The following is a 72,089-nucleotide window of genomic DNA, read 5'->3' as shown; positions in this document are numbered from 1 at the left end:
ACATAAGAACAGAAGAACAAAATAATTCAAATTGGACAACATCAAACTTTCATCCCATAACAATGAAAAGCAAATATATAACAATTCTTCTCTTCTAGGGGAAGATCCAGATGATGTCTGAGAACATTTCCAAGTTAATGAAAAAAGCCACTAAACGTGTCCTTCATGCTAGGTAGCAAACTACACACATGCATATTTGGGTCTGCAGATAAAAAAAGTTCAATCAGCCAGGATATGAAAGTCTTTTTAACCATTCCAGGTTTCTTATTCCCAAAATGAAGATAGTGAGATCCCAGCGGCATACCAGTCACATTAAAAAAGAAAAAGAAAAGGGGGGGGGGGGGTTGCAGCACATCCACATATATGGAAAAATGGCAAACGCACTCCCAAGAATAGTCACTGGCTGAAGACCATGAGTCTGTATTTTCCATGTTTACTTGTACCCACAGTTAGGAAAAAGAGCATTGAAGGAAAGCAAAGCATCATGCTGGGAGAAAGAATGTAGCCTTTATTAATAGTAACCCCAGCAAGCCTGGTCAAAGTACCAGCAAAACTGTGCTGCACTTATGAAGAAGATGCCCAACACAGACCAGACATGTTCTTCTGACAGGGCACTGAATACCGAGCAGTTCTGCTCCAAAGAGCCTCCTGTATCTCCTGCCAAAAACGGGATGAATGCATAAGCCATTACCAGAAGCAAATGGATCAGTTTTCCTCTTCCTCTCATCCCATTCACTTGCAGCTTCAGAAAGGGCCTGTCATCCTGTGTTTGACAGGAAATACGTAGTCTTCCTTCCAATATTTCTGAAAACAGTTGACACAATGTGGTGACACAGGGCTCATTGTTTTCCCACATCATGTGAAATCACAGAAAATTTTGAACAGTAACTACATTTGGAAGAACTGCATGGGTTAAGAGAATCAGGAATGTTCAAGCATGTTGAAGTTCTCTGAAATTTACTTCAAAGCTTGGTTTGGCACACTGGAATGGAGACATTGTGCATTTTTCAGAAGTATGCAAGTTTTCCCATTGAGTAAAGTATAAAGATGCAAATAAAATATATAATTTTAAGTACACACTTTTAAAATACACAACAGCTTTGCATTTTTTAAGTGGAGCATTTCTCCATTTAACCATGAGCATGGCAATCATTTAAAGTATGCATTTTTAAAGGGCACATTTTGAGACTCCAGCTTATGTCTGTGTTTGTGTTTGGGATTGCTAAAGGGCATTTTCAATTTCATGTGACATTAATTCATTATTTCACATTCCTATGTAAAACACTCTCCTCTCCTCTCCTCTCCTCTCCTCTCCTCTCTCCTCTCCTCTCCTCTCTCCTCTCCTCTCCTCTCTCCTCAACAGAAGGTCATCATATCCCTAGAACTTCACTAGAAGCTATGTTGGAAATGTGTCCTTGAATAAAAAGCATACTGAACCATTGACATTTTCATTGTAGTGGAAATGACATGGCATTACTCAATTTACTTCTGATCTGGCTCTTTGTCTTGACACACTATATTTGTGAAGACACACACACACATTTCATACTTAATATCTGTAATGATTACATTTTTGGAAGACAGGATTATTTTTCCAGTCATTGCCTCCTGCTTATCTAAACAAAATGTTCAGAAATCCACAGCATGTCCTGCATTTTAAAAACCATTAGTTATCAAAAGTGTACTAGAACCTGTAGGCTAAGAATAGATGGGGTTTTTTTTAGCAAGTTCTTATTAAAAGTCGTACAGCTTACTATGTGACAGCTAAAGAATAAGGAATAACAAATATTGAAGTCCCAGACTGAAATGTTAAGTGCTAAGTTAAGAGAAACTTTTAGGGTTTAGTAGTATTTACAGAAACTCTAATGATGACTGGCATCCTTCCATTTAATGAATAGTTTGAACAACTGAGTAATATGAGATTATGAAAATATTGAAAGAAAGAAAAATCACCCTATATAAGTTAATGCCTACAAACCTATTAACACATTCGCCATTCTTAATTTAAATACGTTGTATCCAGTCTTAGTTCTATACAGAGTCTACCAAATGAGAGGAATACACTGTAATTTAGACCAACATTGAATAGAAACCACTGTAATTGATATTTTGTATATTTGTATTATAGTTACTTCTATAAGGAGTCCACCAGATATCCAGTGGAGACTCTGGTCTGAGTCTCTTCTGAACAGCTAAAAGGGAAGTGTGAGCCACTTTGACAGCTGGGAATGCTAGTTGGGGAAAAGCAGCTGTGCAAGGATGCGTAGGGGAAACACCAATCCAGAGGGAAGGATTAGGTACCCTTCCCTTGCCTCCAACCTGTCTCCCAAATTGAGATTCCCCTTGGTATTTAGATGTTCATTAGAGGCCTAAGAGTGAATGGCCCCAGAAAGAAAAACACATTTCCACTTCTGTAGCAGTATAAACCTTTCATTCTGTGGTTATCTCAGTTTGGATTATGCTAGCCCTTTCTGAACCTTTGTTGATAATTCATGGGGAAAGTTTGGGAAATACCCAGTCCAGAGAAATGCCTTCAGAGCTGCCAAAACTTTTGCCTCCTCCACCCCCTTTCTCATTCTTCCCCATATGTACATGACTCACTGGGGAATTTCCACCAATAGGATTTTCTAAAACTGACAACTAAGCCCTTCCAGATTAAAGAAAACCATCATCGTTAGCATTAATCCTGTTCTGCAATTTGATACATAATGGTTGGTTTGTGCAGCTCAACATTGCATCGTGGTTTATTTTAGTTCAGGGGCTATCGGATCATATAAGCTGCCCATGAGTGACATTTTTGCTTGCCACCAAGAGACGTTTGCTGTATTTGTAGCTAGTCAGGTCATGCAAACCTGGATGACAAGGGCTGCTGGGGAAACGGCAAAACCCCAACATCCATAGGTTATGAAGATCCTTGCCCGCTTCAACAAGCCACTCTTCCCAGGTTTGCAGGACACAGCAGCCCACACCAGCAGGAGCAATTGTGCAAATTCCATCATCATCCACAATAGGGGGAATAAGCCACATGGACATGTTGCGATTTGCCCCTGCTGCGTTTCTGTGACCTGGTCAGTGGATGGAGAAGAAAAGAAAATTGCAAAGAGAGGGCTAGCACTGGGCCATTCCAAAATCCTCTCCATGCTTGCTTCCAGTACCAGAAGGTTGCGGCTGGGAACACCATATCCTTTATTTAAGCAATCCTGTTGCTATCCCTTCTGTTCTCCAAATGATATAAATGCTCAGAGGGAATGTCCAATTATCATAATCATCTCTATCCCATTGCAGATGCTTAATTCGCTAATTGAAATAAAAATTTCTAAAAGATTCACATTGGCTAGATCATACTACAATGCATTGTATTTGGAAAATTGCTTGAAAATGTGTATATACTAGGCAACAGTGCACACAAAATTCATGCATTATAGTCAATGTGCACAAATATGTTATGAAAATGCATGTAAACTAAAAGAAAAAGAAAAGGATCTTTAAGTTTAGAGCAAGCCAAACTTAACTGTTACTCACCGATTCATCCATGTCTAATTTGATTCAGTAGACCAATTCAGCTATTACACCCAGTGCTAAGAATGTACCCCGCCTGCCCAACACACTCTGGGTAGTTCTGTCAGGAAACACTACCTTTCTTGTTTTCCAGAGAGTGCTTCCATATTAAGTCATCTAACTGCAGAGTAAATCATCTTGTTCTTCAGTTCTGGAGCTAAAGCTGCAGAGCCCTGGTATTTTGACAGAAAATCAGTTTTAACAGTATCCTTTCACAGGTTTCTGAATACCATCATCTACATTTAGTTTTTGATGGAAATAATTGCTTGTTATTTAACAGTCCTTTGAGCTCAGAAATGGAAATATTGGCTTACCGTTGCAGCTGTTGACTTCTCAAATCTTTTGAAGAGATGCACACTTTTCAGACCTATTTTAAAATAAATAGATAAGGCAGGCAAGCCAGGTCCAGTATTTTGTGCAATCCATTTTTTCTGCTGCAGTGCCTATATACAAACTTTTCAACGCACCCTATAAGGTTTGGATACAAGATGAGGCAAGGACAGATCCTTATTTCTGCTCCAATAAGAGGAACGGTCTCACATCTTGAGCAGAGATTGCTAAATGCTCATTAGTCCAATTAGCTCATTAGGGAGCATACAGCATCATTGCAGCTTTGTTATGCTTATCCTTAGTTGGATGAAGAACCTCATATGCAAATGTGTTCATTGTATTTATCTAAACTAGTTTTCATCTTTCAAAATATTGGCTCTGCAAAGGCATCATCCAAATGAGTGCAACGTGTCTGCAGTTGCTCCTTGGGAATGGACACACCTGTCCTAATGAGGTCCTTGCTTTGCCCAGGGCCAGCCCTACCATGAGGTGGAAGGAGGCAGCAGGCATAGAAAGGTGCTGGATACATAGAGCCAGAAGTGATGCATGACCTGCCCTTTTCCTCTTTAGCAGACCCAGTAGAGGATACTGCACTGTCACCATCTTGGAAATGAAATTCAGGTGCCTCTCTGGTAGGCATTTATACTTGGACTTGGGAAGGGAGCAAGTCTGATCTTTTTCCCTAGAAGCCAAGTACTTTGGTAAGCCAGATAATTAAAGGCTTTGGATAACGATCGAGGTGATGGGAAGCCAAAGTGTTGAAACTCAAGTTTTTGAATTTTGCATTCTGAATTTTGCTCAATTTGGGATTTGGCTGAAAGTTCACTGCATCTCTTAGAGATAAGCATAAAAATGAAATAAATGCCAGGTCTCATTTGTTAGGATTCCTGTTCCAAAATGTCTGGTTATGAAACATGAATGCAAATCTATTTATACCAGCTTATCCTCTATTGTGGGTATTTTTCCCTGCTGTTATGGATCTACCTGGTATATTCAGGAGTCCAAGAACCTCATTAATATGAGTTTAATTAAAATGATTAGCCCATGCTTTTAGGCAAACCACTTTTCTGACAGAAAGAAAATCCACAATTTATAAATGGAAGCCCTCAGCTCATGTAACAAACATTAGCAAGTGCACTTTGAGCAGTTACGAGGAGAAGATCAAAGACAGCTTATACTGAGTCATTCCAGACTTTTATGTTTGTTATGCTTTTAATTTTAACTACTTATTTCAGTATGAATAATTATGTTTGCTATTTATACAAAATATCCAGTGGATTTCTCTAGAATGACAAGCACCTGGGCTATTTCATGGAAATAATGGGAATAAAGGAGCACTGATCCCCAACTTGATGTAGAGTGGACTACTGCTATGGAAAGATGAAGAGTGAAGTCTTTGGACACACTTAGAAACATTTTTTATTTATTCTTATCATTATATCACATTTCTTGTAGGCCTTGTCTTTTTTCGTTAATTGCCTGATGGCGATCCTCACTGCTTGTGCTGGCTAAGGGCACTGCGGATTTTAGTGGAGGGGTTCTGTTTGAAGATGCATAGGATTGCACCCCAGACAATTGAAATAAAATGAGCCATAGGATTTAAAATAAGGCTAGGTGTTTCTCAGTCTCAGCCAAAATTTAATCATCTTCCTTACCTATCAAGCATCCAGAATTGTGGAGGAACTCTCTGGCTATACACTAAAGCTGTTGTCAGACCTAAGTATTTTGCATTTATGGCTGGTACTACTTTTCTAGAAACTCAACTGGTATCAAGTTTCGTGCTATGCCAGCATTTCTCCCAAAATTTAAACCACTGTAACCTGATTTGGTAGGAAACAAAATGGTGCTCAAAGGAAACTCAAGGGAAAAGAAAATTCCAGATAATTTCATGGGTTGGAATTAATGTTTTAATTTTTTCCTTGCTTTACTTGTGAGGTTATCAGGATTGTGTGTGATTATCATGTCTTCAATCATCTCTTTCTTTGAACAATTATCTTTCTGGGAATCTGTAGCTTCCTTGGGTTCCTACATTGCAATTAAAGCCAAGGGGAAGACACTGTGAAGCAACTTTTCCCAAAGGGCAGGCAGCACAGACAGAAGGGAAGGCTGCAGTGCAAATACATGTATAAATGTAAGAACCTGAAAAAAGGAAATTCAGGCCAGTCCATCACTATGTATGGAATACAGAAACACTGTAGAATCCACCGGGCTGAAATGAAATGAAATGAAATGAAATGAAATGAAATGAAATGAAATGAAATGATATTCCTAGTTTCAGACATCTTCCCTGCTGCAGACAGAGTGTTCGTATTCCCAGCCTCTGTAACTCTAGCTCAACACAGACTCTCTTCAATCTGTGTCTAGTAGTGACTATGCCCTTATCCTTTTTACAATGGGCACTGGAGCACCAATCTAGATCTTAATTCTGCCACCACTTTCCATGCCAGAGTCCTGACCCAGCCTGAGTGCCCTGGAGTAACAGTGGGGAAGGGGAGGCATAACAGATCAACACAGATTGAAAGTAATGTCCGTCGTAGCCGGGTAAAGAGACAGACCTTGCGGGGAAAAGGCAGCACATAAATGACTTAAATACACGGATAAAGAATTTGTTTTTCTCTGACTTAAGGTGACTCTATGAATGAGTGTCTCCATGCCCCGTCTGTGGCAGCCCTGCTCAGCTCTTCTAAGTCCAAGGCTGTGGGTTGCTCTATGAAGTCAATCTATCTCATATTTGGTCATTCTTTTCTTCTCCTGCCTTCAGCATTTCCTAGCATGATTGTCTTCACCAGTAAGTCTTGCCTTTTCATATTATGATAAAGACAAAACAATTCTACAATGACAGAAATGACACTCTTTGAGAGCAGGTATCAGGCCTGATAATTTTTCACAAATCATATCCAATTTGGAAGGAGGTGTTATGTGTTGTGTTTAAAACGAACTTATCCTAGACTGCTTCCATTAAAAAAAACCCATACAGTTTGTGCAATATTTCCCCTATCTGTCCTCATAGCTGATTGCTGCTTCTCTGTGTACTGCTGCTTTTACTCAGTGGAAGTCATTCCTGTGAACTTGTGGAAAGGCAACCTGTGATAAACTGTGCATTTATCCAAATTATATTTCTTGCATCTCAATCAGGTTCCTGGGGAAAGGGCTTGATTCCAACAGAAATAATAATATAATCAACATGGTTTGTGCCACCCTCAGAGTGAAGGGAGAGACTTGCCTGAACTCATTTGTCGTCTGGAATGACTTGGAGAATGTTCACTTTGAGATGTATTTATTTTAATAATTGCACATTGTAATTGGGAGGAAGGGTACTTAATGGCTCCACTAATCTGTCTTGGTTCTATTTGTTCCCAGATACTATTGTACTGGGAAAATGGAAAATGGTTGTGAACTGGCCAAGATTAAGCACTTTTAAGCCCCCGCCCCCACTTTTTTTTTTACAATGGGAGAAGCTACGCAGGTACTTTGTAAGCCAACAGTGGGTGCCAGGAGCAGTAGAGCAGCATAGCTCCCCCTGGTGGCTCAGTAGAACAGACTGTTTGAGCCATATTACAAGTACTTGCAGGACCAGTATCGGGGCAGTGGATGCTTAGATGGATTAGAACCAATATCATCACAGAAATGAGCTGGAAGCTGCATTAAGTATTAAAAGGCTGTTCAGCCCTGCCTAGTTTTGCAACAATACCAGACACCTTTGTGATAGCCGCTTAATGGTCCTGATCTTGTCCTTGCCCCAGTGCTGTGACTGCCATCTGTGCCATTTCCTACCCATTCCCTGCTTTACCTCCACCCTGGTTCTGCCATGCCTCGACTCGCATCTGACCCTTACCTGTTCTTGACTCTGTCTTTGCCTGACCCTATTGCACCTCACGAAGACCTCCATCTGCCCTGGTTTTGCTGTTCTGGTTGTAGACACCCACTGCTTTCATCCCAGAGCTGACGGGCTGCTGTGATCAGCACTAAACCTAACCCTGTCCAGGGAAGATAATGAATGGCATTGTCAAATGTTCTGTGAATGGGTCTCGGTGCCATTCCTTCAGACTGAGGTGCATTTTTGTGTGCTCTGTCTGCCAGTCCTGCAGCCACAGTCTCAGCAGCCCTGACTCCAGTAGCTCCTCTGCTAGAACAATTCCATGGCAAATGGAAGAACACACAAGTTTCCTTAACCAGTGCAAATGTTGTCCCAGTTGTGTCCAGAAGCTGATCCTACACTCTGTAATTGAGCATATCTGATGATGCGCCCATTTTAAGGGGTTACCCTTGTGTGGGTCTTCACATGATCGGAAGCAGAACTCAGGGTTCTCAGGTTGGGATGGGGGGCGGGCGGCAAAGGCATTGAAACCCAACAAACTCATGAAGACTGGTTATTCTTAACATTGTTTGATAGAAAAAGAGAGGGAGCAGTGAAGAATCTTGGGTCTTTGGCCAGTAGGAGAATTGCACATCTGCCCTACAAAAGCCCAGTGCCAGGGAAATGGGTCACCCCAGCAGTGTTATGGGGTACTCTAAACCCCTTCAACTGCTTTCTTGGCCCTTCTGGTGACCAACTTTCTGGGCAGATATCAGTAGATATATCCAGTCCTGCACATATCTGCTAGAGGAAGGTTCCCTGCTAGAACCCTCAGCACTTCCTGCAGCCACTGCCAAACATGCTCATCCATGTAAATTCTTCAGATGTGGATCTGATATGACTTGACAGGGCCCAAATCCATTTTAGGGCTCCATTCATGAAATGTTGCCACATCCCGGTCCCCCGCCTGTGTGTGTGTGTGTGTTGTTTTTTTAAAACATTTTTCTCCTGCCGCTCAGCCAAAGCAGCTTCCAAAGCAGCTTGCATACATACAGTCAACAAAACAAGACAATCCCTGCCTGCAAGTCTTAAGTCTAAAGTCAAGCTCAGTCATATTGTCTGTAACACTAGGCGACACAACATATGGAATCTAAAAAGATTCCTAAAGGGAATAAGAATGCGGAAGGATGAAGAAAGAAGTATGCACATTGGATTCTCCTGTAAATGCCAGTGAGAATCCAGTAGCTGCTGATGCAATCATCTCGATTTTCCTTCCTCTAAACTAGCCAGGGTCTGCATCAGGAAGTCTCGTGGTTTTTCCCAAAAACTCTTCTTCAATGTATAATATAGCTTTGCAAGCAGACTGCAAAATTCCTTTCGAGTCCTTTTCACAGACTTGAAAATAGATTGCCTAGATGGTTCATTACATTGCAATATTACAGTGCTACACATTTATCCCTATGGAAATCCTTCGAATGTGGAGTGCTTTAACCTCAAAAAGGCCCACGGCACCCTTCCGGCTTTCCCGACTACTGCAATCCACTGCAGATCTCTCATTTGCCCTTACTTAGGTTCCTATCATGTATCCTGTTGTATCATAGATTTAACAGCTCAGTCTGGCTTTGCACCAACAGAATGCCTTGAGGATGAGGTATCAACAACCATAATCCTCTAAGCAAACAGCCCCCACCCCTGCCAGTGAAAGAGGCCTTTCTTTTCTTAACCTTTCCCTTTGTGTGGTTTCACAACCTTGCCTTACTTCTATTTACATTAATGGTCCAAAAATGCACCTATGTTTTCACAGCTTACAAATCTGGCAGCTTTTTGCAATCATTATCCTATTTATAATTGTTGTCCAGTAAAGTAGATCTCAGACTTTTTAACTCCTTTAGCCCTATATTTGTTGACAATTAGCATAACAAGTGATAGACACTGCTAGTAAGTTCAGAAATTTCAGATGTTTAAATTATTTTAAAGAGCTCATAGATTAAAGCATTTTAAAATTAAACATTTTAATGTTTAAATTCTTTAAAAATTTCTTTAAAACTTAAAAAATTTGAAATCATGTGCACAAAAAATTTAGCTATTTTTAATAACTAAGTCTGATTTAAATGTATAAGCTGGAGGTCACGGTTGGTGGTCATTTTCCTTGTTTTTGGAACTCTGCATTATGCACGCTGCATGTCCATTCATGGACTATATAGAAAGAGACAGAAGGCAGGCCCCCAGGGTGTGGGTTGCAAGGAGGCATGCTTCCTCTTGCAAAGTAGAAGCCTCAGTTAAGCGATTGGCTAAATGCATCATAAAGAGCACCCCCAAGGCAAGACGCTCCAATGGCAGGATGAGTTTCAGTTCCTTGGCTACCATACTTTCTGGTTTTCAAGTTTTTATTACTTGGCTACCATACTTTCAATGATGTTGTAACCTAGTATCCGTAGGCAGCACCAGATTAGCACTCAAGCCTAATTTGTGGGAAGGCAACAAACACAGGAAAGCCATGGCTAACTATATGGTTTAACAGTGAATGACTTTTCTGATTCCCCACCCCAAAATTAGGAGCAGGTTGCATAGGAAATGGCCTTGTAGCGAGCCAGATCATTGGTCCATCTAGCTTATTACTGTCAACACTATTTCTCAGTGGCCCCACAAGGTTGCAAGTGGGACGGTTCCCGAGTCCCTTCTGGAGATGGCAGGGCACGGACTAGCCGGAGCTCTGTCCAGAAGCCCCACTCCCCCTTCATTTCCAAGCACAAAGAATCCCCTTGCTGCCTCCCAGGGTCTCAGCACAGCTCCTGTGCCCTGTTCCAGCTGTGAGTGCCCAGGTGGGGAAAGGGCCCCAGGTATTACACTTTGCTGAGAAGTGCTGGGAGCTCATGTACAGCCTGCATGGCATTGTGCATCTGGAAAGGCCACCATGATGGATGGACACGTTAGTGCTAAACACTCGAGTCTTTGTTATATGTTTACCCAAGTGCATGAGATATTCTTGCACAGCATGTCTCTTCTTTTTTCTTTTACAAGGCATATGTTATGACGTGCCTAAGTTTATAATTTGATTTCACAGTAATGTGCCCTTTGGGAAGCAAATGTTTGTTCTAACTCGACTGCCTTCCTGCATGAATCTGTGTGCTCAGACACATGTACAGTTGCCACCCTCCGATTCGAACAAAGTTGGTTCAGTGTAACGTAAAAGGTCAAACCACTGAAGCAGCGCAGGTTGACTTTACATATTACAGCCTGATTTGCCATCTAAAAGAGCTTGACAAAAGGATCAGGAGTAAAGAGTAACTGGGATTAGTCAGTCAGCACCAACAGCATAGAGAAAATTACTGTGTACTGCATTACTGTATTTTTATACCTGCAAGAGACTGTAGTTTGACTCCACAAAAATTTATTTGCAAAGATGTTCAATGACCTCTAATATTCACTTCTGTGCCACCTGGAAGTATCTAATCTCTCACAATGACTAACAGTAATAATAACAATAATAATGATATTATTAATAATTAATAAAATACGCTGAATTAAGTTGATCTTGGGCTCAACTTACTAAATAACAACGATATCTGCAACAGCTTTGTTCACTCATCTGTATTAAGGAAGCAAGGAGCAGCTAAAGTGCTGTGGTATCTGGAGAAGTGGGTGGGAAAGGCAAATGAACACCTGTAAACAAAATGACAGACTTCAAGCAAAAGACAGACTTCTGTGCATTGACCTGGTTTTCACAATCACGGCAACACACCGTGGTTTAGTTAAATAACCCTGCGCTGTTTCCAAGGCATGTTGGTTTTTGCCCATGCTTAGCAAACAGACAGATGTGTGGTTACCTGAGCAGAATGGTTTCCACACTCCCTGCTCTGTCCTTCCAGTCTTGCCATGCATACCAAGAGCCCCCATTGGTGAAATCCCAGACATTTCTCTATTCCAGCCTATGGACTGCATGAGCCGTCTGGATGATCTGCCACCCTTATCGTAGTCAATAGGTGTAAAATGTAAACTAATAATTAAAAGTAATCTACCACCTGCTCCCATAAAATGAATAAATACATTTTAAATCAAAGCAAAAACAAAAACAAAAACAAAAAAAACCTCATGTAAGCCTGGGGAAAAACCAGCAGTGGAGTGGAGGTTATCTGGTGAATTGCATATGGCTGTCTGCTGACAGGACAGAAAGAAGGAAATGGTCCCTTACAGGGGACCCATTCCTTGGAAGGTGCTCATTGATTTTTTCACTCCATGGATGTGCCTCCAGCATCTGGTAGTGGGAAATCTGATAATTAGATATAGAGAAAGCTGAGTCTGCAATGGGCATGCAGATCACAAGGTTAATTACCTACCTGGTAAAAATGTGCAGATATCAACCTTCTTCTAGATAGTCTTGTAGATCATGTCTAAGTAGACTCAGTGGTTGTGGCCCCTGTTGGGACCAATGTCAAGGGATAATGTACTTGTGACATCCTGGAAGCCAAATATAGGATGCTAGTTAGAAGGTTGAAATCCAGACCCTCCAAAGTGTCTTTCTCGGAAAAGGTACCTCAAGACAGGCACAGCTGAGGGCATTGGAACAAGCCAGGCTGAACAGGATTTACGGATTCCATTTGAACCAAAGGAGGACCAGACTGCTGGCACATAACATTTAAGCCAAGCAGCTTTTAATCTGAACCCTGGGTGAAAACTGTCTGGAGCTGGGAAGCGTCCGGTTCAGGTCAAATCATTCCTAGTAGATGAAGGGGGAGAAAGTTTCAGATTGCCCAAAAGTAGGAGGTAAGAAAATAAGCTACAAGCTTATGGTGAGACATGATAATCATGATAAGGAGAGGCCTCAGAGCCAAAACATAAGTCTGGAGAAGGATGTGCGTCAGGTGTCTCTATGAAAATGCCAGAAGGCTCAGAGCAAAACTAGGAGGACTGGAGTCCCTGGTTTTAAAATCAGTGGTTTTACTGATTGTTCCACTCTGTGTGCCTGAGGAATTTCCCAGCTGTTCCAGCCCCCACAGAGAAAATGAACAGGTTTCCTCCAATCCCCCACTGTTCCCTTCATGTACTTTTGCACTCTCTTCAGAAACAGACACAAAGACAGAGACATCGTCAGCTAATGGAAATAAAGTGAGCAGAGATACATCTGTTCCTAGGATGCTGAGGACTTCGGAGATCAAAGGCTAGAAGTGGCCACTTGTAAAGCTGCTCTTGCCAGGCAACTCGGTGTATGGTGATTCTGTATCAGCAATGAGAAAATAGCAATCCCAGGTCTGGTTGACCTGGCAAAGCCATGGGAGCCTTTAGCACAGACAATTGATTCATTCCATCGTTTCAGAACATGAGTCCTGGAACACAGGAACTGGGTCTGTGTAACACAGCAAACTCACAATAGTAAGATTTCACCATGGCTTCTTGCGCCATGTGAACCTGCCCAGTACATGTGGGCATCAAGTTCAAGCGCTTGTTCAAATCCTGGTTGTGGCTGTTGTGTCATCTGAACTTGAAGATGAATCCCCAAGCAGCCCCTGCCACCCAGACAATAAACCATGGAAACCCCCAGTAGGGCTTGCATGCTCAGAATGGCCATCTGCCTGTACACTCCATGTAAAACATGATGGGATGTCTTGGTTATGCAAACTGACTCCTTGTGATGATTAAACAACACCACACCCAAATCCAGCCCTGGGTTTTGCAATGGATTCCTAATCAATTCATTTTGGATATGTAAAAATACCAAGATATTGGAGTAAGCCTACATTTCTGAAAGATGTTTATACTTTTCTGTGAACTCTAACATAGATCTTAAAAGGCTTAGATCATAGAAGCATTGATCTCCTATTTCTTTTCAAGTAATGGTCTCTCTCCTTTCTCCCAGTCTCCATTACTTGTTTCCCTGAAGTCCCTCTTGTCCACAGGGAAACTTGCTTTTGAAATTGCAATTCGCCTTTGGAGACAAATCCTGTATAGCACAAATGCAGGGCAAATGGTGCCAATGTATATAACAGTATTGTAAATCTGTTTCTATTTGTAGTCTGAGCACACATATTGTGTTTGCCAGTGTGGCCTGAATTGTGAAGGTTCCAAATTGGAGCATTAAGTTTCTAAAGGCTATAACGTTAAGAAATTATTCTCTGCTTTTTGTATCCTTGTGGATACTGCTGCTAGCAAGACCATGCACTTATCTTCATTGCAACTCTCTCTCACTCTCTTTCCTCTGATTGAACAGGATTGGTTAGCTCCATGCTATTGTTTGAGATGTTTTATGGTGAATAATTTAATTTCTGTAGATCTGTGGCTTGCTACGGCTGCGCCTGTACAACAGCATTGATACGGATTGTTGAGAGAGAGAGAGCCTAAAGCCAGGTGCAGTCAATTAAGAGGAGGTAGGACTGGAAAAAAGCAAAAGTAGAAACAAAAAATAATAATCCTTGGCAGTCGATGAATATTGCAACATAAATAAATTTCTGGTGACAGATTATGTCATTTAAGGGGGTGGGTGAAAGCAAATGAAAGCTGGATTTCAAAAGACCTTGTTTCGTATTGGGGTTAGGAAAATTGTTGGGATTTTAGAATTATTTTAGTTGCTGAGAATCATTCTGCGAGCTTGCTAAAGGGAATGGAATTCATCCGAGCCCCAAACAGCTTTGGGTTTGTTTTTTTGTTTCATTCCCACCCCCAAGCTATGTCTTACCTTCAAGTCAGCTTCAGAGAACCAGTCTGGGGGAGTGTTTACATTGCTGGGCTGGTAATCAAGAGAGGAGGTTCAGCCCCCACTCAGCCATGAAGCTTGCTGGGTGACTTTGGGCCAGTAAGTCAAACCTCCTTCACCGGATTATCATGAAGAGGACTTTGTAGCTACCTTTTGTTCCTTGCAAGAGGAAAGAAGGTGGGATATGAATGCTAGAAATATATCTGGAACTCGCTGGAGCCTAAAATATATGGAAATTTGGTTCTGAAAAGCCATACTTTGAAGTTCTAACATTTTCTCCTACAAGTAGAGAGTACTGACATACAGCACTTTTTGACTATCAATGGAAGATGGCCTACAGTGTTTTGTCGCACAGATAGCCACATTGGGATAAACAAATTCATCACCACTGCTTGCTTCTGTATTTGATTTAAACACACACACACACACACACACACACACACACACTTGTCAAGTTCTTTCCATCCTGAATTTGAAGAAATCTGTGAATTTTGACAAATTCCTCACAAAAATGACCTAAATTGTTCACCCATCCGCACCATTTAGATCCACTACGCGGAGTATGCCCAGCATTTGGAGCGGGTTGAGGCGGACAATGCCATGCATGGCTCACTGTCATGTACCTACTAAAAATAAGGAGCCTGTCCAAGAAAAAAAAAGTTCTGCCAACCCTAAATTCATGTTAACACGGTTGAATTCATTGGCACAGATTTTTAAAAGTGAGGCAGTCCAAGCGCTCCCCCTGGATGGACACGTCTGTCCGTGCTGTCCAATTTGCTGCTTTCCATTCTGCTTGTGCTTTAGATCCTGTTGATTCCAATTAACTACACAAACCGGATGATCACTTATAAATTGCCAGAAAAGATGGATCACCAAAATGGGAAGGGAACGGAAGAAAGATAAAAGAGGGCAGTGGTTTGCATAAATGTTAAATATATAGATGTCAATTTAGAAATCTTTATTGTATTTTAAATATATAAATGAATACCATAGTGTGAAAGACTGACAATGTGATGTGTGTGCTTTCCTCTTCAATCAGTTCTTACCATTTCTTATCTTTATCAATGTAAATGGATTTTCCACACTTTTTTGCCAGCAAAAAGGCTAATATTACAACAGTGGAAGAATAAACAGCCACTCAGAATAACAGAATGAGCAGACTATTTAATATAACCTTTGGTCTTTGAGTAGGTAGCCTTTAGCAATAATTGGCAAATAGATAAATATCTGGATTTTGGGGTGCCTTTTGTTGAAATATATGTATAATTATATTTTAATAATGGTAGTGGAATCTCTTATAGACTAACATACAAGATACAAAAGATAAATATAACCAGCGTTATGGATTGCTTAGTTTAAATATTGTTTCTCCCCTTTCTCTTTACTTCTTTTTAATGCTGAGTTGGTTCTTTCTGGCACCATACAAATAATAAAAATGAATTCTTGTTGTTAAATGAAAATTGGATATCAGGTGCCTTCAGAGAGAGGATGGTAGTCAGGTAGGCCTTTAAATAGAGGAGTGTCCTCTGTAAAGAAGGGGCAGCTGCATACGGCTAGCCCACTCCTGTGATGACACACTTCTTCCTCCATCTTCGTAATGTGCTGAAGGGAGTATAGTAATGTGTGGAGAGCTTTGGATCCAAAGCCTTTCCTACTATGCTGACTGAACACCTCAATTCTTCTGCTTTCTGCTGTCACTTCAGGGGCCATTTTCTTGGTGGAAAGGCAGGGTACACATCAACTCAAAGCATCAACACACACCTGAGAGGTGCCACCTGCCGCTGTTTCCACAACTTCATGGGAAAGCTTCTGCAGTCAGGGAACTTTCTCTGCACTTGGTGGGGGATATCCTAATAATCCTGAAATTCTGGAGGTAGACACCCAGGAAGTCCAGAAAGAAAACTTGGAAAATAAAACAATGGACTCCCATGAGTGAGGTTTCTTTCACTGGTTCTCTAGTGCTGCTGATGTACCTACAAAAAATGAAGTCTTTCTGAAAATTAATCTTCAAATAAAGGTCTGTGTAACAGATTCAACTACAGGTTAACTGTTTTGAAATCACCTATAATACAAGTGAATGACCAGTGTCAATAAGCAACAGTTTAGAAGCCATTTGTTTCAGAGATAGAAAGCTTTATGTTCCCTTTGGGGCACCATTTGTATTTAGCAAAGCATTAGCTGAGCTCGCTGTTTGGTTTGACAGCTCCTGGATCTAAGAGAGGAAAGAGAAAGCAGGAGTAATGGATGTGCAGGAACTTAGGAGTTAGTGAATGTATCAATCACCCCAGGAACCTGCACTTCAGGAGCAAATGGTGGTGCTTTACAAATAGGGAACAAGCCCATTGATATTGTTCAAGAAATTAAGAATTATTACCACTGTTCCTTTGCTGTTCTCATCATGATTCTATCAGGACTTTTCTCCAGACCCTCAGCCTGCAATTCTGGAATCATTTATCTGGGAGTAAATGCCATTGAATTCAATGGAGCTTACATACATAGGGTTGCATAGTTAATTGCTAAAGATGTTTCCTTCAGGGTTGCTGTGGATGAGAAGATGCTTGCTTAAATCAGTACTAGTGGTGCTTGATGGATTGTGGCTATTAGCAATGGAAACACATCACACCTTAGGGCTGATTGGCTGAAAGAGAAGCAGACTCAATTTTGCCCATAATGCTTCCTTCTCTGGCAACCAGTGAAAATATATAATTGCATTTCAGTATGTGCCCCAAGTATAAATACCTATACTGATGACGTCTGCCAATTCTTTGTAATACGATGGAGTGTGAGTTTACAGTTTTACCTTTCCTGCTGATTGTTTCCTAGAGAGAAGGAAGGGAAAAATTATCAAGTGAGTATCTCCTTATCCCTGTCATTAGAGAAAGCTATTCTTTGTCATAAGGAACAGTAGGAAACCTTGGGGAGTGCATCAAATGGCAAGGATAAGCAAAATACTAGATGTAACCAATAGTTAGAGTGCCAGTATCAATTTTGTGGCGTATGCTACTGTAACCAGAAGGATACTAATGTATATTATTCATAAATAGACCTCTGTTTTCACTCTTCCTCTCCATACATTCCATTTTTACCAGCAGCATTGCAAACTAAAGTCCCGTTGACTGTAAGAAGCTTCATCGGTGTTCTTACGGCGGTCCATGTTGGCTATTCAGAGGACCATGTGTGCAGGTTTCAACCCTCTGGGTATCCCTGGTTGCTGAGCAACAGTAACCAAGCACAACGAAACAGAAGGAACAGGAGCCAGGGCAGAGGCTCATTAAACTACCTCAAGGACTCTGAGGGAGGAGGAGGAGATGGGGCAGAAGCTGGGCATAAACACAGAGATTGGGTTGGAGCAAAGTTTTGGGAGGTGTATTTGGAAAGAGCCATTGGGAAGGAGCAAAGAACATAAAAGGGTAGCAGGAAGGGAAGACTGACATCTAGTTCCTTAGAAGGTTGAACAGCTGAAGCAGAGAAGTGACTGCTTGGAAAGATGGCAGAGATTTAACAGTGAAGTTAATAACAGCCAGGAACATGCAAAAAAGCAAGTGGACAAGCTAACTCTTTCTCCTTTCCACCAAGCTGGGTAGCAGATCATCCTGCCTCAACAGCTTTTTACCCATTTTAGACTGGGATCTTTCATGGCCCTTCTTGGAGATGCCATGGACAAGACCCGAGACCCTCCATGTGCAATGCATGTGCTTTGCCACTGGGCCAAAGGTCAATTCAATGCATCATTCTCTTTCCTCTCCTGCCTCTGGATTTGGAGATTGCTTAGCCTACTTGATGAAACAATAGCCTATGAATTGTTTGTAACACCTATTTTTTTTAAAAAAAGTTATTAAGGTTAATGGGCACAGCTACATCTACATATGAAAAATGAGGCAAACTGATTGTGCTGCATATTTCCACACAAATTGGAGCTTACTGTTCTGTTAGAACATTTGGAATGCTTCTGGTAAACTCAAGGTTGTGAAGAGTGATGTTTCAGGGTTTTCCTGCACACCCTGCAGGTTACCACTGAATACAATATGAATGACAATTCTGTGTGAATTTAGAAGGTTCTGCCTGAGCTGACAACTTAAGAAAACATTCTTTTTGTGGGAAGTCAAAAGTGATTCATGGATAATTGAGGTCACAAATCTATTGCTGTGACCATAAATATTAAGGTACAAGCATGTGCAGTACATCCAAACTATAAATACCAAGTAGGTAAAACAGTTGCAATTCCAACAGACCTGAAATAAAAACAATAACAGCTCCACCAAATCTCTAACTGGGTTAGACATGTCAAATTTCTTTCTAATTTTAAAAGATAACACGGCAAAAATGACCCCTTGATAACTAACATGGGAGTGATGCGTCCACCAGCAGAAAACTAGTACATGCCACCTCTGATCCCAGGAAGTTATCAATAATCCTGCTGAACATCCTGTCCTTGATGGTATCATACACAGGGTAGTGCAAGGCATAATGTTTTTGGTCTTCCAGCTGTCACTGGCTGCAAGGAGAGAGGCACCGTTCCTGTTCTAGTAGACAGGAACACTAGAAAATCTCCCATCAAGGTAAGTGGAAGGCAAGGTTTGAAGGCTAGAGCTGCTAAATCCCTTCCTCATTAGTACATCCCTTCCCTTCTAAATAACAGGAAATGCATTTATTTTTCTTTATGAAAGGGTATCACATAAATTCCCATTTCTTTGCTGAACTGAAGTAACACCCCACACAAAAATAGCCCAAGTCTTAACAGCATTTATTGAAGGGTGGGGGGAACACACTTGTAAACAACAGGGCAAGATGTGTTTCAGTGTGCCTAATGAAATTTCTCGGAGAAGGTTGAGGTGGGTTACGTATTCTTGGTTGCATGTGCTTCACCTAAGAGTATTGTCCAAAATAACATCAATGGTTGAGCTGGATGGATGACTGCCATCTTCTCTGATTATTATTTTTTCCATCCCAGAAGACCAGATACAAAAGAAAGAGAACTGGGTATAAGTATGTGATATTATACAGACAACTAAATCCTAGTTATTTCCAGTGACCTATAATTTTGTGACAAAGGCAATATAGTATCCTGTTCCATGACAGATGAATCAATGGTGTAGCTGTCAGCATGGCCTATGGGAAGCATCCACTGGCCGTCCCACCAGCCTTGGGGTGCTTCTGGCAGTGGCTCCTGGCAGTGAGCAGCTCTTCCATTTTTTCTTTGTTAATGGATTTCTGGTATGAAAAAAAGATGGTAAGAGCAAAGAAAAGTACAGAAGGAGTACCAGTTGCTTTAGATTACCGCTTCTGGACCTGCCATCACACTGTGCGAGCAAGGCAGTGTAATTGCTCAAAAAAGCCTTATCTTGAAAGTTTCTTAGAATTAAGTGGGGGTTTCAGTGGTAATATGAAATTAAATTCTTTCTTCTGTTATTTCTCTGCAGCCCTTCAAAAAAACTTTTCTCTTTTAATAAAATATGGTTCCAGGGCAATAAAATGCATGCTATTGCTATATAAACTATTGCTATATAGTCTATGGGATGCGCTCCCAAGAGAGGTTCACCTGGCACCGACTTTATATTATTTTCAGCACCAGGTGAAAACCTTTCTATTTGCCCACCATTTTAAACGTTAGGAATTTTAATCTGGGTTTAACTATAAACAGTCGCATTTTTATCTTGTTTTTGCTCCTCTTTTTGATTTTGATTCTGTTTATTTTGTTTTCATTTTTGAAACGTTATTGTTGGTTTTATGCACGTTTTAATTATTGTTAATTGTTGGATTGTTTGTTTTGATTTTTGTAAGCTGCCCTGAGATGCTTTTGCATATAGGGCAGGGTATAAATATTTTAGATAAAGAAATAAACAAACAAACACACAACCTTTCTCACTTAATAAGGGTACTATTTCAAGCACCGGAGGACTACTGTGTGATCCTATACACCTACTCAGAAGCAAGCCAATTTAATGTAATAGGATTTACTCCATGGAAAGTTTGTATATTTGTTGCTGTATTTCAACATGGTAAAATGTCCCTACTTTGTCATATAAACTGTTTGATAAGCAGCAGGATTTGCTGTTGTTGCTGTCAGCAGGCCTCTTCCCAGAAAGTGAGAGCAGATATTTAAAATTAATTAATGAATTAATTAACCTGACAATTGCTATTGTGAGATTCCACTTGGTAGGTTCCCCAGGCTTGACTTGTGATCATTTGAATGTTTCCACTAATCTATATGTGTCAAAAACAAACAGCATAGCGAATATCCCTGTCTGAGATTCAGACTGAGAATAGTTTTAATGCCTTCATTCTGTTAAGAAATATGATTAAACAACTACTAAGCCAGATTAGTAATACCATATCATTGTCTATTGCTATATAAATTATACAATGCAGAAAGGATTACCAGCCCGTGAATCCCATTCTGGTTGGGACTCATACATGAAAAAATGCTTCATTTAGCTGTTTTCCACCATGGGATCTTTCCAATGCTTACCTGTGGTTGATTGGCACCATGCATGCAACTGGAAGTTTGCTCCCATGAGAAACGGGTGATAGTTTAGGGAGTATGTGCAATATGCTCACCCCTCTTTTATGTGCAAAGGTGGAAGCATCTTTGGTCCAGAATCACTGCATTTAACACTAAACTTGGCAACGTTTTTAGTGTCCACTGCTGTTTGCTGATGCGCTATAAAATCTAATCAAAGCTCAATTATGCCATTTATTCAGCTGCATGCTGATTGGGTGGTTCACCCAGATGTAAATATGGGCCAGCTTGGTGAAACATGCTTGCCTGTGAAACCAGTCACTTGGAAAGCAGCACATTTAAATTAGAATCTGCCAATTGTCATGCAATGTTAGCAAACTAGTAGAGTGTCTGCACATGTCATGGATCTTCCATGCAGGCTAATATTTGAGTTCTATAGGACTTACCTCCTGGCATTCATGTCAGGTGTACACCAAAGGCAACACATGATTGAGACTTTGCTTTGGTCCTTTCAAAAGTAGGCTAATTTGACTTGGAACACTTTGCATAAGATACTTTTTACCTCAGGTAAAGAACAGCCTTACTTCAGAAAATCTGAGACTTCAAACATTATTGCCTGAACACATGGGGAAATAAATAAATGACTGCAACTGTTGTCTTTGAAAGAATTGGCCAACATTTTCAGGCACGGTTGCCATTTCTGGAAGCAGGAAACCTGCCAGCAGATGCAATTGTGTTGCTGGGCACAGAAACACAATTTGTGTTATGTGTTTAAGGAATAACTATAACTTGTTAAAAAATGGCAGGACTGGATTATATTTGCGGGATTACATTTGCATACATCATACAGATCACCCCAGTTAAGTAATGTGTGACATTCAGCAGGGGCTAGGAGGTTGTGGTGAACATCACACAGATGCAGCAGGTAGTCTTTTACTTGCAGAAGGCAATGAACGCAACATCAGAAACCCATGGAAATAAAGTTCTCCTCGCACTCACCAATGGAGAAAGGCTGAGCAGTGCTTTTGTCAAGCCAGAAGCCTGGTCTACACCAGAGTCCTTAAGTGGCACAACCCATTCTACTACTTCCACATTCTGCCACCCCATCCTTCCACCTATGCAGAGTAAGAACATAGGAAACTCCATGCTGGATCAGGCCGAGGTCCGTCTAGTCCAACATTCTGGCCAACCAGCTGACCATAGGAAGCCTACAGGCAGGACATGATGCAGGAGCATCCTCCACCCATTTTCCCCAGCAACTGGTCCACACAGGCACGCTGCCTCTGCTACTGGAGGGAGCACATGGCCATCCTGATTACTAGCAACTGATAGCTTCCTCTTCCACGGGTTTGTCCAATCCCTTTTGAAAGCTGTTCATATTGCTAGCTGTCACCACCTCCTGCGGCAGTGAGTCCCATAATAACTACGTGCTGTGTGAAGAAGGCCTTCCTTTTATCTTGTCCTAAATTTCCCACCGTTCAGCTTTATAGGATGACCCCAGTTCCTGCGAGAAAAGGCCTGCCTTTTACACTTGGATAATACCATGGATAATATTGTACACATCTACACTGAGTAGGTATCCTAGCAGTAGAGAATGGCCAGTGTCTATGAAATCCCTGTTATGTCAGTAGGAATTAGAGGTAGCTAAATGGTTCTAGAACCTATATTTTGGAAAGGGTTTTAAAAAATAATCTTCCTAGGGTCATGCTTTCATTCTACTTTAAATACTAGGCTAATACTAGAACTAGACTAGGTATGTGTCCATTTTAGGGGGGGAATCCACTGAATTCACCGGGCTTAGCTCCTTGGACTCTGGTATGCTTTGTCACAGCCCTGACTCCATGATCCCAGCGAGGCCACCCCAAGTTCATAGGGTGCTTGCCAGGAATTGAGTCCTGTGTGCTGTGCAAGCAGGGTCACTCTTCCATGCCACATGAAGATTGCCGATTGCACAAACTTCAATCCATGAGCATCCATGGACTTCCTCTCAGCCAAGGTCATTATTCAAGACAGTGCTGAGCCTGAGAGGAATACTAGAATGATGGATTTCATTGAGTTTTATCTCAACCCTGAACTAGACAAAAGATGCTGATTCGCTGGCCAGGTTCCCACAGCTGGTGACATGGAGTAGCACCTTCAAGCAAAGGCTAGGCTAGCTGTGTCGTGCCTGATGCCCCGACAGAGGCAGCACCTCACGAGGAGGTCTTGTGCTTGAGACCCTGTACCCAAATGTCAACCCCACAACCTAACTTGGGAACGGCTGAGCAGATAGCCATACCTCATCCTGACCCTTTGCCCATTGAGCAAACACCCGAGCCCACATCAAAGCAAGAGGGCTCCGAGGGAAAAGGCACTATGAGTTCTGCTCATGGAGAGCCTGAGCAGACTCACCCACCCCCTCCTGAAGCTGAACTGCCTGAGCATGACGCAGGAGACACAGGGGGTGGGATGGATTTTTCTCTCGTGACCAATGGGCGAATTCTGGGACGATGGGAACAAAACCAGTCTTTGTCTGCCTCAGAGAGGAAAGGCGGGACCAAGATAGCTAGTCCCGCATGGAACTCAGGAAGAGACGTCACTAAAGAGTTAGCATCTGACTTGTAAAGGCCTTAACAGTAGAGCTTATCTGTAGTGTTGTAAATCTCACAGACAAGTAGCAATAAAAGACTTTGGTTTTATTGCCCGTGAGCGTGTGGGTTGTTTATATGTTGAGCCGTTCTCAACATGCTGATATATGCCTGCCCTGCCCTACCCCATGGAATCATGGGGCCCAGCACATGATTACAGCTTCCAGTGGCTACCAATTGGGTGGGTCCTACGCCCAGGACCAGCATCACAGGTAGGCATTGCTGAGCAATTTCTAAAGAACTGTTTTATCTTCAGGTTGTGTTAGCAAGAAAGATTACCTTTTTTGTCTAACTTGATTACTCAATGTTTGGGATTTCTGACCTACATCCCCAGGGCAAGCAGTATTTCTCTCCATGGGGCTAAACTGCCCCCAAAGTTATTTTGTTAAGGTTTTTAATGGAGAATTGGTTCTGAAAGGCTGGAGAAAGTATCTGCTTCTGCCGCAGCAAATTTCAAAGGGCAATGGAATTTTTGGTAAGATCACATTAAAATGTGATCCAAAAGAATATCCTTATTTATTTCCCCAGATTTGTGTACACCATTCAGTCAGCCATGCTGGTTCTCTGAATGGTTTACACACAATTTTCTTCTCACCCCTAACCCTGTGTGTACGGCACCCTTGGTTCCTCTCACCATTTGCTGCTTTCTCTTTTGGCTAAATTCTTGCTTTTGGCACCTCAGGACTGAATTGTAGGAGTTAGTCTGTACTGAGGTTGACAGGCAAGACATTAGCAAGTTGACAAAAGTAAATTAAGTACTGCTGCTTTAAATTTATTTAGCTTAAAATGCGTTGGGATGACAGTATCCAGTGCTGCCCACCAATTGCTGTCAACTGCTTAGAGAGCTTTGGCTATGGGCAGTATAAAAATGTAATAATAATATTAATTGTTGTTGTTATTGTGCTCCTGGTGGGTCCTCAACCTGGAAAAAGCATTTCTGGTTGCTTTTTGAACAGTGACTCCCCACAGCAGGAATGGTAAGTCAAGTCAGGGCACAGCAGCCGGCTTGGAAACTGCCCAAGAACATCAATATTTATTCTACTCATTAGGCATCTATTGTATGCAGTATCACAACTGATAATGAGCTAATCACTATGTGCATTTGCAAAATATAAACAATGTGCCATATACATTTTCTCTTAGACCTTGATAATGTTGGACTTCTGAAAGCAAGAGCTTATTAGGATTAGGATAGTGTGTTTTGTTTAAATAATTGTGTCTTTTTTAAGGTCTTGGCTGCTTATTCAAGTTAATATACAACATTCCTCCCCCACAGCTTATTGTGTGAAATTAAAATGCAACAGGAAGCTTTCCACCCCCACCCGCAAAACATACTTGGTAGCCTCTTTGTAAATATTGAGAGAATATAAACTGCAAAATTGTGCATCCTACAACCTACTGGCAAAACTGATTGCAAGGACACATAATGGGCACAGTAAGAGCTCCTTTGAATGCTTAGTCATAAGAGGTTTCTTCAATGTAGGGATAATAGCATCAGTTATTAAACGTGGGATTATGCTTGGCAATACTTGTAGCTCTGCTTCTGCTTTCCCAGGAAATGTATACCATGCTAGCCTCACTCGCCATAACTGGACTTGGATATGGGGATGACACAAGCCCTATGCAAGTTTCTGCTCACACTAGGACTAAATATGAGGAGTGGGTGGCTGAGTAGGGGGTGCACGCTGATGATCAGCAACACTACTCAAGTGGAGAAGTCTTTCTGGCTTGGTTTTTGGGTGCTGGAAGGGCAACATGAATAAGTTTGCATTGAAATGGGAACCGAAAAAATGCCTTCTTAACTCGAGTCACAGTTCAGTGGGGGAGAGCAAGGGATCTGGGGTAACCCACAAGGAGTAGAGATCCCAGTCCATGCTGCACCCTTCATCAAACAGGTTTGCTTCTCCGCAAGGATGGCCAATGATGACCATCACTTTGAAAACTGCCACGTTGGAGAAAACGGATTTTTTAAGTTGAACATCCTGGAAAAGTTCTCAGGATCTTTAATCTCATATGAAATTAGTTTAATACGCATTTGCCTAGTTTGCTTCTTGGCTGCTATAGTATATGTTCATATCACTCTAGACAGATGGCGTTAAGGCTTTTTGAGGGGTGTGTGTATGCATCTTTTGTGGATTGCAAACACACATTAACTTTTGCTATGTGATGTTTGGCCTTTGGGGAGATATGAAAAATAAAATAAGAAAATGCCAGCATCATAAGCATTGCAAGAAGAACCAAGGTTTAGCAGCAATTGCCTATAATCTTTTGCAATGCTCCAAATAAAGTGGTTCTCTCATTTAACTTTGGGTTATTAAAGTGAATCTTCCTTCTGGTTTACTGTCCAAACTCTCCATGTTTTCACTTTAAGATCTCGCTTCTTAAATTGCTAGTAGCAGACATCCTGTTGCCATCTCATGGGGCCATTCCCCCCAACAACATTTTCTTGATAACTAAGGATCATTTCAGGTGTTCACAAATGCATCTGTTTGGGCATCTCCAGGAGCATCAATGGACGGAAAGGGTGACCCAGGGTGTTTACAGATAAGCTGCTACTTTCTGGTATGCATGATAAGATATTTTTTCAGACATGGCTTTTCCTTTTGAAGGATTTAGGAATATCCAGTGCAGACCTTAGTATTCTTCATTCCTCCCCTCTCCTCCTTAGTGGAATCCATTAAACAGTAATTCTGGCTGTCTAGGCCAGTTACACTGCAAACATGTAGCATCCCTCAACAACCTAGTGCCAAAATTATAAGAAAACACATTGAGCTGGCTGTTGGATGTGATTATGATGGAAGAAATTCGGGAAAAGCAATAAAGGGAGATTAATGAGCAAAAAGGTCTAACTTATTAAACATTTTAGATATGGGTATACACATAAAGGTTTCTGCGTCCCCAACTGGTGATAAAAACAAATACTGTGGTCTATTTATTTATAGATGTATTTATAGGCCGCTAATAACTGCCAAGGCCTTCCTAGGTTGCTTACAATATGTTAAATATAATAAACACAATAAAACACATCAAAAACCTTTTAAAACATTAACAAATTCAAACATCAATATAATGTTTTATATTTATAATTTATATTTATAATTATAATTTTAAAAGGTCCACAGCATTCATGGGCGAAGTGTTACAGAATTTTCTAAAAAGTATGACTTCACCTGGCACCAAAAGGAAAATAAAGAAGGCACCAGGTGAATTTCCCTAGGAGGGAGTTCCAAAGATGGGGAGCAGCAGTGGAAGAGGCCCTTCATCTGGTTGCCACCCCTCTCATCTCCCTGAGCGGTGGCTCTTGCAGAAGGACCACCTGAGATGATCTGAGAGGGTGGGTAGGTCTATGGAAATCCTTGTTCCAAGTGCACTGAAGACAACCTCTCTCCCATACTGGTGGAATGGTGCAACAGTGCTGTTGCACTGGCCAATCAATGCCTTCTCTAGCCAGCAGGTGTATGAATGAATGTGCCCAGGTCTGGGTAGACCCCACAGCTGGCTGCCTCTTCCTTTGTTGTTGTTGTTCAGTCACGAAGTCGAGCGCAACTCCTGACAACCCCATGGACAACATGCCTCCAGGTTCTCCTGTCCTCCACCATCCCCCAGAGTATGCTGAACCCCACACCCATCTCTCCAGTGACCCCATCCAGCCAACTCAACCTCTGCCGTCCCCTTCTCCTTTTCCCTTCAATCATTCCCAGCATCAGAATCTTTTCCAAATGAGTTCTTCCTTCCCATTAGGTGGCCAAAGTAGTTTGAGCTTCAGCTTAAGTACCTGACCTTCTAACTCAGGGTTGAGTTCCTATAGGATTGACTGTTGGATCTCTTTGCAGTCCAAGGGACTCTCAGGAGTCTCCTCCAACACCACAATTCAAAAGCATCAATTCTTCAGTGCTCACCCTTCCTTATAGTCCAGCTCTCACAGCCATACGTTACAATTGGAAAAACCATAGCCTTGACTAAACGCACATTTGTTGGCAGGGTGATGTCTCTGCTTTTTGGTATGCTGTCTAGATTTGCCATAGCTTTCTTCCCAAGGAGCAAGCATCTTTCAATTTCTTGGCTGCAGTCACCATCTGCGGTGAACTTGGAGCCCAGGAAAATAAAATCTGTCACTACCTCCATTTCTTTCCCATCTATTTGCCAGGAAGTGAGAGGACCAGATGCCATGATCTTAGTTTTCTTAATGTTGAGTTTGAAGCCAACTTTTGTGCTTTCCTCTTTCATCCACATCAAGAGGCTCTTTAGTTCCTTTTCACTTTCTGCCATTAGAGTGGTATCATCTCCATATCTGAGGTTGTTGATATTTCTCCCAGCAATCTTAATTCCAGTTTGTGATTCATCTAGGCCCGCCTTTCTCATGATGTGCTCTGCATACAAGTTAAATAGGCAGGGCGACAGTATACAGGCTTGCCGAACTCCTTTCTCAATTTTGAACCAATCAGTGGTTCTCTGCCCAGTTCTCACTGTTGCTTCTTGACCCGCATATAGGTTTCTCAAGAGACCAATAAGATGGTCAGGTACTCCCATCTCTTTAAGAACTTGCCACAATTTGTTGTGATCCACACAAGCAAAGACTTTAGTATAGTCATTGAAGCAGAAGTAGATGTTTTTCTGGAACTCCCTAGCTTTCTCCATGATCCAGCGTACGTTGGCAATTTGATCTCTAGTTCCTCTCCCTCTTCGAAATCCTGCCTGTACTTCTGGTAGTTCTCGGTCCGCATACTGCTGGAGCCTAGCTTGTAGGATTTTGAGCATCACTTTGCTGGCATGTGAAATGAGTGCAATGGTGCGGTACTTTGAACATTCATTGGCATTGCCCTTCTTTGGGATGGGCATGTAAACTGACCTTTTCCAATCCTGCGGCCACTGCTGAGTCTTCCAATTTTGCTGGCAGCAAATTGTACCCACTTTGCATTCTTGAAAAGGGCTATAATTCCTATAAAATGAGGAGCCAAACAAGAGAGTCATGACAGGTGTGTTGGCCAATGCATTAGTGTTCTTCCCCATGTCCCTGAGTGGGAATCCTAATCTTCTCTTCACTCTGAGCAGTAATTTTGGAGATGGGAACATACATCTGTTATGCGCCAGTGAGCTTTGTTTGAACCGCCTTTCCTCCTCCTTTGCCATTGCAATTGCTGGCCTCGTGTATCGCACAGCAACATGCTCCTTTTTGGTTGCATGATGCTGAGATACTTATTTATTTATTTTCTATACCACACCCAACGGTCCGAAGGCTCTCCGGGTGGTTAACAAAACACATAAAATGATACAGAATAAGATATAGTTAAAACACATAGCAGAAAATGCACAGGGGCAGCTGTGGTACAAGCACATGTATTTTAACAATTATAAAATGCTGAACAGCAATATAAATATAAAATTAAACTATCTTAGCTATTAAAACATCCGGATAATAGCAAGGTTTTCCCCTGGTGCCTCAAAGGGAAAAGCATACCTTTCTCGGAACCTGATTCCTTATATGGGGTGCCACTGCTGAGAAGGCCCTTCTTCTGGCTGCCCCCTCCTTATTTCTCTCAGAGGGGGCTCCCTCTGAAGGCCCCCAGAAGGTGGTCTTAAGGCCAGGGTAGGTTAATGCAGGTTGAGGCATTCCTTCAGGTATCCTGGCCCCAAATGGTTGAGGGCTTTATATGTTAATGCAGGCACTTTGAATTGGTGCTGGACTTCAATTGGGAGCCAGTGCATCTGCTGGAGGACTGGCATAATATGGCCTTGTAAGCCAGTTCCCATTAAGAGCCATGCTGCCCTGTTTTGAATCAGTTGCAATTTCCAGACTGTTTTCAAAGGCAGCCCTACCTACAGACCATCACAGTAATCCAAACGAAGGGTTACCAGAGCTGGGATTACTGTGGCTAGGCTTTCCCTAGCCAGATGGGGGCATGGCGCATATCACCCTAAGCTGATAAAAGGTGCACCATGTCACTGAGACCACTTGTGACTCAGGTGACAGTTCAGGGTCTAGGAGCACCCCCAAACTACAAACCCTGTCCTTTGGGAGGGGGTGCAAATTTACCTGGGACAGGTAAATTATCTCCCGACTGGATAGATGACTCACTCACCAACAGCAACTCTGTCTTGTCTGAATTGAGCCTGAGTTTATTGGCCCTCCTCTAGCCCATTACCAGGCCCAGCACTGATTCAGAACAGTCACTGCCTCACTGGGTTCCATGAAAAAGGGGTAGAGCTGACTGTCGCCCAAGTATGGGTGGCCCCTCATTCCACACCTCCAGATCTCCTCCTCCAGCAGTTTCATATGGATGTTAAAAAACATGGGGGATAAAACAGAGCCCTGTGGTACTTCATGGATAACTGTCATGGCACAGAGCAGTAGTCCCTCATACCATCTGCTGGAAATTGTTGACTAAGTAAGAGTGGAACCACTGGAAAGCAGTACCCCCTACTCCCAATCCTACCAGCCTATCCAGAAGGATAACATGGTCAGTGGTATCTAATGCTCCTGAGAAATCCAGGAGAATCATCAGGGTCACACTCCCCCATTCTCTTTCCTTGCAAAGAGGGCAACCAAAGCAGTTTCTGTTCCAAAACGATGCCTTAAGCCCAGTTGAAATGGATCTTGATGGTCTGTCTCATCGAAGAGGGCTGGGAGCTGCCTGGCCACCACTTGCCCAAGCACCAGGAAAAGAATGTGGCAACAGTGATAAAGCAGGGATGTTACATCTGACAATGAAAGGGAAACATTATGGCACCCCATATGAATTGGATTAAATGACAGTGTAGGCCAGTGAAGTCAAGGACTGTGTGGTCAAAACCAGAGAGAAACAGTGCTCAGAAACAACAGTGGTTCGGTCAACAGAAGAATGTTGGGCAGACATGATGAGGTATCTTTTCAATAGTCTGTCTGACTGTATCATTACATTCAAATCAAATATTTAATATAGGGACTAGTCACCAGATTCCTACATTGGACCCAGCTCTCTGAAATGTATTTATCTTAATAAAGCACCAACTACATTAAATAAAGAAATGACACTTTCTCACAGTTCCTATTAATTAAAAATTTAAAAGTATCAATGGTTATTCTTCATTAAATGCAATACATAAGAGTACCAGCTACAGCTCTCAAATTATTTCAGCTTTAGTATTTTGCATGCACTAGAAATTTGTCTTCTTTTTTTTTTCTCCCTGCCACTGAGATCAATTATGACTTAAATCTCTTGAATTTCTCTTGATAAAATTGGCATCTAAAGGCTTGGTATGGTATCAGTGTGCTTTTAAAATATGTCTATAATAGAGATTAGTGCCTCTTCTGTAATATTGTATGCACTGCATTTTGTTACATTTATTATACAAATTGAAATGCATAATAATATGCAGCTTAACATCCCATGAATATATTTTAGCATTCCCCAGCAGTAGTTAATATGCTAACCAACTTTACTGAAAGGCATACAGATGTGGAAAGAGTCTATCTAGGGACTTTAATTATCACCTTGTCAAATTCAAATTATTATCTTGCGAGTTCATTTCCATAAAGTATCCCCTTTACTGTTGGATGATTTAACATGTGTCTGCTTCTTATCTTATTTGTAGGCCAGTTCTGTCAGTTTGTGATGTTTACCACAACTGATTTTGTCACAAAGATTTTTGCAGACACTCCATTTGGATAGGAGATGAGTTTGCACAAAGCAGAGAGGGGCTGGCTGGCATGCACCAGCTCTAATGTTCCATAAATCAGAGCAAAGAGTTCAACCAGTTCTAAATAGGATCAACTCGAGAGAGGGCAAATAATCAAAGAGCCCAAAAGCATGATTTACTGGACGAAAATCTGGAGTCTGTCATTTTTCAGACTGGTAAATCATTTCAGGTTGAAACTGGAATAGCTCCAAAGTTGGGAACTGGGGTGGGGGGAAAGAATATGCATTGCGCTGGTCTCCGTCATGTTACAGGGGGTGGGGCAGGGGGAGGCAAGGCAGGTTGACATCACAGTCCATATAAAATCTTCAAAAGGAATTCTTTGCCAGGCTTCCCTGCAAAGCACCAAATATTTAGCAAACATCTGAAGTAACCAAGGATCATGATTAAAGGGCCTAAACTGGGAAATATATTTGAGGTCAAAATAAGTGGCTGCTGAAGATATCGGGTTGACCTCTTCCATTTTAGCAAGCATTGCAACTGCTTGGTTGATTGGTCAGGATAAGTTTCTTTTTCAGTGGATGACTCAGAACTCTGCTTTGGACTTGTGCAACCAATCTTTTTTTGCAGCAGATGATAATATGGGCAATGTGGATTAATCTCTTAGATTTTCTGTTCTTAACCTTCAGGTCTGTCCCACTAACCACTTGCCCCACCTCCCTTCATCTTTAATCCCAGTATTTGCGCAGAGTATATACTCCATCCAAAGACATACAAAGTCTTGATTCCAGATAGGTTAGAATTTTATTTGGTGGCTGAAGGTTGGGGAGTTCATAAGAATTAATTGTGAGAGAATGTGAAAGATCCATCCAGGTTGAGTGTTTGAAGCACTTAACTGTCACATCCCTGAGCAAGAATTCTTTGTGTATTCTACCACATTTGTGGCACTGATTTCAGCTGCCACCTTTTTTTCCAGCAGCCTCCTCATCTTTATGGCAGACATTCTCTTCTCTCTGTGCTTCTTTTTGTGCCAGGAATAGCTGTACTACCCTGGGAGTAGATGAATGAGAATGTCATTTGGTTTGTTGCTTGATAGGAACATACTAAAATGTGCAAATGTCTTCATAAACAAGAAAGAAAAGAACTTGAGACTTTGAAAACTTGATGGTGGGAGAAGGTGCACTGACAGATCCATTGATCCCTAAGTTTAATATACTAGCAGAGGTGATTTCTTAATCACCACCAAAAATCTATCTTTAATTCTCCCAGGAAGATACAGAGTCTTAACACTGCCCATTCTGAAAGGTCCATCAATCATGTCTCTTGGGGAAGTGAGTGAATTCTGGCTTGCCATAGATTTGGGCATACGAATATTTTCCAAAGGCCAAACAAGATGTAAAGCAAAGAGATATGTGTAGTATTCCCTGCACACCGATTTCACTGCGATGCAGTGCAGGGAAGGAGGGACCTCTGGGTTTGATCTGAGAAGCAATGAGAGTGATGGGGAGTTCTCCAACCTTTCCTCAGAGACTGCTATCAGGGCAAAATGCCCCCTCCCCACAACACATGCATAGCTTTTCTATCTGCAGCAGAAATGGCCTGTGCAAAAAAGGACTATATTTCTCTCCCACTTCTGCCTCTGCTCTAACAGAATTCAGAATCACTGCTACCACTCTTTAAAGAAAAAGTCTGTGGGGGACCTTCGCATGCCCCTTCCATATCACATCTAGTTGGGGGTACTTAGCACTCAAGATTGCAATTGGAACAGTACCATGCATAAAATGCAGTGCAAACTCTTGTCCTTTGGACAAAGCTTTTATTAAATAAAATACCTTATTACGAAGAAGCAGCTAAGGATAGTAACATAAATGAAGCAAAACAATGGATCGCCTTTGTCCTCTGCATTGCTTGGGTGTAATTACTCATTTGGACTTACAGCTTAACAGGAGCTGTTGTCTTTCGTTAAAGGCATATCAAATCATCTATAAAGGGACCAGCTACATAATTTCTAGGCCAGCCTCAGAGTGGAGCAGCTTTGGCAAAATGGCTTTTTGGGGAAACATCAAGGAGAACCTGAAGAAAAAGGCAGAATGACACAGTTTCTGTGTCCCCTTTTGAGGTGCTTATCGAAATAAAACAACTGGAGGAGGAAAGAAGGCAAAGTCCTTCCCCATTTCTCCCCACTCCTTGCTTTATCACATCAGGGGAGAGCAACTTTGGAAGAAACTATAATAACCTTTCATCAGTGGCACCCAGGTGTCTCTGGCCCATGAGATCCGACATGTGGACGAGGAAAGGCCAAGCCTATTTCAGCTTACGCGTAGACTTGGCTGTGTGATCAAAGGACCTGCTTTGTGCAGAAGCCCAGGATCTCAAGCACATCTCATGTACATGCATACAGTTTTACTGTAGATCCCTTTACAAGGGGTACTAGATATGCCAGCATAAATCTCCCTTCATATGCACTCTGACTACTCTTTTTTTTCCCTTGGTGGAAAGATGGGATATATTTCAACTTTCAGATTAACACTGCAACTTGCATTTACTGTACATGTCATGCTACTTGACAAGCATGTTTATTTTATATGCTAGCCTTCTTTGTGCACAGATTACATTTATAGGCTTTTTTTCCCTTTTTGAGCAAAAATTTCAAGCAGGCAACCATGCTGAAATGGAGGAGTCTAGGAATCATGTTATCACCAAAGTGAATTGTATGACTCTGGGCTGTCCTGTGTCGGGGTCTAGGGCCAGAATAGAGGCAGCAGGAAGCACAGAAGAGGCCCCAGGACCAGGAACTTGAGGTAAGATGGAGTGCAAAGTCCAGTGGTGAAGTCCACCAGCAAGTCAGCCACAGAGTGGACCACAGTCAGGAACCAGATGGACGTACCAGGGTAGAACAAGGGCGTGGTCGTGAACAAGCCAAGGGCCAAGATCAAGAAGCCAACACAAGGTGAAGGCACCCAGAGGCAGGATTCCTGGGTGGCGAGGCAATATACACTGCAAGGTAGGGTACAACAGAACAAAATGCAGGAGGTGAAAGTGGCACCACACCACAGCTAGCACAAAGATCCGTTCTGCCAAAGCAAGACGGTGAGGCATGATCCAAACAGCAAGGCAGAATCTGGGTCAGGCAGCATGCCAGCATGGCGGCAAATGGGGGATCTGCAATGCTGAGGCCAGTTCTGGCCAGTTTGCTCTTCCTCCAGGACTCCCACCTCACACTCATTGGGAGGCTGAGAGGAGGACCTGAGACTGATCCTGGGCATACAGAGGAGGGTCTCCAGCTCTGACCTTCATGTGCCTCCTCAGAGCAGCCCAGATCTGGGGGTGGGTGTGCAGGTGGGTGTGGAAATTGTAGCACGCACACATAAATTAGACAGTGGTCAACAGATGAAGCTGATCTACTACACTGATGCATGGAAATGCACTAATGTGAGATGCACTTTAAAACAGAATTTATTTTTTTCTTCTGGAATACTCACAGCATGAAAGTGGATTTAACTGAAGCATGATCCAGGATTCTTACTTGAAAGGTTCAAAGTGATAGGAAATGCAAACCTGAATGCAAATTCCAGCTTGCCTTTCGTAAGAGACACTTACGAAAGCAGCAAAGTATCATGACTATTCATATTTAAGCTCTTAGATATGCATGTCCTGACTATATTCAGAGTTCTCATTCTGGACTTTTGATAAGTGTTTGTAGGAATCTAAGAAGTGACCTTGGATGGATGCCAACAGCACAGATTGGTGAAACAAGCAACTGTATTTCAGGTAAGTCTATCTAGTAAATTCTGGGGTTCTTTCATTTCTTTTCTTTTTTCCCAAATCTGCTTGTAATTGACATTGATCAAAAAGCTTCGATTCTCCTGCTCCAAAAGCATCTTGTAGCTTCGATTCTACCAGTCATATTCCTTTCATCTCTTTTTCTTAGCTTTCAAATGTCTCATTTGTCTTCATGTTAAACTGTATAATGCAGCTTTCAGGTAGGCTTTCAGTATATTTTATTCACAATTGATTACAATAACCTTTTTAAAAATCAATAAGCTCCTGCAAATTCCCAAATCATGTGAATCAAATGGAGCTGATTTTCTAAGGAATGGTTCCACACAATGCAGCACGTTATTTCCCATTGCTCGATCTTTCTGCACTCAGTGACAGGAAAATGAATGGCTTGAAGTGCCTCTGCTGGGGAAAAGGGAAAAATCCCCAGAGGTGATGCGAGCTGATATCACTCCTTCTGTTCTGATGCTGAGATTGATGTAATCAAAATGATGCCTCCCATGCAGAAGAGGGACGAGTCAGAAGGCCAGGACAGCCCCAGCATTTCCACCTGATGAGGCAGAAGCCCCAAAGAACTCAGAGAGCCTCAGAATGCTGGCTGACTATTGGGAGATGGCGATGGAAAGGCAGCTTCGAGGGGAACGATGGGAAAAGGCACAACTCACTTACCGGAACAGTAACTGGAGCTGCCCACACCATGATGTCTGACCGTGGACCCCACTTGGAAAAATCAGTTCGATGGTGTGAGATCTGTGATTGCCCGTGAGCCGGCGCTTGGTGGTACGGTCTTCAGATCATATGCAGACATGTGTGAACTATTCCCAAAGGTCTGGACAACAAAGTTTTCACTAGGAACATCTGACTGCACAGAGCAAGGTCCTGGGTTTACATGGGATACAACAGGTCCTTATAAATGTGGACAGCGTGGAGTCCATCTCACTAGCAGCATTTGTTACAGAAACATGCATGCTGTCTTTCTTTCGCATTAGCACGTTACAGCTTAAGACTTCTCCCATCTAGTCATCTGCTATTCGGTTTGTCCTGGTACAGATCTATCTTTGAATCTTTGCAAAGTAGCAGCAAGTGGTGGAGGACTCATTATTTGTTAAGTGAAGAATCTAAATACAGTCTTGCCACCCTGCCCCTTGTTTCTCAGAAGCTTGTTCTCATCATCTCATCTGCAGGTTACTTGGGTAGAGATTGTGGGATATGACTGTAGCCGAGGCATTGTTCTTCATGAGGGTGTTAATATACTATATCTACTTGCAGTTTCTTTGTAGGATTTGATCCAAGTCCTATACAAAGTGTTATTCCTTCCCTGCAGCATAACCTGCAGGTGGCACTGTGGCAGAGCAGAATGGCACAATTACCTAAGTGCAAAAAGCATTTTCTTTCACTTTACTTTTATAACTAACTCCACATTTTCCCTGTACAAAAAGAAATTCACTGAAAGCGCTGTTCAAAACCAGAAATGATACTGGAGGCTCACACTGTTGCCTGAATCATCCATAAACAACTGTGAATGGAGAATAACAAGTGTACAACTGGCATCGCATATAGAAAAGCTCCAGGGCTGACAGGTTTGCTTATGGTTTCTACTTATTAGCCCATTCAAATCAGAGTGCAGAGTTCTTCGTACTGGAGAGCTTTTTCCCCACCACATCATCAGAGAAAAGAAGCTCACAACATATAGAAAGTCATATTCAGAAAACATTTCACAAGGAATTAAATGTGTGTTTACATTAAAGAGATACCACATTACACAGCATACCGTAGTGAACGTTTCCCCCAGAGGTTTATTTTGTTCCAAGAAAGGAAATGTGTAGGGAGAGGTGAGGCAGAGATAAACTATGGATTGCATTTATCAGCCATTTTACTCTGTGCTCCCACCCTTGTATTTGATTATTCTGATGCAGTAACCAGTTGAAAGCCCCAGGCTTGGATATACAAAAGAAAGGCAATCCAATTCAGAGGGAGCCCATGAGTTATTGATCTCATGCTGAACAGTACATTAAAGTTAGCAGCACAGCCAGCCTCCTCCAAAGGAAAGTGAAGTTTCCCACCAACTTAGTTGAATGATAGGCAATGTTGGGGAAGGGTCAAAGACAGAGGCATCTCGGCTTTCATTGTGGGAGTTCAGGACACATTCTGGGTCATGATGAAAGGTAAATCTGAAAGACTGCTGATGTACATGCTCCAAGGATGTCTTTCCCAAATGGCAAATGGCAGCACATGCACTTTCTCAAGCAGACATTACAAAATGAGCCGCAGGGCTGGGCTTTGTCAACATTAGATTTATTTTCAGCAGGGTCACTAATAAATAAGAGCTAGGCCACATGTATTTTAACCTAATGTCATAATTGGCAGAAGAAGATAAATATTTCTCTTGTCTTTAATTATTAAGGCCATCCTTGAAACAAAAATGTGTGGCATCGTGTGTGGGGAATCCAGGTCAAAATGCCTGCTTGGCCGTGAAGCCCACTGGCCTGCATTAGAGGGTGCAAAGATCAAATATTGTTTCAACCCAACCTGAGCCTTTTAGAAATGGCCAGGAGGAAATCTGATGGCAAGCTCGAAGTAGGGACACACAATCATCCCGTTGTTCATGTCTTCCTGTGTTCACTAAGCTTAATATTTAACATTTAAGCCACTATCAAATACAGTTGGAAACCTGTAACACTGGTTAATAGTGTTTATTCAATGTCAGGAAAAAGATTCTCCTGAGAAAGGACATATTTTAACAATTTTTATTAGAAACTGGATTAGTCATCATATAGTAAGTGGTTTTGAATTATATTTACCTTGATTTCACCATGATATGTGTGCTTGTAAATACAATAATAGTTTGCTCTTCGTTCTTTTTTCTCCTGATCATGGTTTGTTCTTTAAATGTGATCATTGGATTTGCTGCACGTTTTCAAGTGTGAATATGGGAGATACAGCAATTTGTCCATTTGGTGATAAGTGCCAGATTGTCATCTTACATTTGTATAGCAAACTGAAATATATCTGTAAATATGTACAATTACATATTATGTATCATTACTTCAAAAACTAAACACGGGTAGGGAATGCCACCAGGACTGTGGCAAAAATGGCACAAATGTGACATGAAGGGAAAGTCTTGCCATGCTTGAAATCAACCCAAGCCTTGCAAAGGTACAAAGAAGATCCAGGTAAAGGTAAGAGTAGGGATGGGGATATCTGAAAAGGACTCAGGACAAGGGATCTGACAGACCACCGCATCAAGAATCAGCATGCTCCACAGCTGCAGAACAGGAGGGATTGTGGAATGTGAGATAACTTTCTAGACTGCCCTGGAGTTGTTCCAACAGGCAATCTCACATGCCCTGATCATGACTAGGAAGGTACACATGCTCACCCAATGGCAGAAGGTCTTCCCCCAGTTCCAAAAGCAGGCCTCTTGCCATTATTTCTGCTCATGATGCCAGATTGTTTGGAGCACACAAGGCAGAATCCTAGGGCGATCTTGCTCTGCATATTCCTTAAGAAAGCCAGTGTGATATAGCGGGTGGAACATTGGACCAGGACTCAGGAGACCTGGGTTCTAGTCTCCGCTCAGTCACAGAAATCCCTGGGTGTCTTTGGACCAGTTGCTGACTCTCAGCCTGACCTACATCACAGGGTTAATGTTGTGAGGATTGAATAGGGGTTCCTTGCAAGTAGTAGAAAGGTGAGGTATAATAATAATAATAGGGTCTTTGTGCATCTCCACATTGAACAGTTGAATCCATTCCAGTTTCCATGATCTTCTTTAGAATTTTGGCAGATAGGAACCATCCCAAGAGTATCATCAGATCCATGGGTGTAAGATAGGTGGCTGGATGCCCAAGAAAAGAAGCTATCAAGAAGCCAGCTGCATTTTATATGGAAAGACAGAATATTAATAGTTGTGCATATGATATGTAACACTCATTTAGACTTGTGCCTGCTGCTTTACAGAAGAAACTTTTGCACCATGGGAAACATGGTGCCCGTGTTCAGGCTACTACAGCCAACAGGCAAGAAAGCTTAGCTCTACAAGCACATAACCTGCATGTATTTTTCTTTCTCCCAGATAATTTTACAAACAAACTCTTCTGGTATGAAGGAAAGGTGGTATATCCAGCACAGTAAATAAGAGGAACTGTTCCCACTTTTTCTACTTACAAATCATTATTACTGCTATGTGAATTCCTTGTGCTTCGCACTCAACGCAACTTCTCAGTCTCGATAAGTCAGTCACACTTTGACACTTAGGAATTGCAAGTGTTCTGGTTATGTGCATTTTTTTACAGCAGTGTGCCATTACAATTATTCACTGTGAATATTATTCACTGCAAATACGTCCTTTTAAAGCATGATTTTTGCCAATGTATTTATTCATAGGCATTCACTGAATAGATTTTGCAAATGGAATGATTTCTGGCTGCTGACGATTTACTATTCAAGCAGAGAATGAAGGCTGAAGCATCACCTAATAATGGATAACACCTCTCTTCAAATCAGATAGCTTAAAACGTTCCATTGGAAAAAAGATAGTCCATAGATAAGCTGCACTAGTGGTATAATGAGTAATTTGGATACAAAAAACCATGGATAAACATGAAAGAGAAAGGATCTCTGTGCCATGTTATGTTCCTCTGTAGTAGCACCTGGGGACTGCAGTACTAAGGCAGTACCAGGGAGAAGGTGTCAGGGCAGGGAGACTATGTTGCAGGTGGGATGCCAGACTGAGATGCCAGCAGGAGCCGCTGGGAGGTGAAGGCCAACACACCTGAAGTGCTACCTTGTGCCTCTACCTCCAGATTGGGGTGATTAAATCCTTAAATTCTACCTTTATATTTAATATTGGCTACACTATCACTATACAGTTTTAATGAAGGTTGACAAGAAGCTAGTACTGAAATTATAACTGTGGCAAGGATATCAGTAGGTATGTTAGAAGAAACTTTCAAGTTTCAATAGATATTACTTCTATTGAACTAATAGGAGGAGGAGGAGGAAGAAGAGGAAGAGGAAGAGGAAGAAGAAGAAGAGGAAGAGGAAGAAGAGGAAGAGGAAGAAGAAGAAGAACTCAGGTCTAAAGTGATGAATCACATTCATTTGCAGAAAAGTAAACAGACAGTGGAGTTTTAAGAAGATTTACATTTAGTGTTTTAAATTTTAAGAATGTTTAGATTTAGTTGAAGAACTCTAAACAACACCCCACCCCCCTTTTAAAAAGAATTTGCAGAATATTTGCTTTAGAAGCCAAAGGTAAATTTTCTGCACTTAAATAAATGTCTGACAGTAGAGAGGTACAAATGCCAGAGGTTTCTTAGAACTTTGGCAAAACCTTGAGTCATGCTCTGAACATTTGTTTTGATAAAAAGGGGAATATTTATTAAATTAGAGCATATACTTTGCCAGAAAAAATAAAAGCAAATGCAACACTACAGGTTGAGTAAGGACAGTTAAAAGCAGTGGAATTTGGTAAAAGAATTGAAATCATTTCCCAGGAATTATCAGTTGGGAATTATTTCAATGAGCTTTCACGCACCTTTGCAAGTCTTCAGGGATCTAACTTTGTAGGTCTTTGATCCAAACAACTGACCCTTTTGCCAGTTTACATGCACGGGCCATTTAAACTAAAAGTGCATAACTGAGGGAGACCCAGAGACCATGTAATCCCCACCGGCCTTCCATGGTCAACACTTATAGGTTATCAAACAATCTGAAAAGTTCCTCTTCAAAAAGGGGTGGTTTGCTACCCAAATTCAGGTCCAATCCACTTTACAGCCATCTGTATAAAGAGGCCGGATTTTGCATTTTTAAGAGCTAATTTCCCCATCAACACCCAGCTGGTGCCATGGTGAAGGCAGGGCCTCCACGGCTGCATATCGGTTGCAGGTACCAAAGCCCTGCTTTGCCCCAGAAACCTTCCTGGGAAAAGTTGTTCTGAGGCAACCATCGTTGCATTCGTGGGACCCAAAAAATGCAGTTTGAATGTTATCCATTCACTTAGGTTTCTAGGAAAATGTGGCCAAACACCTGACCACCCAAATATGTCTGAATATTCGTGGAACCCGCTGACAGCGAACTTTACTTTGCATGACAATTGATGAGAGACATTTTATTTTAAGAATTCACCACCATCTAGTCATGTTAATAGAACAATCCTTTGTCACTTACTTTGACCATTCTTAGCTAAACTACAACATTGGAATATCAATCCTGATGGAAGAATACAAACATAATTGAATAATTATAAGTAATACACCCACAGAAATAGCTGTTTGCTGACATTCTGCTGTATAAAAAAGAAAGGCACAAATTAGATGAATACATTATTTATTATGAATTATTCACTGGGCTGTAATAACAGGGTTGTCTTGTCAGATTTCAGAATACAGCCTGAGAAAATTACCTGGACTAACAGGATTTGAGATACCTCATTGAACTCCATTTCTATCTTTCCCATCAGCATTACCCCACTCTTATTATCTCTATTGGCTAGTCTGGGCTTTGAAATCTTTTGACAGAGCTATTTTTAATATTGTTGAACTGGTAGCTTTATACATTTATCAAAAAAAGTCTAAAGTACTTTTTATATTAAGAGGAACATGAAGTTCTATGTTCCTTTGGTATCAATGGTACTCTTACAGACTTTTGGATGGGTTATTTTAATGAATAGGGTATTTAATCTGGTTTTTAATATGAGACAGATATTTGGATAATTCTGATATATAATTTGCTGGACTTTCAGATTGACAAAATGAATACATTTTACACCCACACCCACACACACAAGAGTAGAACATACTTATCTGGTAATAGGTGCCAATGTATTCAACTGGATTTACTTCTGAGTAGATACACACAAGATTGCATTCTAGGGACAGTATGTAATTGAAGTCCTACATTTGGTACACCTATAATAGGACTCAAGTGAATTGTGACTAATTTAAATTTTGTTCTTCTAAATGAGCCAGTTCTACATGGGACTAACATTGGATACCACTCCAAAGCTGCAATCTAAAGCACCTTCACTAAGAGTAAACCCAGTGGCATTTCCTTCCAAGTGAACATGCACCAGATTCTGCCATAAGTAGCTGAATCATGATCACGACTCAAACATTAACTTGTGCTTTAATCCAAGAGGAATGGTGGCTACCTATTATCTCATAATCCTAACCTAGAATTCCTTGGAATAAAATCTCAAAGGATGGGTTCCCATAACTTTTTCTGCAGGTGCTCTTTTATATCCCTGCTTAATCACACAAAAGAAAGCACTTCACACCATGAATGTATAGCATTCACTGATGTGACACGTACTGATGGCTGCTATCTTGCATGGCCAGTTAGATGTGCACTAATCCTTTTTTCTTTTCTTTTTCAAAGGACAAGAGGAATTCATGGAGGATAAGCCCTTCAAGGATTATTCGACATCATACGCAAATAGCATCTCTTTGTCAAGATATATTACATTTGAATATGATGAACACATGATAATCCAGTTTTTTCAATGTGGTATTTTTCAGGTGTTTTAGGCTACAGCCCTTCTCACCCTGAGGTAGCATGACCAATGGCCAGAGCTGGTGAGAGTTGCAACCTGGAGTAGTTGGTAGCTCTGTATTTATTCATTCTATAGACCTATATTGCCAGCTTTAGCAAATTATCTTAGAAGGTGATTTACAAAATCAGGAATACCATTTAAAAGCCATTTAAAAACCAGCAATAAAATTTCAGTTATAAAACTGCACAATGAAAATTTTTGGAAACATAGAAACAAAGTGAGTTAGAAGGAGCCTCCCAGGCCATCTGATCTGATGCTCAACTCCAGCCAGCTCTGCTCATGTCATCCCCAACATGTGGTTGTCCAGTCAGTAGAAATATAGAAGTTAGTCTGTATAGTCTGTATGATCTGGCCTGGGCAACTGCTTCTTCCTTCTCTTTCTCCTCCTATATTTTTATTTTATACTGATAATTTTAATTTTGTATTTGTAAATCAATGTATTTTTTTGTATTTTTATATTTAATGGTAATTTATTGTGTACTATAGTATTTCAATGTATTTTATCATGTTGTAAGCCACCCCGAGTTTTCGGCAAGGGGCGGCATAGAAATGTTATAATAATAATAATAATAATAATAATAATAATAATAATATATACAAAGGAGACCTATTCAGTAACAGCCTTCCTGAATCAATACCAAGTTTTCATCAAGGGGGAAAAACGCAAGGGGAGCCAGCTTGCCAGGTTTCGGTGCCACTGAAGAAAAGGTTCGTCCCAGCTAGACCTCAGTTGTGCCTGGTTTAAAGGCAGACTCCAGCCCTGTGGCAGCGGGCCTGGAATTTTCAGATCATCATAGGATCACAGGGGCAACCAAGTGATGTAAAAATGACGGTCCAAAAGGGCAGCTGCTCTGATCCATTGAAGGCCAGATAAAGAATGAGGGCGGAGATGCAGGAATGCAGGCCCATTTTGAATATCTCAAATATTTGCTTTTTAATCCTATAATTTTCCAAAAAAAAGGCTGCTTTACAAGCTAAGGTTATTGTTTCCAAGCCATGTTCAGTTCCGTACAATCCTATTCATGTGTATCTAGAATCATGGAAGCATTGACTAGTAGAGTTGGAAGGAGTCAAAGAGCCATCAGGCCCAACTCTCTGCTCCATGCAGGACTCCAGGTTGAAGCACCCTTCTCAAATGGCTGTCCAGCTGAATCTTGAATGTGTGGGAGAGCTCGCAACCTCCCTTGGTCCTTTGTTCCATTGACACGCTGCTCTATCAGTCAGGAAGTTCTTCCTGATGTTCAACTAGAACCTGGCTCCCCATACCTTGAATACATTATTCCTTGTCCTGCACTCTGGGATGATGGAGAAGAAATTCTGTCCTTCCTCTTTGTGAGTAGGCAGCAGAGAATGGGCAAGGGGCGCCCCATTCAAGCTCCAGCCTCTGATGCAGGGGATTTGCCCTGTATAATGGGGAGTCAACTGGCCCTAACTTTGGACTCAAAGCTATTATTTCTGTATGCTCTTAATCCAAAGATGTGCCGATTGATTCAGCTGATGACATTTAGATTCAAACACTATTTCATGGTGATTTATACTTTATTTTGATTTTGTGGTGTTCCCCCCACTGAAAGGCCAACTGCAGGAAGATTCGCTGGAGGCTGGTATATACATCCTTTAAATAAAATAAATAGCAGCCCATTTCTTCTTTTCAGTTTCCTTCTGTAGAAGATCAAGTAAAATACGGGACATGCTGTTGTGAGTATCCCCACCCTATTGCTCTTTGTTGGCCTCATGGCAAAATGTAGCCATCTGGAAATGGGCAAAGGGCTTCTAGGCAGCCTCCGTAAATGGCACAGTTAGAACTACCTTTTAGCATGACTAAGAAAACCTTCATTCGCTGTTATCTTTCCAGTGCAAAACCATTTATACCAGAGTAGCCTTTTTTGACTGCTGTATTATTAAAAAGTGTTTCTGAAGTCTACACTAATTATTTCCATTACTCGATTTCTGCTCATCCGTTCAGTAAATTATTGTACTTGAAGAACTCCAGCAAATTAATCTTGCTCTAAGCAGGATATGTGCTTTATTTTTAAAATGAATTTTAATAATGTTATCTCACCTTTTCCCCAGCTAACTCTGGTTTTCCATATATTTTTCAAGACTCTGCTGTCAGTTATTCTGAGGTTTCTTGAATACTGTTAGTATTTTTTTTCACCTGTTTACACCTTGTGTTCCATGAATTATTGTAAAATATCTCTATCCACCCCCCCCCCCAGCTCCGCTGTTTCTGTAAGCATAGTCAAGTACAGTTCACATGATCTGGGTGAAAGGAAATCTTCTTACCATTTTAATGCCTGCAAATATATTATTTATTTTTATTTAAATCATTAATACACCAACTCAGAAAAGTCCCAAGAACATCTTCTAGATCACTAAAAACAAGACCTGTCCTCAGGCTTACAGCTGAGAAAGACAGGATACAAACAGAGAAAATGAATGGGGAGCAGAAAAGGTGAACAAGGAAACCAGGAAACTCAGGTAGCAGTTCTTGATGTTACGTGACCACACACAACGCGTGCTATCTTACCCCTCCCCACAAAACCATTCCTTAGAAACATTAGAGCACATTTACATGCGCGGTGCTGCCTCGTGTGGTGAGCTGCATGACTGCAGCCTCCTTCAGAAGGAATTTCAGCTCTGAACAAATGCCTCCTACACAGACTGGCCATTGACCAATCTGACTGGGAAGGACCACAAGAGAGTTTCTTGTGTCAGTGGTAGTTTGCCCGAGCAACAAGCAAAACCTGAGTGCTGCTGTGTCTTCTGTTTCTGGCTTTCCTCTTCATTCCTGCCTCCTAGTTTGTCTTTTGATCCTGATTGCAGTCTGGTGCTGCCCCTTTGCTTCTCCTCTGATCCTGACTGATCCTGAATGCTTGGCTTGTGTTTGTGTCTTGCCTCAGTCCCAATGGCTATATGCTACCTCTGGGATTAGGGGCAGTGCACACACACCTGTTGCTGGGGAACCTGGGCAGGAGGGTACTCCTGTGGAGTTCCTGTGGGCAGCTGAGTAGTCACTGCATGAACAGAATGCTGGATTGGATAGAATCATAGAATAGTAGAGCTGGAAGGGGCCATGAAGGCCATTGGGTCTTATTGCAGGACACCAAGCTACACCATCTCACTCAGGTGGCTGTCCAGTTTCTTTCTGAATGTCTCCAGTGTGGGAGAGCCCACCACCTCTCTAGGCAGCTGGATCCACTGTTGTATTGCTCTGACAGTGAGGAAGCTCTTCCTGATGTCCAGCGTGAATCTGGGTTGTTGCAACATGAACTGATTATTCTATGTCCTGCACTCTGGCATCAGCAAGAAGAGTTCTTGACCTTCTTCTTTTTCTTTTTCAGTTCTGCTAGCCATGCATTCCCCATCTTGTATCGATGCATTTGGATTCTTTTTTCTAGGTGGAGGACTTGTCACTTGTCCTTACTGAATCTCATTCTGTTGCTTTCAGCCTAGTGTTCAAGTTGATCAAGATTGCACTGAATCTTCCTTCTAGGGTGTTTGCTATTCCAGTCAGTTTTGTATCTTCTGCAAATTTGATTATCTTTATTTGTACTTCCCCATTGAAATCATTAATAAAGATGTTGAAGAGCTCTGGGCCCAGGATTGAACCCTGTGGCACCCCTCTAGTTACCTCCATCCAATCTGAGAAGATGCCCTTAATGAGCACTCTTTGTGTCCAAGTTAGCAGCCAATTTTGGATCCACCTAACCATTTTTCAATCTAGTCCAGTTTTTGCTAATTTGCCTATCAAAATGTCAGGTGGCACTATGTTGAAAGCTTTGCTAAAGTCTAGGTAGATTATGTCCACAGTGTTTCCTTTGTCCATTTGAGAGGTTACCTAGTCAAAAAAATGAGATTAAATTAGTCTGACAGGATTTATTTTTGATAACTCCATGGTGGCTTCTATTAATTAGTGCATTTCGTTCAAGATGGTAGCAGATGGATTTTTAAATAATTTGCTCCGGAATTTTTCCAGGGAAAAACTGAACCCTTGATTGAACCCTGATCCAGTGTGGCTGTTCTTATGCCTGCCTGATTCTAATTCTTCTCCCCTTCAAACTCCTAGCTCCCTGTTCCTGACTTACTTTAGACTGCTGCTTATGGTGCAGCCTTGGCAACAGCAATGTAGGTAAAAGGAATAGCTTCTCAATAGAGAAATGAGCAAGAGGTGTTGGAGCACCTGTAGCAAGCCCATGGTTTGCAGAAGTACCGGGGGAATTCCTCCTCCACTCTTGAGGTGATGTTTTTCATGCAAATGCTTGTCTATCACACACATATTAAAACCACATTAAAACCAATCGATCACATTTAAGTATTTATTATCTCAATCATGCAATGGCTGCTCAGGGAAACAACATTGCCATGCTATGTATTCTCAAAGACTTCCCCATCATTTGCATAATGGCTATGTGGTGGGGTAGCAATCACCATGAAAAACTAAATTTAGGTGCCTTACAATAAATTAGACTACAAAGAGATCAAACTAGTCAGTTCTAGAGGAGATCAACCCTGACCGCTCTTTAGAAGGCCAGATGCTGAAGATGAAACTCAAATACTTTGGCCGCCTAATGAGAAGGAAGGACTCCCTGGAGAAGAGCCTAATGCTGGGAACAAGTGAAGGCAAAAGAAGGAGATGCAGAGGATGAGGTGGCTGGATGGAGTCACTGAAGCAGTTGGTGTGAGCTTGGCTGGACTCTGAGGGATGGTGGAGGACAGAAGAGCCTGGAGGAATGTTGTTCATGGGGTCCTGATGGGTCAGGCATGACTTTGTAACTAAACAAACAAACAAAAAGATAAATTAGATGATGTATCCATCTAGCCAAGTGCACCCTTATTGGCAGTTACTCCCCAGGGCCTCAGGCAGAGATCTGTCTCATCGCTTACCACCTATACCTTCCATCATGACTAGATAAATCCCCTGCATCACAGACTGAAACTGGACTCTTCTCCAGCTTCATTCTATGTTCTGTGACTGAGCTAAGGTCCCCCAGTGCCCACACACCACCCACACCTGGTTCATTGGAATAAGTTCCTGGTTTCAGGACATGGAAAGTCCCTCTAAGATGTCTTTAAATTTACACTAGAATTTGCTTTTAACTTTGGCATTGGAACTTTCAGAAATGCTTCAAAGCTGGTGAAATACAGCAAAGGAGACAGTATAGATTGTTCTGTACTTTGGAACCACTCTATCAGTAACAGTGGGCTACTTTTCAGGCATGTTCCTTTAGCTACTGAAAATCAGAAAAAAGGGGGAACAAGACTTAATGAAACAGCATGCGGGATCATCACTCATACTTTGCAATTCTAGGAGTGCCTGCTTAGAAATATTGAATGAGCAAGTGTTAATTCCAGATATAGCATTGTAGCCCCAATGAAACATCATGGAGTTTGTATCAGCAACAAGAAAACAAATATCTGAATGGCTATCTTTATGGGAAGGAAAGAGACAAAGAACAAAGACTCCTTCCTTGCTACTCAGTTCATGCTTGTCTTCTATTATTAGGTTTTAGGCTTGGAGCCTTGCCTCAAGCCAAGAATTAAAATGTTGCATGATGACATGCATTAATTTAGTTTATAATAGTGAAAACCATTTATCTAATCCAATTATTCTTCTGAGAGTGTTTAAAAGCTTGTGGGGGTAAGTAGAACAAGTGGAATATTTGGTACCTATAGAGACAGTCCACATCGCATCATCATCCTCCAAAAGACAGTAAACAAAATAAAATCGTTCTGGAAAGTATGAGTGCCTATTATCATCCAAGAATAGGCATAAAGTAGCAAAAAGAATGTTTGCTTCTAAATGTCAGCTGTCAGAAAGGGTCATATATAATTAGGTGACAAACAGAAAGCACTCCTTGCAAAGCAGTCCTTAAAGTTTTAATGGGTCCAGATGAGACTTGGCTGCTTCAGGGGCCTGCTTGCTTGGTTAGAAATGGGAAGCGTGAGTACCAATTATTATTCTGCCTCATCTGCACTTGGTCTGCCATTACGAAACTCAAGGGGGGCTCTTGAACTGAATACAGAGCATTGTCTCATATAGAACAGAGAACTCAATGGTTCACTTGACCTCCTTCTTCTTTATTGCCTTCTCCCTGAGAACATAAGTTACATGGGGGTAAGAATTGATCCACCCTACATATGCAGCAAGAATCACTGACATAAAAACATTGCAAATGAAATCTGAATAGGGATCATTGAAATTTCTTTTCAAAAGAGCAACCACTTAGCCTGGATTCAGACTTTCTTTTAAAAAATATGGTTAAACAAGTGAAAGCAAACAACATGCACAGATGCTGTTTTATCATCTCTGAAGTAAACTGCAGCCCTGGAGAGCACCCAGTTTTGGGAGACCTTCAAAATCACTGTGGAGAAAAACAAAAATCACACTCCTGCATGGAGCATGAAAGTGCATTTGAACAATATTGTATTGGACACAACACTGAGGATAGGGCGGGACATGTTAGACTGGCTCAGCATTGCACAGGCGCAATTTGGTGGCTATAAAAGCTGAACCAGAGATTGCCATCTTGGATATGTGCCCCCCTGTCTGCCCATCCAGCATCCTTCTCTTTCTTCCTAACTTGTCTCTCCAGTCCAATGTAACAGAGAAGCTTGATCTGCCTCTTCTTGGTGGATCCCAACTGGAGCTCCCATCAGTACCCAATCTTGAATGCTAGGGAAGCAAGGAAAAGCTTCTCCAGACTAGCAGCATGCTTATAAGATATAATTCTCTTCTTGGTTTGTAAAACATTTTCTTCCTTCTCTTAACTTTTTCCCTTCAAGCTAAAAATATATTCCACTTAAGGATGGGCAAGAAATTCTTTCAGATCACATTTTAGTGCAGTCGTGTGTAATTTTGTACTGTCAAATCACTATGCAAACCAAAACTCAGCAGTCCTTTGAAATTCTCATTTTATCTAATTTTGCAGTTGAGCTCTCCAATCAAAAATGGGTGTATATGTGAAGAAAATAATGTTCAAAGATGTGTTCTATTAAGAAAGCTGCTTGTAAAGCATCGTGTCTGTTGGTCATTAAAATGCATTACAATGAATGTATTAGGGGAAATGTGCACAAAAATGCTTATACCTTTTTATACTTAAAATATCAATGAACTTAAGGCTGGAAAAATGACAGACTACGAGAAACTGAAACTGACATATTTATTGATCCATATTTCCACCCTCTACATGTCTAATCTTTCTACAGCAGAGTGCTTAAGTTCTAGAATGAGAATACCAGAAGTCACATGTTCTATCAGGTGAATATTCTTTGTTCTTTCATCTACCCACTGAAATGTTTCCCTACTGCATTATTTTTTCTAGGATTTTCATCCTGTCCTAATTAGATTTAGAGATGTTCAGCCAATCATACACATAACCCAATTCAATTCCAAAGCCTCTCTGGAGCAGGCAACCTTTAAGAACCAATCATTGCTTCTGCATTGCCAGTACAGCCAGTACCCAAGACTGGCTATTGTTAGGGGTGGCTGATGGTCCCCGTATTTATCCTGAAATGTAATGGGGTGTTTCTAGTGCTTCAGCAGCCCCTTTGCAAGGACTGCGAGAATATTCCACAATTGCATCTGCCACCTCCACCTGTCACAAGGTAAAATGTTTGGCCCTTGGGAAAGAAGGAGAAGGGAAGCAACAACATCTGATCAGAATCAGTGTGATCACACTGCCTACCTTACCTCATTTCTCCTTGGCAGCATTCACACAAGCTTTGGTATTACATGAGAGGGGTAGGAAAAAAGAGACAGGATTGTATTACTGGCAGAAAGGAAAACATGAGACCAGAGAACATAGAAATTCTAGAGCGGGATGGGGCTGAGGAGCGGGCGACAAAAAAGAAAAAGAATGCAATGGCTCAAGATTGCTAGTCAGGCTGCATTCTTACACTTCAAAGGCACATTTCTCTCTCTCTTTTTATCTCTCTCTCTCTGTAAGAAATAAAGTGGAGCTTAACTGTAAATCTAGTTACTTTTGTGATGCTCAGATATAATCATAAGATTTTTTAATAATCATATCTTAGGATAATTGACACAGCTATATAAATACATTTTTCCTCTGTCTCGCTGCAGTCTTTCAATTGCTCATGCTGTATATTCACTCTGTTGCAGTTCTCTTCTTGTTACACTTTCGAGATGAGTTCAGAGTATCACATTTCTGAAGCCCAATCCATCATGTTCTAATTCTCTGCCAAATACTATAAGAGCAGAAAGCAGTACAAAGCAAATCCATGTTCGTGGTGGGAGTGTGTGTGTGAGAGAGAGAAGATTCTAAATGAGAAATGTCCAAAACGAATCCATTCTCATGACAATCTTGGGACTATAATGAGATCTGAAAGTGGCAAAAAATCCACCAAGTACTTATAATAAAGATGGTAATGAGAATTAGTAGCAATATAAAAGGTGACAACTCTCATAAGATTCGACAGCTTCTCCTTGGTGAGGACTTTGTCAAATGCTGTATTTCCAAATATATATATATATATATATATATATATATATATATATATATATAGATGTGGATGTTATTATGTGACAGATTGTACTCAGCAAAGTGTTTAGGAAATGGCATCTATTTTCAAGAGAAAAGCAATAAAACAGGGTCATTGGTTCAGAGCTCTAGATGCATGTGTATGCAGAGCTACTGCATGAAGAGATGGTCTTTTTCATTGCAATGACTGAGCTCGGTCTCTGCTTGTCTGCTTTACTGAAGTAAATCTGCTGATGGTCAGTGGAGGGCGACTTTTGTGTACCAGCTTGAGTCCCTGAATATTCAGAATATCATGTACAGCCTGTACAGCAATAGAGTACTGGGTATTGCTTATGCATGGCTAAAAAAAGAGGGGTGGGAGAGAAATCACCAGGAAGGAAGGAAGGAAGGAAGGAAGGAAGGAAGGAAGGAAGGAAGGAAGGAAGGAAGGGAGCATGTGCAAATATATACATATAGGTGCAAATAAGAAAGAACAGCATCTCACCATAGAGGAGAAGTCTGACTAGGCCACTTATGTCCTTCCTCAGTCTGCTATCCAGGGCATAAGCTTCAACAGCCAACCTCAAGGCCACTGCTTTGAGGAAGGAATCATTCAAAGTCTAGAATCCTTCATGACTGCAGCTGGTGCAAAGAGTGGCACAAGGCACATGAACAAAGGGACAGTATGGCTTTCCCTGTGTTGTTAGACTGCTGTTTTTAGATAGCAGGTAGGAGATGGAATGTTTGGATATTCTTTTATGCAGACATGTCTAATCTCAGTCCCTTCCCTATTGAGAAAACTTGAAAAAAAGGGTTAAGTTAGCATGATAAATTGATGTGTGCAGAGAATGGTTTTAATGTGGGGAACACTCAAGTCTCTGATCCTCCAACAACAATCTAAAGTGGTACAGTCTGGCAAGAGATCCTTTTTCATATGGGGTGCTGAATATAGTTTCTCTTTAGAGATAACAGAGAAATCTGAAACAGGTTCAAATGACTTTGGATTCCTAAAAATTCAACCTGTGCTATCTGCAGTAGACTGGCATCTTCCAAGTTACAAAGATTCCATGGACTTCTGGACCAGTTTTCTAGAACTGAATGCACATTTGATTTTATGAAAATATGAAAGTGACTGTGATATATGCTAGTACATGCACACCAAACCAAACCCCTTCAATGTTTATCTGAACTCTCTTCAACTTTTGCCATGTAGCATTCTTTCAGTTTGTACGCCGCTCATTGAGAGTACACTGAACTGAGGAAAATATGCAAAATGGTTATATACCAGTGAAAGGTACAATAACTGTGGAGTATTTTTTATTTTGCATACTTTTCTGAAGCAGGGGCAGGGGGAATCTTAGTCCTTCAATGAGTTGATGACAGAACAAAAGATGCCTGGCAATCTATGAATTCCAAAGATAATGGATCAAAAAAATCCTTACATCCCTACTTGGCCCCATGTTTTCTCCCATCACATCCAGCAATGAACATCTTCTTTTGCTTGGACAATGGTATAGGACTGCCCCATAATATATTCTCATTGGTAATTTTCATATTTCAGTTAAAGCTATTGCTGTATGTTTGATGGTATTTAGAGCGGCCATCCATTGGATCAGAATATGAAAGAAAAAAGATGCAATATCATTGCAATAAAGAACTAAATTTGAGGAAGGATGGAAGTTTGAGCTATTTAAAAATCTATGTAAGTTAAGAGCATGTGTGCTCAAGAGCCAGTGATGGCCACAGGCCTTAAGAATGCTCAACATTCCCCAGAGTGTATCTAAGCAGAAGGGCCAACCACAGGCAGTTGCTGTGGTTATAGGGCTCTAAGAATCCTATTGTTGTTTAAGTGGCACTCTAATGGACATTTCCAAGATTCCAAGAGGCATTTGAATCGAGTTGCACAACTGGAGGCTTATCAAAACAAACACAGGAGTCCTGCCCCATAATGCAGCCCTCAAAGGGCTTGATAAACAAATGTTTGCTGGCAATGTGAGGAGGCAAAAAGCTAGGGATGTGCCATCCAGACCCTGATCTGGGTTGGACTCATTTTGAGTCCACCTAATTGAACTCAGTACCAAACTCAAGTTGAGGTTCAGAAATCTGAGACTCCATGCTTCCCATTGACTATGACGGGAAATGTTTCAATGGATATAGTTCTCTGTCTCTCTCTTTGTCAGGTATATGGACTGCTTTGGAGGGGATTACTCTTACTGTAGGGATCTGCTATTTTTTAAAGTATTTATGTATAGAAATTGATGAAATTTGTTCACTTGCCCTTTCTGAGGGAACTAAGCTTATCAAATTACAGAATGATAGTGGCAGGATGTGGTCCTGGTTCTGGTTCTGGTTTTGTGCAAAAGCAGCCTTTACATCTGGAGAGTCTCTAGAAGAGAACATGCTCATCCTCTCAGATTTGGTGTCAAGGATAACTCGCTTTCCCTTCTCTCCTTCCTGGTCTTTGGGCAATGTGTATAAAAATAGAAATTTCTCCAGGCAAGAAACCTGCAATGTTTTAGAAGGCTAGGAGAAGAGGCTGGGCAGATATGATGGTTGAATACTGGCTTAAGGCATTTTTTCATAGCAGAGTTGGTGCTGTTAGAAGAATGGCCATCTCAGGATCCCATGTTTGCTCTCCCCAAAATATCCATGATTGGAGTTTCCGATTAAATATGTCCTAGTATTAGAATATGATTCTTGCAGTCATTTAGTGTCCTTCCTTGTTTCCTCTGAACTTAGAGAAACAAAACAAAAAGCCACTCTCTGCAAGAGACATCTCTGAGGGAATAGAACCCCTGGTCAGCTCTGGTTTCAGTTCTATTGGCTTTAGAGGAAATGCTTCCCCACTAGGGACTGAAGTAGCTTGATCCTGCTAGAGTTTCAGGATTTCTTTGTATATGATATGATGTACATCTCTAGCAAAAACCTTATATGCATATGCACACTGTTGCCATTAAATACATCAATTTGTTAGCCTTATCCAAAGGGTTAAGAATAACACTGTAGCAGTCTGAAAAACCAATTGGAAAAATAAACAAACAAATATTAAGAAAGAAAGACAGAAAGACAGACACAGACAGACAGACAGACAGACAGAAAGCCAGCCAGCCAGCCAGCCAGCCAGGAAATACAATGGCAGAAAAACGTGATCTCTGTTTATGTCAGTTAATAGATAATACTTATTGCCCTGAGAGTTATTTAATATTTTGAAGTATAATACTGGAATTCTAGGTAGTACCAATAATACCCTGTTAAAGTTTAAACATTTTCTTTCTGGAATCTTGTTCTCAGTGATAGTGCATGGGTATCAGTTTTTCAATGTAACATCATGGCATAACCACAGTCTCACAGTCCAGTCTAATATCCATCAGATTTGAGGCTGCCCCTGCCCCTGCTTTCTCTGCAGGTAAAAACTGAGACGTACTTGGGTGTGCACTTTGAAAGATTGCAGTCTTCTCCCATTCATTGAAATTGTTCACACTTCTTGAAAAGTGCACATTTGAATGCGTATTTTTCTAATATTTGCAGTTTGAATGCATATTTTCTTCCACAAACAGCTCGTGCTTGTGCAAGCTTTGACCACATGTTTGCGCTGATGAGGTATGAAGGCTGGCCTTAAAGAAGCTGAAGCAAATTTCTCATACATGCAAGAAGATCAGCCTGCCTCATTTCCTAACAGCATTGTGATTTGTGTTTTCCTGTTCCTGGAAGTAGGTACCAAGCCTGAAACACAGAGTGAAGTCAAGACACGGCATAAATAAAGATGCAAGAGCAACCCTGCTGGATCCCATGGAAAGCTTATCTGGTAGCCTTAGCGGGCCCTATCCTCAGGCAGAATCCCCAGTGTCTAAATTCTGTAGGAAACGCACAGCCCATGGACTACTTGCACCCTCCGATCCTCTTTCCTGGCCCCTGCCATCCCTGCCACTATGCCACTGGAATTTGATGGTATGGCAGCAGTGCTGGAGAAATCTCAGTGGCTTGCGCATCTTCAAAAAGGACATATTTAGCTTTGGCAGGGTGATGCAGTGGCGGGATGGTGGATTACTGGAGAAGGGTCTGGTATGTGGGACGCAGCATTTCCCCCAAAGTCACCTGCTACTGGTCTAATCCTCCTTTAAATCCATCAAATTTGGTGGCAATCATCACATCTTAAGATGAAGTATTTCCTAAGTTAGGAATGTACAGTTGAGGAAGTACTTGCTTTTCTCCATCATGCATCTCCTTCCATTAAGCTTTACTGAATGACCTGGGTCCTAGTATTTGAGAAGGAGGGAGGAATCTTTCCATCCCCTTCTCTGTGCCACACATGTTTAGATGTTCACGTTAGAATTGCATGCACATAAGATAAACTACACATCCCTTTGCAGCCAGGTGCCCTCCAGATGGTAGAGGCTATAACTCCCGTCTTCACTAGGTAGACCATGCTGGGCACTGCAGTCCAAACCAGCTGGAGGGCACTGCCTTGGGAAAGGCTACACCACTGAAGCAAGACTGCTGCTCTCAGTGGCCATCCTGTGCTTCTTCTAATTTGTACTTCTGTCCTTATTCCAAAGTTAAGATAAAGAAAGTATTTAACACAGAACACTGAATACTGGCACTATGGCCTGAAGCAATATTGCCCACCTTAAACATTTATCCTGCCATTTTTTCTATTTTCATGTTTCTCATAATAATTAACAGACCCAAGAATATGCTTATGCATGAAAATGAGGAGAAAGTATAGACCCACAGTCTGAAGACTGTCAGCATAGAGATGGCTATTGGTTTCCCTATAGCTGAATTAGCATATGATACACAAATTGCCCATTCATCTTTGCCAATGACTGGCCAGGAATAAACAAGCATTCATCTTTCATTAGATCATGAAGGTCAGAGGAAAGAGACTAATCAAACATACGGAGAAATTGTCTAACCAGAAAATTCTATGCTTCGATTTTAGGAAGAGCCAGTTGTAAGCAAACACCATAGACCAAACCACTGTCAGCAAGTAAATCAAGCAATGTCAAATTAAAGCAGCTCGCTGGCAGCTTTCCAAATTTCTGGTTCATGATGTTGTGCTAACCAGGAAGTAAAAGAGGCAACAGCCCCCAAAGAGAGGTTGAAAACTGCACTGTCTTTTGCACAACATTTACATGCTTGGTGTGTGTCTCTAATGAGGTCAGAGAAGTCACCACATCCTCTGTGTTGTTCAATACATTGTTTGAAAATGATTTCACTCCGGAAAGCTTGAAAGGGGACAGAGTAAGCATTACTGATGGCTGTCTTCTAATGGTCTGTGGGTTCCTTCACATAAATGCCAGGTGGTTAAGGGGAACTTACTTGAGCTTCAATTCCATGAGGCTGCAAGCAGGTGGGAGTTCAGTAAGACTTTTTGTGTACTGATCATAAGCAGTATGACAGTTAAGTTTCTTGACATGGCCTGGCTCAAAGCTCACTTCCTCTAGGCTTGAATGACCTGATGCATTGATATATTGATCAAGCAGTGCAGGGATGGAAAGAAAGATGTGTGCACAAAAGAGAACTGAGAGTCAGAGTTGCATATTGGTGAGACTGTTAGACCAGAACTCAGGAGACCTGGGTTATATGTGCCATGTGATCATGAAGCTCACCAGGCAACTACTTTGGGTCAGTCTCAGACTCAGCCTAACCTATCTTCCAGGGTTTTGAGGATAAGGTGGAGAGGAGGTAGATTATGTAAGCCACCTTGGCTTCCTTGTAGATAAAAAGTCAGGCTATAAATATGAAAACAAAACTGTCTGCAAAAATCAGAACTTCTTCATTTAACTGCAGCTGTTTCCCTTCTGAACTAACAATCCTTTTTCCAGATGTGCAGAACCTTTTTGGCCCTGCATCGGGTGTCTGCTTTAATAGGAGAGGCCACACATGCACAGACATTCATACAACATACAACCTACATACAACAAACAGCTCAAACACACCTACCTCACTCACTTAAAACCAATTATTACCTACAAGCATTTCAGCATTGCAGAGGTTGCCCACCTGCTTTGACTACATAAACCAGCATTCTTCCCAGAAACCTTAGCTTTCAAACCACTTCTACTAATTCTGGCTCCTAACACTTTTTCCTCCTCTGATCCACTCTCTTGCTAAGTGCATAGTGTCCGTACCATGTTACCTCGATCTTTTTGTGGGAAGGAGAAGGAGAAGGAGGAGAGTGTATGTGTTGTGGTGAGAGCATCCTAGAAACATGAGTCATGGATCCTGCTCTAGAAGCACCATTTCTAGAATAGTCTAGGAAGGAAGCAGGAACAGTCAAGCAATGTCACTCTGGGGATGTCCTAGAGATGAGGACTTCATGCCAGAAACAATGTTTTCCAACTTTCCTAAGATCCCAACGTGGCACATAAAAGCTCTCAAAACTGCATGCAGAAACTGTAAGCATATAGGCACAAGAACTTTGCTGAATTGTCACTAGTGCTTAAACCCATTGGAACAGTGTAGTTACAACTTTCAAATTATTACCATCTGACGATGATTTGAGTGTATACAAATGGAAGTAAATCTATCTCCAGGGAGAAAAGTGAGGGAAGTTTGTAATTAACAAACAGGAGGTCTAATTTTATTGAACTCTTCCAATAAATGTTTCACTAGATGCTTTGTTGTGTAGAATACAGTGAGCTGTCTGAAACAGTATTAGTCTTGAAGTCTACCTACGCTTGGTCACATGTATCAAATTAAAATATTATTTGAACATGTTTATGTGTTACTATGGGGTTCCCTTTGTGAGCAAGAGATCATATTTATTTTTAAAGTCCTCTTCACAATTGTGACTGTAAAACCTGCTCAGCTTACTTTTCAGATATGTTCTGTCTCTGTTCTCCTATTTTTTTAAGGGCTTCTTTTTGTTTTAGCTAATTATATTTTAAAAAATAGTACAACAAGGGAGCTCATTAACTCAGAATAAAGAAGGAGAAAAAGGTGTTACAAGAAGTTAATTAACAAGATACAAAGACACCAATTAACACCTATATTGCAAAGAAAAAGTTTTTATGCAGTATAGTAAAAAATAAATAAATTCACAGCTGGTTATGCATATTTAACTGGCACAAGATGAAATTTGATCCTTATGCCAATATTAATCCAAAAGATCCCAGTAGGAGAAGAAATCCAAAACACTTCCCAGTGCTACCAACTGTGGTCCCTTTTTATATGATGAGCATCTGTTCAGGTATTTGTGACTGTTGATTTCCTGAAAAATAAACACATCTTAAGAAAGGATGAATAAAACATTTTTCCTTTTCAGACATATCATGCTTTTTGGTACTTTTAATTATTTTTAATTTGCAATTAACACCTCCACAAAGCTCCTCGAAATGTTTTCTTCCTCTTTTTATACATGTTAGATTGGATCCAGAATATTCTGTGGAGGAAAGGCCATACTCAAGGAAGATGCTTGTGCTGATTTTTGGAAACCCTTCCTCTCACCCACGCAATCCATCATATTCAGCAGGGTTGTTGTGCCCTCTCTGTACTGTTGTCAAGGAACTGGAGCTGCTGCCATAAGGGAAAGGGTGCAGGCAAGTTTTATTCTGCCAGCTCAGTTCCACACATCTAAATCTGGATCCAACCTTTTTTTTTTGGGGGGGGGGGGGGTGTAAAAAGTAAGTAAAAACTCAGAATCAATCTCAACCCAGGGGGAATCATTTTGCTACCCCTTCCTCCTTCATGTCTTACTTGCCTTATGAACAGACCCAAAACCTAATACTTCATTGGAAAACAATCAGATCCGGGATTGGGTCCTGGATACCTGAAGGAGCATCTCCTTCCCTATATGTCCTCCTGCCCCTTGAGATCTGAGGTGGAGGTCCTTCTTCAGGTGCCATCCTTGAAAGAGATTAGGAGGGTGCTACCTGGAGAAGGGCCTTCTCCGCAGTGGTGTCTCAGTTTTGGAATGTGCTCCTCAGAGAAGTTCACCTGGCGCCAACACTTTTTTCTTTTCAGCGCCAGATGAAAAACTTTTTATTTTCCCTTTATTTTAATGTTTAATCAGTTTCAATGTGGTTTTTATAATGATGGACTATTGGATGCTGTGCTTTATTTTATCTGTTGCTTTGCTGTAAACTGTCCCAAGATGCCAGTAGATAGATGGTCTATAAAAGCCTTAAATACATACATGCATGCATGCATGCATACATACATACATACATACATACATACATATTCTTGGTGGAATAAATTGGACATGCTTGTGGTTACGATAGATTTGAGGTTCAGGCAACCCATAATTATGAATGAACTGCCATTAAGTCTGTTTATTATATATACTTAATTCATGTGTGTGTGTGTGTGTGTGTGTGTGTGTGTGTGTGTGTGATCATCTCCATAGAGACAGAGAAGGCAACAGGGGAGAGAGGGAAGCCTCCAAAGAAGGCCTTCCTGTCCTTCCCGTCCAGAGAGGGAAAACTCTCCGGCATGCCCTTGCTCCAAAGAGGACACACTGGAGAGTTTGGGCTGTGGGAGGTTAGCGATATTTGTGGTTTTTCCACTTTCAGAGGGGTTCTGCGTCCCTACTCCAGCAAATGTGGAGGCCTTACTCTATGTGATCCGACTTACATATAAATTCGACTTAAAGATGAATTTCGATTTTCTCAGGAACGGAACTCGTTCATAAACCAAGTACTGCCTGTATAAGTACATTTCACCAGAATGCGTCCAGTAGTTGTTCAAACTAGATAATGCCATGCATTCCAATGGTTCCTCTTTACCAGGAAAGGTCTGGTTTAGGGTATCTGCCCCTGTTAAAAAAAAAACTGATCCTATGTTCTTATTGGAGAACCGTGAAAGAATAGAACAGTTCTCCATTTTTGGCATTCAGTTTGGTTCTAGTTTATTTTGGGGTTCCATTTTTTCTAAGAAAGTGTGTTGGTCAATTTAAGCTGAAATTAAAAAGCCACAACCGTTTAGTTAGAATGTAGGGATCAGGGTGTTTTACCCATTAAACAGGATAACTTTTAATAGACTGTATGAAGAAGAGAGAGAGGGAGGGAGGGAGGGAGAGAGAGAGAAGTCTTAGAAGATAAAAGTCAGTGGCAGAAGACCAAAGAAGAAGAGAGCAAGAAGGAAGGAAAGAAGGAAGAAAGGAAGGGGAAAGATCAGAGCAGCTGTAGCTGAATAATTGAATGAGAAGTTTGGCCTAATGACAATAATACATTGCTTGGATAATATACCTGAGTACGTTTGTTTGTTTTTTTATCCTCAAGCTCTTATTTGTGTATCCATTATATTGTGTATCCATTATATTGTGTGTGTGTTTGTATGCTCATATCCATTCATATTTTGAAACATGCTCCTATGAACATTTTTCTTCAGTAAAATCTAAAATGTGCTCTTTGAAAAGTTGCGGTCTCAGTGCCTTCCTTATAGAACATAAGATATCTAAGACCTAGAGAAGACCTGAGAGAGGCAGGCCAACTGAAAAAGATTTTCATTTGCTGGCAGCACAAACAGCCCTAGGAAGGCGTTACTGCTTTGCAGTACTTTTTTTGTAAAAAAAAAAAAAGGTGCCGGAACTCACGTCACACACATAAACATAATGGTCGCCGCCAGCAGTAAGCAGCGCGCAACCACACACACCAATCCCAAGTTGAGCAGCGGCGCAGCGAGCTGAGCAGTGCCCTCACTATCTCACTATCAGCACAAAAGCAGCCCGCAGGCACTATGTTAATGATGTTTGCTGCTGACCTGCTACGCTGACAGGAGATTCAAAATCACTTAGTAAAATCCATTGGAAAAAACGGTGCCGGAACGCCATTCTGGTGCGTTCTATGACAAAAAAAAGTCCTGCTGCTTTGTGACAAAGACATACTGGGATGCCTTTTAAATCCACACTGTAGCATATGCACATTAAGTGAGGCCTCAGTGCTCATGTGGCCTTGAGTATTTGAGGGAGGAAACATCGGAGGGGTTACATGGGGACTTTCAGAGAGGCTGTCTTCACTAACACCCGTGGCACTTTACTGTCTTGCGTAGTAGAAAGAGTTGAGAGGGTCTTCTCAGGCAGTTGTGAGAGCTTTATGGCTGCACCCCACTCAGCTTAACAGGCAGTTTGCATGTATCAACTGGAGGGCAGGAAAGGATCATAATCTCCATACGGAAATACTCGGCAGTTATGGGATCCTTTTGCACCCAGACCCGATTGTGTTTCTCTAAAGAAGCAAATTATTCACCCGATTATTATTTTACTCTAGCCCAGAATTCTGAACTGCAACAGGTTACTAGCTACTTGACCACTGTCAATAAGCCAATGCCATTGCCATAACTGTGCAATCTAAGCAAAAATTTCCCTCTTCAGGTCAAAAGTAAATTCTATTTATTTGTTATAATTACATCCTACCTTTCTTTTCTTTCAAAGAACTCAGCACAGTTCCCATAATTATCCTCTTCCTTGCAATCTTGTCCTCACACCAATAACCTAAGAGGTAGGTTGGGGTGAAAGACTTTGACTGTCCCAAAGCCCATGGGAGAGTGAGGGCTACAACGCAGATCTCCTGACCCCCAGTCCTGTACTCTTAACTGCTGCACAACACTGGCTTTCAGTCTAGATCAGGAAGCTTAAAAGAAAATTGACTGATGTTCCCAGATGCATTTTGAGGAGTCAACACAAAATAATCAAGAGTGCTTCATAGGGAGAACAGAATTTTGAACAAACTGTTCAATTCCACCCTGCTTTTGCCCATAGCAAAATGCCTCTGTTCACCTGGTCACTTGCAAAAATACTGTCTGGAAGATCACAGTTGGGGCAAATGACGATGCCACCAAAATCTCTTTCTTTTCCCCACTCCTTTTCAAAAGAGGGCTTTAGCATCATCAGCCAAAGTTGGTTTAAGTATTGATGTTTTGGAAGGCTACTCAGTATATGATAAAGTGTTGCTCCAGGATGGCCTCAGTTCACATTTCCACATTCATTCATGAAATTTACTGGTTGACTTCGAGCCAGTATTTCTCCATGATTTCTTCAGCAGGAAGACCAACAAGAAATGCAAATTAATCAGTAAATAACTGGCATTTTAAAAATGGGATTCACTGTTATGGTAGATGCAGACTACCCAAACCCAGCAGTCTTCATGTCAAGTTTCCCTCTTTGGTATCATGCTTAGATAGACCCACTGCACCTGTATTGTGATGTCATCATATTATGCATTTCCTTGCCTTCTCTCTAGAAAAGAAAGTATAAAAGCATTATGAAATCTTAACGGGAAAGGGGAAAATTCAGCACAGGAATATCAGCTTTGATGGCAGCCCTATTTCTAGCTTAACCCATTGTGAGTTTAGTCCTAAAGGAAAGAAATTATGGCCACTACAGATTGCTACTGAAAGCACAGTTCTAAGTATCTGCAGCTTGCTCAAGTAAAGGCATAATGTTCGAAGGAAAAGCAACTCTTTATATAACAAAGTACTGCACATCACATTGGAAATGTCATTATAGATTTTTTCATGTTAGCCTTTGAAGGTGGCTCTTTTTATTTATTTATGTATTTTATGTTTGAACAACTTCCCCTAAGCTTTTCGGTTATGGGAAGTTTTAAAAATGATTTTTAAAAATACACACACATAATTTTTACAACCCTGCAGCTAAAACATCTGACAGATGAAATATGAGCTTAATATTGCTGAGTGGGGCTTTGCTTGGCTTGGGAAAATCACTAAAAGAAAAATTAAAACAGATAGTTAAGGTATTAAAAAATCAATTAAACACGCTCAGATGGCACTCTATTATTTTCTTTTAGAATCTGGGATTAATAAACCCTAAAGAGGAGGCATCATTGTCGTCGTCATCATCATTATCATCACCACACATACACATGCACTAACGGAAAATTGACTCGTGGTTAAATTAAGGGGAAAGATTCCATTAATTAAATAGTTAAAGAGTCTCACAAATTTGCAGTGCCTTTGAGGATAATCTAAAAATCCCGAGGCAAACAATGTTTATAGTCTCGTGTAAAATGTGTAATTAAGTGCATTTTCTAATATTGTATTGTTGTGACTGCTAAGTTTATCTGGGACAGGTGGAAAGGTTATCTGTAAATGAGGCTAGTTACTTTATGATTGAGGTCTGCAGTTGGTCACCTGCCAACCTCTAGTCTAGTTGTTCCTGTTGTTACCAAAGACATGGTTATGACCTCAGCGGTTCACACTTAGACCTGTCAGATTATATATTAGACAGGAGGAGTCCTAAGTTCACATTTTGTTCCGTCATTTACAAACATCCTGTTGGCTTAGAGATACAGGCCAGTGAGGTAGCAGATAAAGAGAAAATGTAGCCTGCCTGTCGGAGGGTGCTGACAGAAACTGCACAATGGGAATGGTCCAAACTGTCTGGAGAGGGCTGGGACATTCTGAACTGGTGGTCAGGAAAGAGCCTTGTGGAGAGCACTGAAGCCTGCTCGGCTCCAGAGGTGATCCTCCAGAATAACATGTTGATGAAGTGATAGCTGAAGTGGCCTCAGCAAGCAGGAAGCCTTCAGGGGAGGTAGTCGTGACATCTTCCTGGCTGCATTATGGCCTTCAAGTAACTGGCTAGGAATAAGCCTGCCAGAGAACATGTAGTTGCCTCAAGAACCTAAGGATCCTTTGTGCTGGAGGACTATTGTTGAGAATGAGGTAGCTGTTTTTGACTCATGTTTCAAGGCCAGGGGGACTTGGACTCTTCAGAGTGGGGAAGTGGGACCCTGGGAAGTGGGGCTTCCAGATACTGTGATGGAAGATGTGGGAGGGCTTCTCTTCAGGCCACCTTCTCCAGGTGTTCAGGCAGACCCTGAGAATAGCCATGAAGGAACATGGAACAGGAGCTGGAGGATCCCAATATGATCCTCAACTCCATGGCATGGCACTGGGAGAAAAAGGCTAGCCGGCTTGGGGGTGGGGCTGCATGCATCTCCAGAGGGCTTCTCCCAGAAGGGTGGTGCCAGGGGTACTGAACAGGAGGTCTCTCAGAGGTGTTTTCTAGTATCGGTTCAACAACCCACTCTGAGCATGTTCAGAGACTACTGATTATGCTCTGCTGGATGTACATTGGAGAATAAAGAGTTCTCGCCAAAGAACAGGTCTGTTGTTTTGAAAGCACAGCGAAAGAAATCTAGTTCCCATCAGCTTGCCCCCAAAGGTGGTGGGGGACAAGAATCTGCCAACGAGCAGACAATGAAATGAAAGATGTCTGACAACCTGCACAACACAGATGGAAACAGATTAAACAAAATCTCTATATCCCTAGTAGCAACTAGAGCTATCAGAGAAATCTGCAATGGTCTTAAATGAGTTTGGATTTCTAAAAGTCTAATCCATGGCTTCTGCAGCAGAGCAGCTTTTCCTGATTCACACAGAACTGCACACCTACAGACCATTTGTATTTTATAAAATTTTATGAAGTTTAGTCATAGAAAAATAAGAAATGACCAAAACTGTACATTTCCCCCACAGGTTGCAGTGAGTTCCCCCCATATTTTGCGAGTTTTCCACATGCTGATATAAACCGAGAGAAAGCACAACAATTTGGAGTATTATGCCTCTTCTGACTGTGGAAAAAGTTACTCTTTATATCTTTGCGTATACAGACAAGGGTTCAAAGGGTTGCTGAGGTGAGGGACCTTTGCTAGCACCAGGATTGCCTATCCTAATCAATGGCTACTAATTTGGTCTAGTATTTGGCATTCCTCATGTCTTCAGAACAAGCCACATTGGATTAATACAGGAAAATTTCATGAAAAGGCCATGGCTTATGGACTCCCTATTCATTCCCCTTCCTCCATAGCACATGTATGCATGAGATTTAAAACTTCTGTTCAGGATTTGGAACAAAGCACATTTTACCATTTTATCTGAATTTGGGAAACTAATTTGTGCAAACCATATTGGTTGACAAACCAATATATCAAGCCATTATTGAACTGTGGTTTGACATCCTGGTTTGTTAACTAACTGTGGCACATGCAAACTACTGTTGTCTATATTCTGATGAAATTGGAACTGTATTGTGTAGAAAAGATTTAAATCCCTTCATCTACTTTATCCTGCTTCAGAAAAAAAGCACATCAGGATTGGGATGCAAAACTGAACCAGGGTTCAACAAATGTTCAAGATGAGTAGGACCTTGGACAGCTCCAAGTGAAGTTGGAGTCAGAAAGACTAAACACCAACACACAAATAGAGCCCACCTCTTGCTTCAAACCTGAAATGGAATTCCTTAAGGTTTTAAATAGGTATCAATGCACTTTATTTCATTTTATTGCAAAATGTGGAATTAATGAGTCACTTGTACAATTATAATCACAATGAATGTTATCAGCCAATAAAACAGAACTTAATAGACCTCTCATAATTACCAATGCAGGATGATCAGGGCAGCACGGTAAAGAAGGCTATGTGCTTGAGTGAAATGCCTAGGTTCCCCCAGAAGGTGAGCCAATACTTAACTGCTGTATTTGAACACCTGAATGCACCTTGAGTGCCATTTTGTTGGTAGAAAATGGGGCAAATTCAAATATTTAATGTATATAAGAAAGCAACATTTCCACAGTATAAATATTAATAATATGTCATTTATGTGTCTGTACACCATGCTATAACCATGGTATCCACAAAACTTTTGCACTGACACTTATCATCTAGAACAGCAAGTGGATCACTTCATCAAGCATGTGGACCAACCACGCCAATTTCCCACCATGAAATTCATCCTAATCTTCTACAATTTTCAGCTAAAAGACCTTCTCTACCTTTTCTCATGCTAAGAATTTGGGTCAGGGGACAATGAGGAGGTGCAGAAGAAGCCAAGGCATGCAGATAATTTGTCATGCCATTGTGATGATATGACATCATCACAAAGCCAGCCAGACACCAGTCAAGAGCTAATCTGTGCTTCCTGCCTTCTCTGTATTGAGTGTTTGGTAGAGATGAGTGAAGAATCCCGTTGGGGGTGGCAAATTCCCACAGGGGATCCACAAGCATTTGCTTCCTCTTGGCTTGGCTGAGTTTGCAAGACCAGGTCGAACAAGCGAGGAAGTCGGCCGATACCAAAATGAAGGATTCTGAAAGAGCTGGTCCCAATCTCTGGCCTGCTGCTGTTGCACAATAAGCCTTAGGCAAAGCAACTTCTCATGTGAAGCTGCTACTGTAAACTGGCATGCTGGAAGTCCTGGAGGAACATGGTGCCCCCACTCATGCTATCGGTATTGCACTAGACTGCTTACACTGGTGCTCCCTCAGCTGTAAGCTCAGCAGCCCATTTAGATACTGCCCAAAGCCTGTGCAGTATAAAGAGGTGGCCTCTTGCAGAGGTAAAGCAATAACATCACTTTACCTCTTCACTCATTTGTTCATTTGTGTTTGTATGAACATGTGCTGAGCATTCTAGTTGTGAAGGATACTATAAATCCTTGTGGGTTTCTGTGATGAGAAGGACAAGGAGAAGGAGATTATGTACTAGCTAAAAATGCATCTGTCGAATTGGTTCCTATAAAGAGGATCTTAACTCTGAATGCTACATTGATCAAAGGCTTCCCTCTTCTCACTATCCTTTCAAAAGCTGAGATCACTGAACAGAATTTGGAAGGGATAAAAATACAACATCTGTATTATTGAGTTTCAAAACATGAGGAAGGGCATTGGACCATAAAGGAATCAGATTTATAGCAGCCTCATTAATTTGATTTAATACTTCAGTACATTCATTTAATTTTTTTTTTATTTTTTAGCACTGGACAGTACAAAGTAGTTTATTATTTCTCTCTGGCTTTCTGCCAATAGCTTTGGATGGGGGAGCTGGAGACCTTGCACATTCAATGACTACTGTTATAGTAATCCTATTTATCATAACATGGCTGAAAATATGATGAAAGGGATTATTTATAGATTGGAATAGACCCCACCTCCTAGTGTGCATTGCCATTTAAGCAACCTATAGACTGCTTCCTATACTCAGTGTTGCTCTTAAGCGATGTTCTTGACATTCCTTTTCCATGCAGAATGCCTGTGCTAAGCAGGATCGCTGCTGCTGCTGCTCTGGTTCTGGGTGGTGGTTCTGGGTGGTACACAAGAGCGATGCCTGCAGCACATCTTTCGGCCAACAGAACGGCAGCCATACCGAAAGACAGGAAAGCTTGTCATGCATGTTTTTGTTATACGTGGCTGTCATATATGTTTCTCTCACACACGTTTATGTCAATTTTTAAATGCAGATGGAGCCTATTCCCCATAAGAAATTCTAGATTTTTAAGGTAAGCTACAGCTAAACAACTTCTGTATAAATAACAATGAGTAAGGAAGCATATGATTATTAATTGCTTTTACTACAGCTTCATAGTATCAACTTAATTACCCAGGAGGCTTTGTTGAGCTACGTTTTAGGGGAGGAAATTTTTAAATAGGTAGGAAAATGCGTTTTAATTTTTTTTGCAAACCTCATTGGAATGTCTATCCCAGTTGTCTCAACTTGTTACCATCCAATTCCCATCCTCCCTAGCTAGTAAGGCTTCATAGCTGGGGAATCCACGTTGATGGGAGGCAGATTTATTGAGTATCATTCTAACCACAGCTTCACAAGCTAGTTAGGTTACCCAAGGTCATCTAGTAAATGAGAAAGACAGACAGACAGACAGACTCATCTCCCCAAGAAAGAAGCACACAACAGAGGACATCATTAACAAGGAGGGTTTATTTTTAACCCACTGCTGAGAAAGGGACAAAGAGCTCACACAATGCAGAAGGTCCAAGAGCTTGAGACAAAAGCTTTCACATAAGACTATTAAAGACATTAAGGATACAGTCCTATGAGTGTTTAGGTAGAACAAAGTCCCAAAACTCCCAGCATCCCACAGCCTCTCAGGATGGCTGGGGCATACTGGGAGGTGTTTTGTCCCAGCATGCATAGAATCATATCCTTAACAGATGAGAGGTGACAGATGACGCGCCCTCGTGAAAGTGGACATGAGACAGGAAGAATCACAACCCAAATAAATTCACAGCTCATCTGAGATTAAGGTTGTGGCTGCAATTCAGAGTACTCTGATTTCTTTATCATAGTTGACTCTTTAAGTTTCATTTTCTCTGTAACAGTTTCTGTTCCTTTCTGATGAAAAGCCTAAGCTTTGTTATCACCAGTTCCTGATTAAGACACCATTAGCAAAAACACAACTGGAAATGGCCTAAGTACATTTCATTGCTTCCATCAGGAAATCAAATGTCAGTGTCACACTGACCTGCCCTTCTACTTCCAGGGGATCAACATAATACTAAACTCCATTACTGGTAATTTGGTGCCTTTTAATGCTATCCCAAAATCTAAGGTCTGGCTACCTTTTAGTGGGTTGGCCTTGAAGAGAGGAACGGATGCTTCAGTTGGTGCAAAATGTGGCAGCCAGGATTCAAACTGGGACACGGTTTTAGGATCATTACGTGTTTGTTCTTTAAAAAAAAAGCACTAACAGACATGGGCTTTGGGGATGTGATTGTAGTCTTTGAATGTGTAAAGTCCTAGACTGTTTAGGAGCAGGCTATCTAGGATCACCCGTCTAATTATCAAGCTGCTCCGCTATTAAGATCTGAAAGAGCAGCCCCCATGGGGACACAGTTACCTGGAGATGTTACTTCGTTGGACATGCATAAAAGGGCTTTCTCCCCAAGTTGCTTCCAAACTGTACAATGTACTCCTTAAGAACTTCAATTGGTTCACACCACTTTCTTAGCTCTATGAAAGGACATGAAGACATATTTTTAAGTTAGCTTTTTAGATTAGGTAGGGTTTTTTACTGTTTTAATGCTCTTGTTTTATTATGTTGTTTTAATTCTCTGAAAATGTTTTAAATTATTATACATTGCCTGTATGCATTTTTAGAAAAAGGAAAACAGCTGATAATAAATAGTAACAAATAAATATGATGACATGGAAGAATAAAGTTGTGCATTACCGTCTTTTCTCAGTGGGTGCAGCCAACCCATGTCACAGGGGCCCATGCTGCATCTCATCCTTTTAAGAACAAGAAGAGGAACAATTTCACAGTGGGACCCAAATAATACATGCCTGGGTGCTTTGGAGTGAACCAGAATGAAATATAATATTGTGATCAGTTAACAGCAAGAACAGGTCAGATTATCACCATGGAAAAATATCACGCCACCAACTAATCCAAATCATGCTGTAAACAACTCCAATGTCTCCCATCAAGACCAGCTCTTGGTCTGAGGAGTTTCTAAGCATGTGCCCATCCTTCTTAGAAGGCTTACTAGACACAGTTGGATTATGAATGGCCAGAAGCAGAGCATCCCTGCCATCTGTGCTGCTCTGGATTGTTCTTTTTTCCTGGTCTTCCAATGACTTCTAGGAAAGAGGAATTAGGGAGGAATAAGGGAGGAATTAGGGAACCCCAAGCAGTGCAGACAGCAGGGCTATTTGGCTTCATTTCAGACTGCACTCCTCATGTGTCATTCGAGATAGGCGGATAGGGGAGAAGCAGTCATGAGGCCAGCAAGTGAGGAAAGCACTGTGCTACTCTGAATGGGCATTGATGGCCACAGCAAGATGGGAAGGCCAGAGTAGGTCAGGCAGTGGTACTTCTCACCTGCTGACTGCTGCTGCTTCTGCCAGTGAGACTCACCTGGAATAGCCCAGGCAGTGTCACTCTGGGCAGGTGAAGAAGGAAAAAGTGGCAGCAGCTGGCCACGGAGCAACATGACTACCTGCATTAGTCTGAACCCACTACAAAAATGATTCTGTCAGTGGAGTGCTGAGGAAGAAAAATAAAAGTGCCATAGGACCTGAGGGAGGTGAGCCGATAGCTTCAGCATGGGAGTGCTCAGGAAACAGCTGTGTACCACCATTGCTTGCTCCCAACGGAGCTTTGGCTCTGTTAAAGTTAAAATCCCTACATTTTTCTGGGCACTGGGAAAGGAAAGGAAAATAACCAAGGCTCAAGGAACCCCAGGGAAGAGACTCTATCAGCCCCGGCAAACTTTGCAGGTACCCCAGCCTTTGTATAAGAACATCCGGTGTGGGTGCCAGGCTTGTCCTCCATGCTTCTAAGAAATCCTCTGGCCATTCATCCTGGACATGGAGAGCACAGTTCTGACTAGGTTGGCATTAATGAGCATTCTGTTTTCTTGTGAGTTCTGTAGTCTTGAGATAGTTTAGAGTTTTCACACCACACTGTGTGGTGTGAAATAAATACTTTCATTTTTATTTATGCACAATAATCATCACATTCTCTTGATACTTAAACCCTTCCCTGTCAAACCAAAATCAGTGATATCATGGAAGCAGAAGTGAGCAGATGTGTGAAAAATGCTGGGGCCTTTCGTTAAAGCCGAAAATTGGTTATCGCAGAGTGTATTGGCACACAATCAGAACTAGATATCACTTCGTGCATTTATTTATGTTTGCAGGAATCACTGCGTTAGGTCCATGGGAAAGAAGGAACTGAAAGTGGAGCAGGGAGTCACACATGAGTGGAGAAAACATCATCTGTGAAGTTGCTCTTAGAGTTCGCTACAAGGGGGTGGGGGGCTAAAGGAGTGACCTTGGCCTGCTGCTTTCTGCAACTTGCCATTCCATTGCATTTCAAACTCTTTGACAGTGCTGCTCTTTCTTCCTCCGTGTGGAGAGTACCACCTTCAAATGCCACACGTTCCATATAGTTCCTTTAGTTAAGAGCAAGTGGTAGAATTCAGTTCTTGGTCTGAAACTTAGCTTGCATTGCATAGCATTTAGCCCAATTGCATCCTAATCTCTGTGGATATTTTAGAAGTATTGAAAGGCACTCCCATTTTGTGCCATTTTCTCCCAACAATCAGTAAAAACATTCACTTTTTCATTTGCATTGCTCTTGCTTGCCCTCAGTATCACTGCTCCACCAGAACTGATTGGCTGCTCAGTATAGTGACATTATTGTGGCTGATCTGATTGGATGGGAAGGCCCACATGGCTGAGATAGCACCACCAGCTTCATGAAGAAGGGGCAGAATGGTGCTAAAGTAGAAGTTGGTTGGGCAGCCTGAAACAACAAAACTCTGGCATGGAGTTTTGGTACATTCCAAAAAGCTACTCTGCTAGAATTGCTAGTTCTTAGTCAATAACTGAAACTGGAAACTACTTAGAGTGACTCTGTGCTGAAGCCATTAGTGGATATTTCTGAAATTTGCTGTGCCATAAAAGCAGTAGGAACAAGGAGAAGATGGAGATATTTTCTTACCAAGTGTCAAGCATGGCTGCTCCTATTATGAGCCATGGTACCTATTAATTTTGAGACACACACACACACACAAATAAATCTGAACATAGCTTGTGTAATTTTTGGCAACTGAAAAGAAATGTCCCCCATGGAAGGAAACGTCTTTCTTGACACTATTGACTAAAGCTAGCATGTCCCAAGAGACTTGCTTTTAAAAATATCCAGTGTTTGCTTTCCTGGTTAAGGCAAGACCTCCTAAGTAGGCTACAGTTGAGTTTGATTGACTTTGTTTCTACTGCGGTGAAAGATGACTTCCATCTTGCAGTTTAAAAAAAGATAGGAAAAAATAACAGGCACAATGGCCATTTGATGTTAATATATAATTATTGAAGAATTCAAATAGCTCTCCAGGAGAAAGGCTGAAAGATTTCTATTAACACTGAATAATGTTTCTGTTTTGGAGTCACAATGGATCATATACTTTCAGCATGTTTTTTTTTCCTTTTTTGATAAATTTCAACTTGCAAAAGGTTGTATTGAGTACTAAGATCAATGTTTTCACGATTTCAAATCTGGGTTTAAAAATTGGCAGATTTGTTAGAAGTTTCAGATTCATACTTTTAAATTGAAACTGCAATGGGCATATTTTGAGGATACCATGGAAGGATAAAAGCTAGTTTTCAAAAACACAATAATTACTGAATTCAATATATTTGCATTTTAAATGTTACAGTGAAATTATGACCTGATTCCAATGTTACAAACAAGAAGTGTGTCCCTGAGTGAGGAGAAAGTTATTCCTCTCCTCTTTGAACAAATATCTTCCACTTGCCCCATCTGCAACTGCATTAAGTGATGAGGTGAATCTTCCATGTCAGTGTAATTAGAAATTAACTACTGTTCATTGCAACCACAATTACTAAGGAGCCTCAACAGAGCTAGTAAGAACAACAGGCTAGTGAAATTTTATGACTTCACTGAGAATTGTGCCACCTATGTGGAAACCAGGTTT

The sequence above is a fragment of the Varanus komodoensis genome, unplaced genomic scaffold, assembly GCF_004798865.1.
Source record: "Varanus komodoensis strain SLA01 unplaced genomic scaffold, ASM479886v1 scaffold2, whole genome shotgun sequence".
In the NCBI taxonomy this organism is placed as follows: Eukaryota; Metazoa; Chordata; class Lepidosauria; order Squamata; family Varanidae; genus Varanus; species Varanus komodoensis.
This window is presented reverse-complemented; position numbering follows the sequence as displayed.